The sequence below is a fragment of the Symsagittifera roscoffensis genome, chromosome 1 (genome assembly GCF_963678635.1).
Source record: "Symsagittifera roscoffensis chromosome 1, txSymRosc1.1, whole genome shotgun sequence".
Lineage (NCBI taxonomy): Eukaryota > Metazoa > Xenacoelomorpha > Acoela > Convolutidae > Symsagittifera > Symsagittifera roscoffensis.
Genome location: NC_087062.1, coordinates 6,903,218 through 6,966,464, shown reverse-complemented (window position 1 = coordinate 6,966,464; position 63,247 = coordinate 6,903,218). Strand labels below are relative to the sequence as shown.

At 36.7% G+C, this 63,247-nt stretch overlaps 2 protein-coding genes across 2 annotated transcripts; both read left to right on the top strand.

The window, feature by feature from the left end:
- The first annotated feature begins 6,179 nt into the window (after positions 1-6,179).
- On the top strand, positions 6,180-34,214 carry LOC134854052 (monocarboxylate transporter 12-B-like). Its single transcript, XM_063870126.1, has 11 exons — positions 6,180-6,776; positions 10,131-10,198; positions 10,271-10,392; positions 10,542-10,668; positions 11,386-11,525; positions 11,586-11,718; positions 11,787-12,080; positions 12,378-12,500; positions 12,690-12,914; positions 12,992-13,094; positions 34,088-34,214. Exons 1-11 carry the CDS (start codon positions 6,656-6,658, stop codon positions 34,141-34,143), a joined length of 1,512 nt encoding a protein of 503 aa, XP_063726196.1. The 5' UTR covers positions 6,180-6,655; the 3' UTR covers positions 34,144-34,214.
- Positions 34,215-53,075: 18,861 nt separating this feature from the next.
- LOC134855177 (uncharacterized) lies at positions 53,076-58,012 on the top strand. The gene is made up of 4 exons (XM_063871607.1): positions 53,076-53,518; positions 55,192-55,322; positions 55,933-56,164; positions 57,638-58,012. The coding sequence occupies exons 1-4, from the start codon at positions 53,183-53,185 to the stop codon at positions 57,983-57,985; spliced, it is 1,047 nt and encodes a 348-aa protein (XP_063727677.1). The 5' UTR covers positions 53,076-53,182; the 3' UTR covers positions 57,986-58,012.
- Positions 58,013-63,247: the final 5,235 nt, after the last annotated feature.

Below are 63,247 nucleotides of genomic sequence, written 5' to 3'. Positions count from 1 at the left end.
TTTTTACCCATGACCCAAAAATTAATTTTAAACACCATTGCTTATCGAACCGAAATAGCGAATTAAAAAAGTATCCTAATTGAGAAACTGTTTATAGGGTAGAATGGCATGCGGTAAATTGAGTGGAACCTTCTGAACAGACCTTGTGATTTTGTTGTCAAGTTATTAATTTGAGCTAGTGCTGATTTAAATTAACCGGACAAAACGAGCTAAAATTGAAATTTAAAACGCGTTTTTCTCAAATTGGGTTGAGTTTAGGTGAAAACTTATGAAGACAAAACTTGCTTAAAATTTTAGCAGAATTAATATGGTGTAATTCGTTTTGGCGAAATTCGGGCCCAAAATTTTACCCCCAAAATGGGTCATTTTGGCTAATCTTAGTTAATCAAAAATTACTCCAAAAATACCCAGTCGATCACAGACATAAGTATATCAAAGTGAGCCCCTCACGTAGCCCAAGAAACTTTAAGAAGGGTACTTTCTCCAAAACATTGTATAAGTTAATTTATTTTTGTTTGATAGACAAAAAAGGACGTTTTTTTACTATATAAAATACCAAATTTTTATTTAAAAACAATTTTTAAACGGTTTGCAAACTTTTTTTGGAGAAAGTACCCTTCTTAAAGTTTCTTGGGCTACGTGAGGGGCTCACTTTGATGTACTTATGTCTATGATCGACTGGGTATTTTTGGAGTAATTTTTGATTAACTAAGATAAGCCAAAATGACCCATTTTTGGGGTAAAACTTTGGGCCCGAATTTCGCAAAACAAATTACACCATATTAATTCTGCTAAAATTTTAAGCAAGTTTTGTCTTTTTAAGTTTTCACCTAAGCTCAACCCAATTTGAGAAAAACGCCTTTTAAATTTCAAGTTTAACACGTTTTGTCCGGTTAATTTAAATCAGCACTGTATAAATTGCGAAATGAATAAACTGAAGCTGGAATTCCTCGTTGACAGAAAGAATCATTATTTGTTTATTAACAAAAAAAAATCACCCAGTCCGAGCTAAAAACAGTAGGTCCAAAAAAAGTAATTTTTAGACATTTTGAGTAAGCTTGATTGGACAGGAGATTTGGGTCATTCTGAGCTTCTCCCATTTAGGAGCGGCAGCGAAGTGGCTTAGCTTTCCGACTCTCAGTCGAAAGATTGGTGGTTCGAGGCCGATCATGATCTGAGCTCCTTGCCAAAGACAACAATTCTCACCCCACAAAAATAAAGAAAAAGTGTATACACATTTCTAAAGTAGGGTCGCAACAGTCGTTCTCCGTAAAAAGACGAACAGCTCGTACGTTGGTCCTTTTCCCTGTGGATAAATTGTCTACACTAAATTTTTTAAAGAAAAATGTTTGCCTAGGTCTTTCATTCTAATTGTGTGTCCTATTCTGGTTGTCAACTACATATGCTGGGCTCTTTGCTCCTGTGACAACCTTCGTTTCCAGTTGTGGCAATTCTATTACACCGAAAAAGCAAAGCATTTTTTCTGCGACGAAAAATATCCACTAATTTCAATTATATTCGATGCTTGTCTGCTCCTGAGCTATGTTTTATCCGAGGTTGTGGACATTCTAGTTAAACTGTATATTCTGTTGCTGCTGAAAACTAACGAACAGTTCAAAACCCACTTGTATCTTCCAATTCGAGACATCAGAAGAAAGTTTTGAAGAAATAAAACATTTAACTGTTTCAATCACGAAGGTCAAAATTAAAAAGCTTTACCATTATAGTCTTTACCATTATAGCCCACCCCCAGTCTAGAACAAATAAAATATAGCCTCCATATATTGATTTTACAATTGTAGCGGAGCTATATTTTGCTCAAGGGCTATAATTCTAAATACCCAGCTAGATGATGAAAGAATTCAGAAAAGTGTGCGACCCTAAAATCCATTTATGTATGACAGTTTGGCCACACAAAACAGTTCCATAATCGCAAGCGTAATGATTTTTTGTATTACACAGTTGAACTACCTATTTATAAAATTTAATCTAATTTACATCTTTTGTTTAAAAATTCTTGTCGGCGAAAAGAGAGAGAGCACAAAAAACTAGCACCTTTTCCGTTTAAAAACCACCATTTAGACAATAACAACCGGATGCTGTTCAATTAAGGCTTGAAACGAGGAGTTGTTGAAATTCTCCAAGAAAATTGAGAAACTAGGGGCCCAGCATAAGCTGGAGGTACCTGTTTGATACACAAAAAGGACAAAATTTCAAAAAAAGCCCTTTTGAGACTATAACATTTTTCTACAATTATTAGGACGTAGCCGGTTATGCAGGGAAGACACTCACAACCAATTTATTCGGTTGTTTCCTTAAATCCAGATTTGGGAGGGTAGTTTTCGAGAAAAGTCTAAAAGTTTCAAAAAAACAGTCAAAATGTCTCGAAAAATTGCCTTTTTTGAGGCCACTACTTTTTTTCTACAAAAAATAGGAAAAAAAACCCGTTACGCAAAGAAAACAACTACAATCCATTTTTTTATTGAACTCCTTATCCCAGATTTGGGAGAGTAGTTTTCGAGAGAGTAGTTAATTTCAGCTTTGGCAAGGTACTTGTTGAGAAAATGAAAAATTGGTCAAAAATCCCCCACAGAATTTTGCGAAGGCTGTAGAAAGTGGAGTAAGGTTGAAGACGAGAAGGGGAATGTGCTGGCACAAAAGGGTTGGGCAGTTTTTTTTTTATTAGTACTCCTTTTTTGAAAGTCAACAAATTAGTTGCTGAGAAAAACTCAAACTTTTGCGAAGAGAAAAAAATTTCCGAAGTGTCTCAAAAAAATTAACGAAAAAACTAAATCTATACATGAACCTGTAGCTGCTGAGCCACTGATACAGCTGGTATTCCCATACACTGTTTTTGTTTTTGATTGGCGGGGTAGTTTTTGAAAAGAGTGAAAAAACTGGTTTTTAAGACAAATCAAAACATTTTCTAAAAATAATTTTTTTTTTCATTCCAGATAATTCAAAAATTTCATTAAATTGGTCAAAAAAGAGTAAAACTCGACTTTTCCGAGAGCAATAAATTTTTGTGTCAAAAATTTGGCCATTTGCCGATATTACTTATCACAGGAACGTAACATGTCAAAAAACGAGGCGTCGAATCTGGGAAGAAATACTTGCACAATGTTCCTTCGATTGGACGCTTAATCTCAGATTTGGTAGGACAGTTTTCGATAAAAGTCGAAAAGTTCCAGAAAGAGGTCAACAAATCGAAGATTGACTTTTCTGAGGGCAACTTTATTTCTAAAAAAACTTGAGCGTAGTCATTTTTGCAATGGAGCTTCTCAGAACCCGTTTATTGATTGACGCCAAAATCTCAATTTTGGTAAGAAAGTATTCGAGAAAAATCAGTAAGTTCGAAAAAGCGGTCAAAAAATTGAATTTTTCGAAGGCAACATTAGTCTAAACATTACGAAGCCGTTTATACCGGATAGTTTCCCACAAACTGGTTAAACCCGAAAATCTCAGATTTGGCGGGGTAGTTTTCGAGAAGAGTGAAAAAGGTTGCAAAAAAATTTCTATATTCCGAATGCCATAACATTTTTGTATAGCCAATTAATCAAGACTTGACTTTTCCGTGAGCATTAAATTTTTCATTCAAGCTACGCAGGTGAGCTTCCAATAACCTTTTCTTTTGATTGATCTAAAAATCTCAGGTTTGGCAGGGTAGTTTTCGAGAAGAGCGAAACGCGCAAACGGCTAAATTTAAGAAATTGGTTTTTACAAATACGTAGCATATTTTATAAAGATATATGGGGAAACGCCGCTTCTTACGGGAGAAAAAAAAATAGCAACCTGTTCCTTTGACAGAAACCCTTCTCTTATTTGCTTAGACACTTTTTGAAAAAATTCACAGGGTTTCCAAAATATGACCGTATTTTGGAAACCATGTGAATTTTTTTCAAAAAGTGTCTAAGCAAATAAGAGATTAGGGTTTCTGTTGAAAAAATTAACTTTTCCGAAGGCTTAATTTTTTCTTAAAAAAGACGTAACGACTTACACAGCGAGGAAGCCCACAACCAATTAATTCAATTGAATACTTTATTCGAGAATTGGCAGGGTAATTTTCGAGAAAAAACAAAAAGTTTCCGAACACGGTCAAAGTTCAAAAATTTGAACTTTCCGAAAGCCATTCCATTTTGGGTAGAAAAAAGGGGCGTAGCCGCTAATGCATGGAGGCTTCTCACAACTGCTTCTTTTGATTGAACTAAAAAAGAGATTTAGGAGGGTGGTTTTCGAGAAAAATCGTAGTTTCAGAAAATGGTCAAAAAATCAAAAGCTTGACTTTTCCGAGAGCATTAACTTTTTGTGTCAAAAATAAGGGCGTAGCGGTTTGTGCAGGGAAGCTTCCACAACCGATTCTTTTAATTGAACATAGGCAAGGTAGTTTCGAGATGTAGGAAAAAATTTCAAAAAATAGTCACAAAAATCAAAAAATTTCACTTTTCAGAAATGCATAACTTTGAAAAAAAAGCTTCCCACATGCTCTCTCAGTTTAACCATTAAAATCAGATTCGATGATGAAGCTTTCGAGAGAAATCAAAAATTTTCAAAAAACGGCCAACAAATCAAACGATTAACAAATCTAATTTCAGATTTGGGAGGTTAGTTTTTGAGATTAGTCGAAAAGTTTCAAAAAACGGACAAAATCTAACGTTTGGCTTCTATAAGGGCCATTACGTGTTGGATTTAAAAAAATCGGCAATCGGCTTATGCAGAGGACCGTTCCATAACCAGTGCTTTGGACTGCACCTAAAATCTCAGATGTCGGAAAGTACTTTTCGATAAAATGAGAATGCAAAAATGTGGGTCAAAAAATCCCCCACAGAATTTTGCGAAGGCTGTAGAAGGAGAAGGTGGGGTAAAATAGAAAGAGTCTGACTTTTTATGCAGGCTGACAGGGGAGTGGGAAGTCTTTCCATTGTTACCACTTTCTGAAAATATGTAGGGTCCATTTCGAGAAAAACTTAAAATTTTGCTAAATCAAAGTCAGAATTCCGAAATTTGCAAGTAACAGAACGACTTTCAAAGATACTTAAATTTGTTTATATCAGGAGAAAATAACATACAGTAAATTAAGCCGATAAAAAATAAGCAGATAAACAGTATTCAATATTTTTTTAGAAAAAGTTTCAAATTGTTACGTATCGAAAAAAAAACAGGAAGTCACTGAGAGTTAAAAAAAATGAAAAAGAGAAATTGTCAGAACAGGAACTGACAGTTCGGAAACCTTTAAAGAAAAATGTTGTACAGAACGGGCTCTTACATTGAAAAATGCTCAATATATTTCTATCGAATTGCGTCTATTGATCAGTTGAAAAATTGATTCAATGATTCTGCAAGACAAGATGTTAACAGGAAAATAAATCGGAAAGCAGCAAGCAAAAAGAATTAAGTTGATGAAAAATTTGCAGAAAACTATTCAGCCGGCGAGAACATGCCATAACATTCGGCCAAATCCTTCTAAGTTTTTATAACTTCACATGAATGCCATTACGGGAATTGGATTAGTTGACTTGCAACCTTGGAAATTAGTTACGCAGAAAACAAAAAGCACTCTCCAAATATCCTCTTCAAATCTAAGTGACCCTCCAATTTTTCTGCAAACCCAAAGACAACAAAAAAAATCGGACACTATTAAGCAGAGCCTAAACCCAAAAGACACTTTGAGGCCACAATTGGACTTTCCGAGAGCATTAACTTTTTGTGTCAAAAATAAGGGCGTAGCGGCTTGTGCAACCAAAAAAAAGGTTACATGTGATGTTTCTTTGATGAATTTAGAATATTCATGCAGAACATTTGAGTCAAATTATGAGGTCAGCTTGTCCCTAAAATAGTATTTACTAGCAGCAATTTTCATCAGTGATCTGCAAAAAAGTTGTTAACGAGAAAAGATTGCTCATGATTGTCAGACGATTGCTCCAACAAAATATACTCAACAGAGATCACATATTGGTATCGCAAGTTGATTTCCTCAAATTGGCTATTTCCTCATTTTGGTTGTCTTCAAGTTATGGCTGAAAAAGGCCTCGAAACATTGATATTTCACATTATTTGACAACAAAAAAAAACTGATTTTAATGTTTCTCAAAATCTAAGACAGAAAACTTGCAAGAATATTCCAACCCTCGAAAACCTCTTCAAAAAAATCTGCCACCTCTCAATTGTGAGTTCCAGAAAAAAGTGGAAAGAATTTCAAGCCTCGTAAGATCAAATGGATCGCCAAACATTTCAACTCAGAGCAACTTAAGCTCGTTATAATACCAAACCACAAACAGGTCACCACTACTGAATTAATTCAAACTATTTTCATTTAATGGCAAACTTACCAGATTGGACTTTGGAAACCACAATGGAAAACTCATAGCCAAGAAATTTGACAATTTGCATTCAAATAGACATTCCTTTTCGTGGATTAAAAAGCAGTTCACGGCTGAACATTTCTTTCACTTACTCAAAAACTTTCGATTTGATAGCAGTAGATTCCATTTTAATATCTGCCTTCAAAATTGGTCAGTCGGTTTTTGGCCAAAAATTCAGCCAGAAAGCAATTCAACTCAATTGATATTTTTGAGACAGATGAGCTGAAATCCAACCAAATCTCTTCTCTTGTCAAAATCAATTAACACAATTACTCAAAATTAGGGAGTTTAAACTGATGACTTGCATTGATGCGATCTCTTCATTCTTATCTAAAATCTGGCAGAACAAGCGGGGCATACTGGCCATATCTGGGGTCACTCTTGTCCTCGCAGTATTCGGAACATGTTACTCATCAGGTGGGAAATATATGTCCTCTTTCATATTTAGAGCAAATCATCGTTAACTATTCTAATAATTTGTAAGGCTTAATACATTGTTGCTTTATTGCCTGCATTGATCGGAACTTTTCCACAGAGGCCAAGCTGAGCTTCGCACCACTTGCGATTGAACGTCTCATAAAAAACATAAGTCGAAAAAATGGAAAACTATGAAAAAAAACTATTTCTACTAAAAATTACATTTTCATGTCTAAATAAAAGTTCATTCTAGGCTAACATGCCAAAAATTTGGGCATTAAATTTGCAACGGAAAAAACTAACGAAGAGAAAAAAATCCGAAAATCTTTGAGCAAACACAAGTTCAGCAGAAAAAATATGATTGCATAAAAATTTGCGGTTTTAAGTCCCACCTGAGACTAGAATGAACAACACTTGCTTTTTCAACAAAGATGTGGAAAAAGAAAAGAATCAAGAAAACAACTACAAGAAACAAAAATCTGTGATGTGGCAACTAAGCCGACAATCTTTAAGTAGACACGCGTTGAGCCAAAAAAAATGATTAAAAATTTAAAAAATTTCAACTCCACCTCCCTTAACCTACAAATAACACTTGAAAAGGGATCAATGCCCAAAAACCGATCAAAATTAGCTCAACGTCACAAAAAACTTTTTTTTTCATTAGCGAACAGAAAACAGTAAGTTATTTCACTAGTTTTTTTTTCATTGAAATTACCCAAAATTGGAGAAACTCAACAAATGCATTAGGAAACTTAGCAGACAGCAACTCGTCAAACTCGTCGTCATGAACTCGTCTAGCAATTTTGATTTGAATTATCAAAAAATTTGAATTTATTAATTGGTGATTTGCTGGCAATTCAGAATTGTGTGGTTCTCGTTTTTCAACTGAAATAACTACTTTTCAAAACAAAAATGGACTAAAAAGCTATGAGAACATATTTTCAATTGTTGCACAAAAAATTCAGAAAAATAAACAAAAAAATGTCGAAAATGTGAAATTCAATTACATACACCAGAAAAATTATGAAAAAACAGCTGATTCAACAATAAGAAGCATTAAAGGTTTAAACCAATTTATTGTGTAAATTAAAAAAGAAATAACTAAAAAAAAAAGAAAGTGTTAAATATTTGAAAACTATTTTTATGTGTAAATTTTTCATTTTCATTAAAAAATGTCTGGATAATTGATGAGATTTTTCCGAAACATATTGTAAGGCCAACCAATTTTACAAAACAAACAAAAAGTATTTGAAAATTATCATTCGGAAAATAGGCCGACGGAATTGAAGCTGACTCAAGCCCCGAAAACATACTATTGAAGGAACTCATAACAGGCAAACAAAGCCCATGCCAAACATGCACTCACTACATTTACCTCTCCAGTGAAACACGTGTAATATTTTCACATGCAAAATCTGTGCCAAAAGTTATTTGCTGAGAAGAAATTCTAGTACCCGATTGCAAAACTCATGCTTAAAACTGAACACCTTTTTCACTATTTTCGTTTTACTGATTAGGTAACAATTCATTTTCGGTTTACTGATATAGCCTGCACATTTTTGGGTTGCTGACACATTGGTTTGCTGACCTATTAACGCATGTAAATTGTTGCAATCAGGACCCGTACTTTTAGGAATTTGAATGTTTCACAGTACATTCAGTTCAGAAGAATTACAGGTCCCACTCGAACTCTGAACTTTTGTCGTCCAAGGCATGGAGGGTACCTGTACACCAAATGTGCAGAACGAGACGCTTGAGCTTGAACATAAATCAAGCTAACAAACGGTTCGGGGATTTTGTTTGACGAAACTGTTTACAGGGGAAAATTCCGTAATCCAGATGGAAAATGCTTGATAATCGAAAACGTAATTGATAAAAAAAACTCGTATTTTGTTATATCGCAAAACAATCGCAAACACTAGCGAGAACACGACAAAAAGCATCTCTATAAAGTGCTATAAAAAAAGGTCGAAATAAGCCCCGAACTAGTAAAGGAAATAAGCCCCGAAATAAGCCCCGAACGGATTCAATCTGCGACCTAGAGATTATGAGTCTAACCACTCAGCCACGGACGCCTAAATAATCAAAAACACTAGCCACAAACAAAGCAGAGAACAGATGCTATGAAACTTCCAATGCTACAGATCGTGATTATAGCAAAAAAAGCCACCAATTAAGTGAACACTTCCAACTACCACTTTTAATTGCCTGCCAGGTAAGAAAAAAAAGAAGGTTCGTACTAATATACTACGCTGCTCGCGAGTGTAAAGAGCCACATAATCTCAACCAACCTTTGCTATTCTTTTCTCATATATTGTCCGACTACTCGGATGCTTTTTATATCCGAATAGATTCGGATGCTTTTGATACGCTAAATCAGTTTCAAGACCCGATTTAATAACTTTGGATTCGGGTTTACATATTTTTCTACGCAGATCTAAACAAACGTCAGGTGAGGTCGCAGATTTTCGTACTTCAAGCTGCAACGAAAAAAAAATCGTAGATGTTCTCTGGATACTATGGCACTATTATGAACCTCAAGATTCAATCTTTACGAACCTTCAAAACTCTTGAAAAATCTCAAAACCAATTCTATTTCACGAGACAATTCACTTTCAGAAAAATGAAAACCAAATTAAAATCTAACTTCGGAAGTCAAGCGACCAAAATAAAATATTATTTCGAGAGACACTTAATTCAATGTATTGACTTAAAAAACCGGCCGATGTACATAAGTGATAAATCACATCACTCATTATAATTGACTGAACCATTATCGACAGAAAAGAAAATGTTAGATTTCAAGGCGGAAGACAGCTCAAATTATTGAAGAAAAAATACAGAGGTTGAGCTGCATTTCCCGCATGCAAAAAAGCAAGCAATGAAAAAGAAACTACGTTTTGCAATGCTTAAAAATTGCGTAGAAGAAAGCAAAAAACTGACATTTTCTCGGATTCGAACCCACGATCTACTGCTTACGAGTAAATTCCACTCCCATATAATGCACTAGGCTCGAGAATAGTATCCTTTTGCCTTTCATTTTAATTAAACGTCGTTCAGAGTTAATAGATTGTGAAGACTATTCATATGATTTCTATATAACGCAACGCACACAAATTGAGATCTGCAGATCCAACTGTTCTTCTTTCAAGACCTCGCCAAAACGGGCTCTCTCATTCTAGCGTCCTCAGCACACTATGGTCCACATAATAGTAAAATCACAGTACTGGTAGCTATAATTTTGGGGGGTGGGTGGGGTCTATAATCAAAAGATTTGAAAAAAACTGCCTCGTAGCAGCATAAGTCCAGCTGCGCTTGTGCATTGAGTTCATTGTCAATTTTCATCTGTTTTAGGAAACATGTCGCCTTATGTCACTTCATACCTGAAGTATAAGACTAGCAGTTCGTGGGTCACATACACGGTAACATTTCCATCAAACATTTCCATCAAACTAACGCAATTTCGCAATGTACTTACCGTCGCTTCATTTTAGACTTCAGTTTGGATTTTCACAAGTTCAAATTCGTCCATTGGTCTTTTCGCCATTTTGGGCGGCCTCCTAGGGAAATTTGTGAAACTAAGACGGGTGATACTAGTCGGTGCCTTGCTCCAAAGGTAAAGGTCATCATCTTATTTCAGGTACTCATCATCATATAGGTCTAGATCAAAATTGTATTAACACTAGCGTTAAAATAGGAACCTACTATGCCATTTATTTTCGATAAAGTATATTCTCTAATAATTTGGTAACTATTATATTTCAGCGCAAGCATTCTTCTGACGAGCTGGTTGATTGAATATGGCTATGTCCCCCTCATATTCGTGTACGGTTTAATGCAAGGGTTTGGAGTGGGGATAGCTTACCCTTTGTGCATCAAATACGCTCAACTGGTTAGCATGCGGTGGCTACTTTAAGTGCATTTTGAGTCTTTAAATTAAAGATGAACTCGAGAACATTTCTGGTTTAAAATATTCGAAAATTTCTGGTTTAAAATATTAGAAAATTTCTGGTGTAAAATATCTCAAAACCAGCAGACGTTAGACTCTGCAAAGTGACAGCTACGTGAAAAAATTTAGAAGAGAAAAAAAACATTTGAACTGTGGTACAAATAAGACAAAACACCACAGAAGACAAAACATCACGAATAAGACAAAACATCACGAGCTATTATATAGTTCGTGATGTTTTTTCAGGAAAACTTACCTTTTTTTTGCGGTTTGATTTTTGGTTCTTTTTTAAGTTCAGATCATTTCCTGTGTTAAAAGGACAACAAACTCCACTATCGATCAGCAAAAATGTAAAGGTAATGAAAAACATGATCGCAATCTAGTTTCGAAAGTGGAATTAAATTTTCAGATTTCGCAGCGGAATAAAAAACGTACCTATTGTTCCAGTTTTCTCAATTTGGGTTGACTTATCAAAAAAGTATCAACCATCACTTTTTATGAAATTCAAAAAGATTTAAGGTCATCTATTTTTTTACTAAGAAATTCAGTTGCAGTTTTTTTTTTTCAAAACATAATTTCAGTATATTTTTTTTCTGTTATAATGCGTTTATGAATCTTTTCCAACTTCTGTTGGCTTTGTTTAATAAAAACAATTTTCAGTGGTATCCAAATAACAGCGGTCTCATAACTGGAGTGGCAGTCGCTGGCTTTGGAAGTGGCAGTTTTGTCATCAACTTTGTTCAAACAGTCATCATAAATCCAAACAATCTCTCCCCTGATGTAACAATAGACGACAAAGAGTAAGTGTATCGTAATTTCTTGTGGTTCAAAGTTTTGAAACAGATTTCGATTTGCTTCAGCTACTTCACACAAGACGCTGTGCTGGACAATTTACCGAAATGTTTCCGGATTTTGGGAACTATTTATGGTGTTTTGTCACTTTTGGGAGTAGCGCTGATGACCAGAAAAGAGCCACTTGAAGAGCAAATAACAGTACTAATTGTTCTATTTTTAACTTCTTCGAACCTTGAAATTTATTTTCAACTAATTTTGTTTTTGAGGTCAGCAGTTCGAGGGAGTCCGAAGGAAACAGTGAACAACATCGAAGGGAGAACCGAACGCAACTCCCTCTTGATTCTGTACTCGTAACAGCACCATTGGAAGCTACACTTGACGGTCCGCTATATGACAAAACAAACACGGTCACTTCTAAATTAGTATCTGAAGAATATTTGGGCTACAGCGGACAAAATTTCACATTGAGAGAAGCAATCTTAAACGTCTCTTTCTGGGCCAGCTTGCTGGTTCTATGCTGTCACGAGTACGTGCTGATTATCATTAGCAACTACTACAAGGTTATTAATTATCATACTAAAATCATTGTGGTGAACCAATTATCATATTTGTTCCGAACTTGAACAGAGTTACAAAAGGTAGAAAGATAGACGTGGGGAAAAATGTTCATTGCTAAAATAAATTCCAAAACAAGATAAATATGAAAACAAATATCACTCTCAAATTATGACAGCCATCAAAAAAGGTCATTTTAAATATGTTACCACAATATTGCCTTTCAAGGTTATTTTTAGGGTACATATGACGTCCATGATCACACTTAACCTAATGTTCTTTGCATTGTTTTCTCGCTTCAGACATATGGACAAACATTCATCCAAGACGACTCCTTTCTATCCCTTGTAGGATCAATGTCCAGTGTAGCCAATGCACTAGGTAGACTTGCATGGGGAATCTTGATGGATCATAGCAGCTACAAGGTCGTACATATCTTAAGGCAGCAAAAGATCATCTTCCAACTTCTTTTACTTTTTGCTTTTAGTTGCCTTTCTCAACCGTTTCTAGCATGCCAACATAATCTGGAAAAAAAACAAATTATCATTAACTAAACTAAGAGTATAAAAAGGACGAGAACTTTCAGCTTCTTCAACGAATTATCTTTGTTTCAGACATCGATGATGCTTCTGTCGGCATCTCAAGGTCTGCTTGCAGTCACGATGCCTCTAGGAGCGCTACTAGGAAATTCAACATTGGCTAAATTATTCTTTCTACTTTGGGTCTGCCTACTTTTCGCCAACACTGGTGGCATTTATGTTCTCACGCCGAGTGCTGTTGGAAAAGCTTTCGGGATGAAAAACTTTGGAGTGATTTATGGCACAGTATTTTGTATCAGTGTACGTCCCAAATATCAAAACAACTACCAGATACAACAAAAAAACTATCACTAATCAGATAGTATGATTAATTATAGGGTGTCACTGGCTTCGGCTTAACAGAAGTGGTTTCAATAGTATTGGATAACACATCAGGATGGACCTATGTATTTCTCGTCGGTGGATTCGGGTCATTTATATGTGAGTTTCAGATTGAATTTTTCGGTTTATCTCTTGTTTTAAACTAATTATTCAACCAAAGCAAATTGATTGCAAACCCATATAGAGCTAAGCCTGTTATAGAGCTCATGCCAATTTATCACTGATTTTAGTGTAAGTAGAAGTTGATCTCTACATGAAATCAACCGAAGACAATAGGCTAAAACCTAAAACCAAACATCGGAAAATTTGCCCGCTTTTCGCTCCCTGGAAATAGAGGGAGTGGATGAGATCAATTGGGCCTTCAGGAACATAACCCTAACTATATATATATATATATATATATTTAAAAAAAAAAACACATTAATTACCAAATTGACATGAGGTGCAGAAACTAAAGCAAAACTAGTATTTGTGACCTACCTTGGATTCATCGGAAAACATGCTCAAGTTATTAGAGAGCTTTCTTAGAAAAATCTTAGCGAGGGCCGGCAGCATCCTGGACTTCAAAAACTATTAGTTAGCAAATATATCCTTCAATAGTACAGACTTCTGATCTGTATCCTAGCTGTAAGGTATCCACGAGCTACTTGCATAATAATCGAAAGGTTTATGCATAGATATGTTGGTTGACCAAACATTTTGGCAATTTGCGCAATCTCAGCTAAGCTGTCATGCGCAAGGGTTCACACTAGAAAACTAATCGTTGACGTGTCTCGGCATAAAAACTACAGTTCGTTTTTTGAGCCCTCGTTGTTTTGACTTTCAGAAAAACTAGCTTGTACCGCACCTCCAGTGCTTCGAACTTTCAACAATTCAAAAAAACTATTCCTTGAGTGAACTCTGACAGCACCCAATTACAGGGTTCGTAATTAAAAATTTTGCGAAATTTTTTAGTCAAGTTTTTTATACAATTTTTGAAGAACCATAAAATTTTGTGAAGTTTTGTAGAAGCTCTTCGAAAAATTTAAAATGAACTAAGAAACGTCACATCTGGTAAACTGAAAGCAATTGAGCAGTCACATTTGGACGCGAGATTTGCAACTCCTGGGAGTAACTTCAAATTTTGTAAAAATTTTCATTCGATTTTTTAATTCATTTTTTGAAAAACCATAAAATATTGTGACATTTTTTTATATCTAAGTATATAATGTATTAAGAAACGTCACATCTGGGAAACTGGAAGCAATTGAGCAGTCGCATTCGGACGCAAGATTTGCAACTCCTGAGAGTACTCTTACAGTACCCAACTACAACGTTGGGAAATTCAAATTTTGAGAAACTTCACATTAAGTTTTGTAAAAGAGAAATTTTTTGAAAACCAGAAAAAATTCACATCACGAAAACTAACAAAATTTGAGCAATCTTTTTTGATGGCAATATTCGCAATCTTTGGAAGTACAAAACTACATGGTTGGGAATTTCACTTTAACAAATTATTTTGTAATTTGAGTTTTCTGAAAATTTCCAAAAAATCACAAAAATCGTCCTATCTCTTAAACAAGAATGACTTGCTTGGCCATTCTTAATTGGAGGCCGAATTTGCAACCACTGAGATTACTCTGACAGCCCCCCAACTACAGGTTAGGAATTTCAAACTTTCAAAAAAAAAAATTAAAGTTTCATGAAATTTTTTTTTGAATAAATCACAAAAAACGTCATATCTGGAAAACCGTAAGATTTTGAGCAGTCCTATTAGGAGGCAAAATTCACAGTCCTATTGGGAGGCAACAGTCGCAACTCCTGAGAGTACCCTCACAGAGCCTCACTACAGAGATGAGAATTTCAAGTTTTGCGAAATTTCTTATACTTAAGTTTTCTGAAAAATTTTGAAAAAATCCTAAAAAATCGTCAGATCTCGATAAATACAAAAATTTGAGCAACCACATTCAGAGGAAAGATTCGCAACCTACTGAGATTAGATTACCCTCACAGATTCCAATAACAGGATTGAGATCTTCAAAGTTTTGGAATTTTTTAACATTTTAGTTTTTTAGAAAATTTCGGAGAAAATCATAAAAAACGTCATATCTCGAAAACTATTAGGATTTGAGCAGCCATAATCAAAGACAAGAATCGCAACCCCTGAGCGTACACTCACAATATCCAACAACAGGATTGAGATCTTCAACTTTTTGAAAATTTTTAAAATCTAAGTTTTTGAAAAAATCATAAAAAAACGTCATATCTCAAAAACTACAAAAGATTTGAGAAGTCAGAATTGGAGGCAAGATTCGCAACCCCTGAAAGTACCCTGACAGCACCCAACTACATGGTGAGAATTTCAAAAATTGAAAAAAAATTTTAAAATTAAATTTCTAGAATTTTTTGAAAAATCTCGAAAATTGCCTATCTCGTAAACTAAAAGGATTTGGTTATTCATCGCAAAGCCTGGGAAAACTCTGACTATATTCTACTATTGGGCTACTAATTTCAAACTTGATGAAATAAACACTGAATTTAAACTGGAAAATTGAAAAAAAAAACAACCATTGCAATATACGATATAGCTTAACGTGAAAAAATTCTTTTGTTAAACGTGTAAAAATAATACGTTTAAAAAGCTTAAGCATGGTGAAATAGTGATGCCCGCATTTAAATATATAATAGATAGACAGAATATATATGCTGGGGTTCTTTTTTTTCACCTTTAAACAAAAATCGACTTTTGAACTAGCCATTTTGAACGAAATTTTTTATGCCATTTGGAAGCCAGTGATGTCATGGGCTCAAATTTTAAAAGGTACTTTTACCTAAGATCATTGTTTTCTTAAAAATACGAAGATCAAAAATTATCATGGTAACCGAAGTCAATGCACTAGTCCTTCATCATTTCGCTTAGTCAAAAAACCATCGAAAAATCAAAAAAAAATAGGGAAAAGTGAAGTATTACTTGAAAAAAAAGTCAAATGGCTGGGAATCAAGCTAACCAGATTGAGAAAACTAACACCTGCACAGAAAAAACCGGCATTGAAAAAATGACCTGATAATAGGCTAGCTACTGGTCTAACAGATACTTCTGCAAGACTGCGTTTAAGCTCATGGCTTTGAAAGGAAAAAATTTCCACGGAAGAAATTAACTTTAATAGCTGCGAGTACACAGACGGTGCTCTCAACCTGTAAGCCAAGGAGTTTCTCTAATTACGAGAACTACCTACCCTTGGTTCCTCGGTAAACATGCTCAAGTCCTTAGAGTTTTCTTAGAAAAATTTGTGCTAGGGCCGTGAGCATCATGGACTTCAAAAACTAATAGCTAGCAAATAAATCCATCAAGAATTTAATCACTATTATTGGAAGTTCTGCTATCTTCCAGTGTTTAAAAACGACCTAAGCTTTCCACTATGTACTAGGGAGTCAACTAGCAGCCCATGTAACAATCGTCAAACCGTCTGTTCACTTCTGATCTGCCTTGTGAAAGTGTCGTGGTCCTAAAACAGGAGTGTGCCGAAGGAGGCAAGACTTTGCCTTATAATGTTCTATTTGACGAGGCATTACTGAACGAAACAGACAGCGCATGAAAATTACAGGAGTTTTATTTTTGCTTTTGTGAATGCAGTTGAAAGACACGACAATCGCTCATTTCGCAACAACGACAAAAGTGAAGAACTTACTTTCAATCTCAGCTTTGCCTGGCAAGCTTTGAATTTATTTACATCAGTAGGTTCAAGTTTCAGATTACTCACTATCACGTAAACACTCTTTTTGGTACTTGGAATAGCATGTGGGGAGAAACTTTGATGAACAAAAAAAAACAAAAAACAATTAATTTTTTTCTGATATTTTAAACAATATTTTCCATTTGATGTTTTAAAAAGTGTTTGAAAACGTTAAAGGGCCGTGGAAATGTTCAGAAAATTGCTGTTTTGTTGATTTTTGAAATGTACATGAACGTTACCTCAGTTTCCTACTACAGCTCTTCGATTGATAAAAAAAAGATAAATGCAAATCTGCTTTTTTTGAATCGCGTTTTTGTGAATCTTTTTGTGTTGTCCTTAAAAATGTCTGTGCTGGTCTCTTCCTTCTTCGCATACTTTCGAACACAATAGTTTTGATATCATTCAAAACAGGATAAGAAAATGACCGTGCTTTTTATACTGACTTCGCTTTCAAAAAAACCTTACTGAGATCTCAAACCTAAGATGAGCAAACTTGATGCAGGGAATATCGACTCAAAAGAATGAACGACTACATCAACAATAGAAAACACTATTAGAGGTCAGAAAACTCTGAAATCGAAATGTTTTGGAAAAACCATAGGTGTCCCACCACAAGGATCGATGCTTGGACTACATTTATACTGCATGTTCATTTTAGATATACAATGAAGACTTCGTTTTTCTTATATGCTTCTATTTGCTGACGACATGAGTTTCTTGTTCAGTGATCAAATACACTCAGCGTAAGATTAGACCTTTGGAGTTTGTAAAAATGACTAATAAAGAATCAAATGAAGTCTGAGGCAGCGATTTTGTGAAAACCCCGAGATAAAAATCCAAGGAACCGCAAACCGATTTTCCCTAGTTTAGGAGCTCTTGGATAGGAAACAATAGTAAAAAAGAATTCGGCGGCCAAGCTGACCATAAACTCAAAACGCAAACAAAAATATTCTTATACCTTAGAGGAAAAGCAATAGCAACACTTGAACATACACCAGCGTCTTTCTCTACACATGGATACTTGTCACAGACTTATTGTGTGCATCACTTCGTCTATTCTTTCTGAGAGCATCAATTAACAAATTTGAATCTCGAAATACGTTTTCAAAAAATATTACAGCCGATCATAATTCAAGCTACGAAGAATTGGTGTTAACTCTCTCAATAACAACGTTCTTCCTACTCCTGGATTTGTTACATCTGTCCGCAGTTTTTAAACTTATTTTTCTAATCAAGTTGCAATCAAACTCATGAAAAAACCGATGTACAAAAACCCGTTTTACTGAATTTGTTCGTTTACTAACAGCGGAACGAAAAAAGATCAGACTTAACATATCAAACCGTATGAACAGTCAGATTTCTACCCAATGATATCAATTCCTTCAAACGACAGTCAAAAAAAGACACTGCTGAAGTAATTCTTGCGAATCTTTGTCATCACGTTCAATTAAAAATAAGAAATGAAGAAAGACATAAGAACAGCAACAAACGCATACAGCATTGACAAAGTTTCATGCTCAGATCATTATGCTTGCTCTGCAAAAATTAACATGGAAGCCAGTATCGGTTAAATAAACAAAGGTGAAAGTCTGGCGTTTAAAAGAGCCGATTGGACGACAATGAATCAAGAAAAAAAAGACAAATTTTTCATACCGTATTGTTACAGTAATGTAAATGAGGTTACATATCAGTATTTAGACAACCGCGTATTCAGACTGGTCAGTATTTAGACAAATACTGTTTCAACCAATCAGAATCGAGACAAAGAAGAAAATAATAAATAATTATTATTTTCTTAGGATTATTTATGTCTTTTCTCGATTCTGATTGGTTCATACAGTATTTGTCTAAATACTGACGAGTATGAGTACGCGGCTGTCTAAATACTGGCTGCACTCCTGTAAATGAGCTCCTGCGTCAGTCGTATGCATGGTTATGGGACAAAATAAAGAACAATGTACCCAAGGTTACATCACACAGATCAACTCTCCCCCCGTGGGTAACACCAAGTACGTCTCACAAGCTAAAAAGAGTACAACCTTAAAACGGTGTATTGATTGGCAAAACAAAATTACTTTAAGCAAACCTACTTTAAACCTTATCCTAAAACACAAAAAACTGGAAAAAAATCTTCAAATAGCATTGACTGAAGATCAAGCAATTTACGAAGAAACAGTAATAAGAAGTAGACGATTTAGTGACCTACAAAAATACTTAAACAAAATAAATAGTTCCAGGCAATATCCCCAAAAAATGTTTTACAAGGAAAAATCCACTAGAGATGACACCCAAAAAGCTACATTTTTTAACGAATTCTTCATCAGTGTATATCAAAAGGAATCAAATCTGAACCCTCTCGCACGAAATACAAACTGTTCTCCTTCAGAAGAAATCTGTACATAAATACACATTGAAGAAACCAAAACCGAATTCATTCTCAAAAATCTTTTAACGAATAAAGCATCAAGTTTTGATGGTATAGGTAATATAATCCTAAAAAATCTTTCTGAAACTCTGTCAAAAATACTATATCTTCTCTTCCACACATTCATTATAAGCGGCTCTTCCCGACCTAATGGAAAACAAGTCGAGTGGCCCCAATTTTCAAAGAAAACAAAAAGGCATCAGTTGAGTGCTACCGCCCAATTAGCTTTTTATGCTCCGCATCTTTATATTATCTTTGATAATATATACCCCAAAATTCAACCTTTTTTGAAAAACGCACAAGACGGCTTCCGGCAAAAAAAGTCAGCAGTACTACAAATGCTACAATTTTTGAGCAAAGTATATGAACTCTACGATGAAAAAAAAGTTCAAACACTATCAGTCCTTATTCTAGATTTTTCTAAAGCCTTTGATAAAGTTCATCATAGTATCCTAATCGCTAAACTACGCTACATAGGTCTAGGCATTCAAATACAAGACATAATACAAGACTATCTAACAGATAGAATGCAATTTGTGAAAATCAATTAAAATTCATCAACTTTGAAAGACGTAACTAGCGGTGTACCACAAGGCTCAATTCTTGGCCCTCTACTTTTTATCATATTCATTAACAACTTTCCCAAATGCATTGAGCATTCGGATTGTTTTGGCTATTGTGACGATATGAAGATCTTGTCTACTGAAGAAATTCATCTGCAAAAAGACACAACAAATGTTGAAAAATGGTGCAAAGAAAATAAAAAGCCGCTGAAACAAAAGTTGATACCGCAAAGACCCAAAGAGACTTAGGTTTTTTTAATGTGTGACAACCTTTCGTGGTCAATAAATGCTGGAAATCGCATGTCGAAAGTAATGGGAGCTCTTTACAAAATCAAACGGAATATCTCGAAAAAAAACATCATTAAAGTCAATTTTAAACTTAAACTGTGGATACCATGTACCAATCATAAGCTATGCATCGCAAACATGGTATCCGAACAAAGCACAATTAAGACAACTAGAAAGAGTACAAAAACGAGCGACTTCTTGGATTACAAATAATTTCAAAACGAGTTATACTGAAAGACTGAAATTTTTAAAGCTCCTTCCACTCTCAATGTACTTTGAATTGCACGACATATTGTACTTAGTTTCACTACTAAAAAACAAACATGACATTGATTTGAATTCATTTATTCATAAAAACGAATCACGAACGAGACAAGCAACACGTGGTGAGATTGCTGTTCATGCAACAAGACTGAAAAAGTCAAATGAAAATTATTATATACGTTCTAAAACGCTATACAACTACTTTAGCCAAATTGTGGACTTCGAAAATCAAGATTATGACAGCCTGAAAGTATCTATAACAAACACGTATTGGAAATTCTTCAACAGAAATTTTGCAGAAAACAACTTGTGTATGTGGAGAAATCTTTGCTGGCGTGGAAACTGCAACCCCACCGGGAAAAATTATGAACTTATAATCGAGGCTTCAAAACCCATGGAGAAATCCTAAAAACTACCCATCTACTACTACTACTACTACTACTACTACTACTACTACTACTACTACTACTACTACATAAAAAAGCTACTACTACACAAAATTGGATGAGAAGCTAACCTGAAAAAAATCTGGAAAATGACAAGGTTGATAACAAAACTACCATTCCGAGATAGAGGGAATTTGAAATGTAAATTACGAACGTTTTCGCTCATATGTGCATCATCAGGTTTAGAAGTATTTAAAAACTTATAAAATGATCCACGATCATAAAAATATCCTAAGACATTGGCTATACAAAATAACAAATTTTCAACCTATCAGAACTTTGCGCCAAAACTACATCATGATTATCTCATCAGACTTAAGTTTCTGAGACATTCTCTTAATTTTATCTTTATTTAAATTAAATTAATTTTAAATTAAATTAAAATTAAATCCAATTTTTCGATGTCTCATTTTCCAGTTTCGAAACAGGTCAGTTTTTTACTTCGAAGTTTATTGGTATTCCTATAACCGAAAATTCGTTTTCGGAACTAAAAATTAAGGGTCAGTTGCCTGCTCTTGTACTCATCGCGCGTGTTTATTCTCGTCTCTCCTCCCAGATGTGAAGTTTTTCTAAGGTCATTAGCTTGAAGTTGGTGTTGCGTGGTCTGTAACATCTCAGGACAATCCCGCGCTCGAGCTACCATTTCCACACTGCCTTAGACGTTGTCATACGGACAAGTCCTCTTTTCGTTATTCGTCAATTCTACTTTGCTGAAACAATTTTCTTTCAAGTTCCCCGATCTGGATCCGATATTTCTTCTGAATTCGATACTTATTCTGGACTCGATACTTCTTCTGGACTCGATTATTCTTGTGGACCCGATACTCCTTTTAGACTCGATACTTCTTCTTGACTCGATACTTTTTCGGGAAACAATACTTCTTCTAGACTCGATTTTTAATCTGGTTCAGATACTTCTTCTGGATTCGATACTTCTTCTGCTCAGATATTTTTTCAGGTCCTGAGTGATACATCTCATGGACCCTATAATTCTTCTAGACCTGACGTTTTCTGTAGACTTAACATTTCCGGAATCAATAACTCTTCTGGACTCGATACTTCTTCTGGACCTGATATTTCTTCTGAACTTGATACGTCTTCTGGACTCGATGATTCTTCTGGGCTCGAATTTTTTCTGAATTCGATATTTTTCTGGACTCAATACTCCTTCTGGACCCAAAACGTCTATTGGACTCGATACTTTTTCTGAACATGATATTTCTTGTGGACTCGATCCTTCTTCTGGACCCAATAATTCTTCTTCTGGACCCAATACATTTTCTGGACGGATACTTCCGCTGGACTCAATACCTCATCTGGACCCAATACATCTTCTGGACCCAATTCTTCTCCTAGACTCGATATTTCTTCTGGACCTGGTATTTCTTCTGGACTCGACACTTCTTTCAGACTCAAAACATCTTCTGTACTCGATACTTCTAGACTTGATACTTATGGTGGACCTGATATTTATTCTGGATTTGATACTTCTTCTGGACTCGACACATCTTCCGGACACAATACGTCTTCTAGGCCTGTTACTTCCTCTAGAACTGACACTTCTTCTAGATCTGATACTTCTTCTGGGCTCGATACTTCTGGACTCAATTCATCTTCTGGACTCGATACTTCTTCTGGACCTGATATTTCTTCTGGGCTCGATACTTCTTCTGGACTCGATACTTCTTCTGGATTCGAAATTTTTCTGGACTCGATTTTTCCCCTGTACCCAATACATTTTCTGGACCTAATACTTCTACTAGAACTGACTCTTCTTCTATTCCTGATGATTCTTCTGGATTCCATACAACTGAAATCAATGCTTCTTCTGGTTTTGAAACTTCTTCTGGACCTTACATTTCTTCTGGACGCGATAATTCTTATGGACTCGATACTTCTCTGGTCTCGATTAGTTTCGTGGACTCGATACTTCTTCTTCATTTGATACTTCTTCTGGACTTGATACTTCTTCTGGTCTCAATATTTCTTCTGGACTCGCTACTTCTGGATTCGATACTTCTTTTGGACTTGATAATTCGTCTCGAATCGATAGTTCTGGACTCAACGTATCTTCTGTTCTCGATACTTCTTCCAGACCTGCTACGTCTTCTGAAACCGATACTTCTGGATCCGATACTTTTTCTGGACCCGATACTTCTCCTAGACTCGATACTTCTTCTGGACCTGGTATTTCTTATGGACTCGATACTTCTTTCAGACTCAAAACATATTCTGTACTCGATACTTCTAGACTTGATACTTATGGTGGACCTGATATTTATTCTGGACTTGATACTTTTTCTGGACTCGATTTTTCTTCTGGCCTCGATTATTTTCGTGGACTCGATACTTCTTCTTCATTTGATACTTCTTCTGGACTTGATACTTCTTCTGGTCTCAATATTTTTTCTGGACTCGCTACTTCTGGATTCGATACTTCTTTTGGACTTGATACTTTGTCTCGACTCGATAATTATACTGACTTGGCTTTCAAAAAAACCTTACTGAGATCTCAAACCTAAGATGAGCAATCTTGATGCAGGGAATATCGACTCAAAAGAATGAGCGACTACATCAACAATAGAAAACACTATTAGAGGTCAGAAAACTCTGAAATCGAAATTTTTTGGAAAAACCATAGGTGTCCCACCACAAGGATCGATGCTCGGACCACATTTATACTGCATGTTCTACTGCGTTTATACTGCGTTTTTCTTAGATGCTTCTATTTGCTGACGACATGAGTTTCTTGTTCAGTGATCAAATACACTCAGCGTAAGATTAGACCTTTGGAATTTGTAAAAAATGACTAATAAAGAATCAAATGAAATCTGAGGCAGCGATTTTGTGAAAAACCGAGATAAATATCCAAGGCACTGCAAACCGATTTTCCCTAGTTTAGGAGCTCTTGGATAGCAAACAATAGTAAAAAAGATTTCGGCGGCCAAGCCGACCATAAACTCAAACTGCAAACAAAAATATTCTTATACCTTAGAGGAAAAGCAATAGCAACACTTGAACATACACCAGCGTCTTTCTCTACACATGGATACTTGTCACAGACTTATTGTGTGCATCACTTCGTCTATTCTTTCTGAGAGCATCAATTAACAAATTTGAATCTCGAAATACGTTTTCAAAAATATTACAGCCTATCATAATTCAAGCTACGAAGAATTGGTGTTAACTCTCTCAATAACAACGTGCTTCCTACTCCTGGATTTGTTACATCTGTCCGCAGTTTTTAAACTTATTTTTCTAATCGAGTTGCAATCAAACTCATAAAAAAACCAATGTACAAAAACCCGTTTTACTGAATTTGTTCGTTTACTAACAGCGGAACGAAAAAAGATCAGACTTAACATATCAAACCGCATGAACAGTCAGATTTCTACCCAATGATATCAATTCCTTCAAACGACAGTCAAAAAAAGACACTGCTGAAGTAATTCTTGCGAATCTTTGTCATCACGTTCAATTAAAAATAAGAAATGAAGAAAGACATAAGAACAGCAACAAACGCATACAGCATTGACAAAGTTTCATGCTCAGATCATTATGCTTGCTCTGCAAAAATTAACATGGAAGCCAGTATCGGTTAAATAAACAAAGGTGAAAGTCTGGCGTTTAAAAGAGCCGATTGGACGACAATGAATCAAGAAAAAAAAGACAAATTTTTCATACCGTATTGTTACAGTAATGTAAATGAGGTTACATATCAGTATTTAGACAACCGCGTATTCAGACTGGTCAGTATTTAGACAAATACTGTTTCAACCAATCAGAATCGAGACAAAGAAGAAAATAATAAATAATTATTATTTTCTTAGGATTATTTATGTCTTTTCTCGATTCTGATTGGTTCATACAGTATTTGTCTAAATACTGACGAGTATGAGTACGCGGCTGTCTAAATACTGGCTGCACTCCTGTAAATGAGCTCCTGCGTCAGTGGTATGCATGGTTATGGGACAAAATAAAGAACAATGTACCCAAGGTTACATCACACAGATCACTCTCCCCCCGTGGGTGACACCAAGTACGTCTCACAAGCTAAAAAGAGTACAAACCTTAAAACGGTGTATTGATTGGCAAAACAAAATTACTTTAAACAAACCTACTTTAAACCTTATCCTAAAACACAAAAAACTGAAAAAAAAACTTCAAATAGCATTGACTGAAGATCAAGCAATTTACGAAGAAACAGTAATAAGAAGTAGACGATTTAGTGACCTACAAAAATACTTAAACAAAATAAATAGTTCCAGGCAATATCCCCAAAAAATGTTTTACAAGGAAAAATCCACTAGAGATGACACCCAAAAAGCTACATTTTTTAACGAATTCTTCATCAGTGTATATCAAAAGGAATCAAATCTGAACCCTCTCGCACGAAATACAAACTGTTCTCCTTCAGAAGAAATCTGTACACAAATACACATTGAAGAAACCAAAATCGAATTCATTCTCAAAAATCTTTTAACGAATAAAGCATCAAGTTTTGATGGTATAGGTAATATAATCCTAAAAAATCTTTCTGAAACTCTGTAAAAGTCACTCGATCTTCTCTTCCGCACATTCATTAACAAGCGGCTCTTCCCAACCTACTGGAAAACAAGTCGATTGGCCCCAATTTTTAAAGAAAAGAACAAGGCGTCAGTTGAGTGCTACCGCCCAATTAGCCTTTTATGCTCCGCATCTTTATATTATCTTTGATAATATATACACCAAAATTCAATCTTTCTTGGAAAACGCACAATACGGCTTCCGGCAAAAAAGGTCAGCAGTACTACAAATGGTACAGTTTTTGAGCAAAGTATATGAACTCTACGATGAAAAAAAAGTTCAAACACTATCAGTCCTTATTCTAGATTTTTCTAAAGCCTTTGATAAAGTTCATCATAGTATCCTAATCGCTAAACTACGCTACATAGGTCTAGGCATTCAAATACAAGACATAATACAAGACTATCTAACAGATAGAATGCAAATTGTGAAAATCAATTAAAATTCATCAACTTTGAAAGACGTAACTAGCGGTGTACCACAAGGCTCAATTCTTGGCTCTCTACTTTTTATCATATTCATTAACAACTTTCCCAAATGCATTGAGAATTCGGATTGTTTTGGCTATTGTGACGATATGAAGATCTTGTCTACTGAAGAAATTCATCTGCAAAAAGACACGACAAATGTTGAAAAATGGTGCAAAGAAAATAAAAAGCCGCTGAAACAAAAGTTGATACCGCAAAGACCCAAAGAGATTTAGGTATTTTAATGTGTGACAACCTTTCGTGGTCAATGATGCTGAAAATCGCATATCGAAAACAATGGGAGCTCTTTACAAAATTAAATGGAATATCTCGAAAAAAAACATCATTAAAGTCAAAATTAAACTTAAACTGTGGATACCATGTACCAATCATAAGCTATGCATCGCAAACATGGTATCCGAACAAAGCACAATTAAGACAACTAGAAAGAGTACAAAAACGAGCGACTTATTGGATTACAAATAATTTCAAAATGAGTTATACTGAAAGACTGAAATTTTTAAAGCTCCTTCCACTCTCAATATACTTTGAATTACACGACATATTGTACTTAGTTTCACTACTAAAAAACAAACATGACATTGATTTGAATAAATTTATTCATAAAAACGAATCCCGAACGAGACAAGCAACACGTGGTGAGATTGCTGTTTATGCAACAAGACTGAAAAAGTCAAATGAAAATTATTATATACGTTCTAAAACGCTATACAACTACTTTAGTCAAATTGTGGACTTCGAAAATCAAGATTATCACAGCCTGAAAATATCTATAACAAACACGTATTGGAAATTCTTCAACAGAAGTTTTGCAGAAAACAACTTGTGTATGTCGAGAATTCTTTGCTGGTGTGGAAACTGCAACCCCACCGGGAAAAATTACAAACTTATAATCGAGGGTTCAAAACCCATGGAGAAATCCTAAAAACTACCCTTCTACTATTACCACTACTACTACTACTACATAAAAAAGCTACTACCACATAAAATTGGATGAGAAGCTAACCTGAAAAGAATCTGGAAAACGACAAGGTTGATAACAAAACTACCATTCCGAGATAGATGGAATTGGAAATGTAAATTACGAACGTTTTTGCTCATATGTGCATCATCAGGTTTAGAAGTATTTAAAAACTTATAAAATGATCCACGATCATAAAAATATCCTAAGACATTGGCTATACAAAATAACAAATTTTCAACCTATCAGAACTTTGCGCCAAAACTACATCATGATTATCTCATCAGACTTAAGTTTCTGAGACATTCTCTTAATTTTATCTTTATTTAAATTAAATTAATTTTAAATTAAATTAAAATTAAATCCAATTTTTCGATGTCTCATTTTCCAGTTTCGAAACAGGTCAGTTTTTTACTTCGAAGTTTATTGGTATTCCTATAACCGAAATTTCGTTTTCGGAACTAAAAATTAAGGGTCAGTTGCCTGCTCCTGTACTCATCGCGCGTGTTTATTCTCGTCTCTCCTCCCAGATGTGAAGTTTTTCTAAGGTCATTAGCTTGAAGTTGGTGTTGCGTGGTCTGTAACATCTCAGGACAATCCCGCGCTCGTGCCCTCATTTCCACACTGCCTTAGATGTTGTCATACGGGCAAAACCTCTTTTCGTTGTTCGTCAATTCTACTTTGCTGAAACAATTTTCTTTCAAGTTCCCCGATCTGGATCTGATATTTCTTCTGGATTCGATACTTATTCTGGACTCGATACTTCTTCTGAACTCGATACTTCTTGTGGTCCCGATACTCCTTTTAGACTCGATACTTCTACTTGACTCGATACTTTTTCGGGAAACAATACTTCTTCTAGACACGATTTTTATTCTGGGTCAGATACTTCTTCTGGATTCGATACTTCTTCTGGACCAGATATGTTTTCAGGTCCTGAGTGATACATCTCATGGACCCTAGATTTCTTCTAGACCTGAAGTTTTCTGTTGACTTAACATTTCCGGATTCAATAACTCTTCTGGACTCGATACTTCTTCTGGACCTGATATTTCTTGTAAACTTGATACTTCTTCTGGACTCGATGATTCTTCTGGGCTCGAATTTTTTCTGAACTCGATATTTTTCTGGACTCAATACTCCTTTTGGACCCAAAACGTCTATTGGACTCGATACTTTTTCTGAACATGATCTTTATTCTGGACTTGATACTTCTTCTGGACTCGATATTTCTTCTGGACTTGATACTTCTTCTGGAATCGATACTTCTCCTAGACTCGATACTTCTTCTGGACCTGGTATTTTTTATGGACTCGATACTTCTTTCAGACTCAAAACATATTCTGTACTGGATACTTCTGGACTTGATACTTATGGTGGACCTGATATTTATTCTGGACTTGATACTCTGGACTCGATACTTCTTATGGATTCGATACTTCTCTGGCCTCGATTATTTTCGTGGACTCGATACTCCTTCTTCATTTGATACTTCTTCTGGACTTGATACTTCTTCTGGTCTCAATATTTCTTCTGGACTCGCTACTTCTGGAATCGATACTTCTTTTGGACTTGATAATTCGTCTCGACTCGATAGTTCTGGACTCAACGTATCATCTGTTCTCGATACTTCTTCCAGACCTGATACGTCTTCTGGAACCGATACTTCTGGATCCGATACTTTTTCTGGACCCGATACTTCTCTTAGACTTGATACTTCTTCTGGACCTGGTATTTCTTCTGGACTCGATACTTCTTTCAGACTCAAAACATCTTCTGTACTCGATACTTCTAGACTTGATACTTATGGTGGACCTGATATTTATTCTGGACTTGATACTTCTTCTCGACTCGATACATCTTCCGAACACAACACTAGACCTATTAATTCCTCTAGAACTGACACTTCTTCTAGATCTGATACTTCTTCTGGGCTCGATACTTCTGGACTCAATTTATCTTCTGGACTCGATACTTCTTCTAGACCTGATACTTCTTCTGATCTTGATATTTCTTCTGGACTCGACGATTCTTCTGGGCCCGAATTTTTTTTTTCTCAACTCGATATTTTTCAGGACTCAATACTTCTTCTGGACCCAAAACGTCTATTGGACTCGATACTTTTTCTGAACATGATATTTTTTGTGGACTCGATCCTTCTTCTGGACCCGATAATTCTTCTTCTGGACCCAATAATTTTTCTGGACGGATATTTCTGCTGGACCCAATACCTCATCTGGACCCAATACATCTTCTGGACCCGATACTTCTCCTAGACTCGATACTTCTTCTGGACCTGGTATTTCTTCTGGACTCGACACTTCTTTCAGACTCAAAACATCTTCTGTACTCGATACTTCTAGACTTGATACTTATGGTGGACCTGATATTTATTCTGGATTTGATACTTCTTCTGGACTCGATACATCTTCCGGACACAATACGTCTTCTAGGCCTGTTACTTCCTCTAAAACTGACACTTTTTCTAGATCTGATACTTCTTCTGGGCTCGATACTTCTGGACTCAATTCATCTTCTGGACTCGATACTTCTTCTGGACCTTATATTTCTTCTGGGCTCGATACTTCTTCTGGACTCGATACTTTTTCTGGATTCGAAATTTTTCTGGACTCGATTTTTTCCTGTACCCAATACATTTTCTGGACCTGATACTTCTTCTAGACCTGACACTTCTTCTATTCCTGATGATTCTTCTGGACTCGATACTTCTGAAATCAATGCTTCTTCTGGTTTCGAAACTTCTTCTGGACCTTACATTTCTTCTGGACTTGATACTTCTTCTGGAATCGATACTTCTCCTAGACTCGATAATTCTTCTGGACCCGGTATTTCTTACGGACTCGATACTTCTTTCAGACTCAAAACATATTCTGTACTCGATACTTCTAGACTTGATACTTATGGTGGACCTGCTTTTATTCTGGACTTGATACTTCTTCTGGATTCGATATTTCTTCTGGACTCGATACTTCTCTGGCCTCGATTATTTTCGTGGACTCGATACTTCTTCTTCATTTGTTACTTCTTCTGGACTTGATACTTCTTCTGGTCTCAATATTTCTTCTGGACTCGCTACTTCTGGATTCGATACTTCTTTTGGACTTGATACTCCGTCTGGACTCGATACTTCTGGACTCAACGTATCTTCTGTGCTCGATACTTCTTGCAGACCTGATACGTCTTCTGGAACCGATACTTCTTCTCGATCCGACACTTTTTCTGGACCCGATACTTCTCCTAGACTCGATACTTCTTCTGGACCTGGTATTTCTTCTGGACTCGATAATTCTTTCAGACTCAAAACATCTTCTGTACTCGATACTTCTAGACTTGATACTTATGGTGGACCTGATATTTATTCTGGACTTAATACTTCTTCTGGACTCGATATTTCTTCTGGACTTGATACTTCTTCTGGAATCGATACTTCTCCTAGACCCGATACGTCTTCTGGACCTGGTATTTCTTATGGACTCGAAACTTCTTTCAGACTCAAAACATCTTCTGTACTCGATACTTCTAGACTTGATACTTATGGTGGACCTGATATTTATTCTGGATTTGATACTTCTTCTGGACTCGATATTTCTTCTGGACTTGATACTTCTTCTGGAATCGATACTTCTCCTAGACCCGATACGTCTTCTGGACCTGGTATTTCTTATGGACTCGAAACTTCTTTCAGACTCAAAACATCTTCTGTACTCGATACTTCTAGACTTGATACTTATGGTGGACCTGATATTTATTCTGGACTTAATACTTCTTCTGGACTCGATATTTCTTCTGGACTTGATACTTCTTCTGGAATCGATACTTCTCCTAGACCCGATACGTCTTCTGGACCTGGTATTTCTTATGGACTCGAAACTTCTTTCAGACTCAAAACATCTTCTGTACTCAATACTTCTAGACTTGATACTTATGGTGGACCTGATATTTATTCTAGATCTGATACTTCTTCTGGGCTCGATACTTCTGGACTCAATTCATCTTCTGGACTCGATACTTCTTCTGGTTCTTATATTTCTTCTGGGCTCGATACTTCTTCTGGACTCGATACTTTTTCTGGATTCGAAATTTTTCTGGACTCGATTTTTTCCTGTACCCAATACATTTTCTGGACCTGATACTTCTTCTAGACCTGACACTTCTTCTATTCCTGATGATTCTTCTGGACTCGATACTTCTGAAATCAATGCTTCTTCTGGTTTCGAAACTTTTTCTGGACCTTACATTTCTTCTGGACTTGATACTTCTTCTGGAATCGATACTTCTCCTAGACTCGATAATTCTTCTGGACCCGGTATTTCTTACGGACTCGATACTTCTTTCAGACTCAAAACATATTCTGTACTCGATACTTCTAGACTTGATACTTATGGTGGACCTGATTTTATTCTGGACTTGATACTTCTTCTGGATTCGATATTTCTTCTGGACTCGATACTTCTCTGGCCTCGATTTTTTTCGTGGACTCGATACTTCTTCTTCATTTGTTACTTCTTCTGGACTTGATACTTCTTCTGGTCTCAATATTTCTTCTGGACTCGCTACTTCTGGATTGGATACTTCTTTTGGACTTGATACTCCGTCTGGACTCGATACTTCTGGACTCAACGTATCTTCTGTGCTCGATACTTCTTGCAGACCTGATACGTCTTCTGGAACCGATACTTCTTCTGGATCCGACACTTTTTCTGGACCCGATACTTCTCCTAGACTCGATACTTCTTCTGGACCTGGTATTTCTTCTGGACTCGATAATTCTTTCAGACTCAAAACATCTTCTGTACTCGATACTTCTAGACTTGATACTTATGGTGGACCTGATATTTATTCTGGACTTAATACTTCTTCTGGACTCGATATTTCTTCTGGACTTGATACTTCTTCTGGAATCGATACTTCTCCTAGACCCGATACGTCTTCTGGACCTGGCATTTCTTATGGACTCAAAACTTCTTTCAGACTCAAAACATATTCTGTACTCGATACTTCTAGACTTGATACTTATGGTGGACCTGATATTTATTCTGGACTTGATACTTCTTCTGGACTCGATATTTCTTCTGGACTCGATACTTCTCTGGCCTCGATTATTTTCGTGGACTCGACACTTCTTCTTCATTTGATACTTCTTCTGGACTTGATACTTCTTCTGGTCTCAATATTTCTTCTGGACTCGCTACTTCTGGATTCGATACTTCTTTTGGACTTGATACTTCGTCTCAACTCGATACTTTTGGACTCAACGTATCTTCTGTGCTCGATACTTCTTGCAGACCTGATACGTCTACTGGAACCGATAATTCTTCTGGATCCGATACTTTTTCTGGACCCGATACTTCTCCTAGACTCGATACTTCTTCTGGACCTGGTATTTCTTCTGGACTCGACACTTCTTTCAGACTCAAAACATCTTTTGTACTCGATACTTCAAGACTTGATACTTATGGTGGACCTGATATTTATTCTGGATTTGATACTTCTTCTGGACTCGATACATCTTCCGGACACAATACGTCTTCCAGGCCTGTTACTTCCTCTAGAACTGACACTTCTTCTGGGCTTGATACTTCTGGACTCAATTCATCTTCTGGACTCGATACTTCTTCTGGACCTGATATTTTATCTGGGCTCGATACTACTTCTGGACTCGATACTTCTTCTGGATTCGAAATTTTTCTGGACTCGATTTTTCTCCTGTACCCAATACATTTTCTGGACCTGATACTTCTTCTAGACCTGACACTTCTTCTATTCCTGATGATTCTTCTGGATTCCATACTTCTGAAATCAATGCTTCTTCTGGTTTCGAAACTTCTTCTGGACCTTAAATTTCTTCTGGAGGGTTCAGCTTCAAACCCATACTTTCAACTTCTGGTATTTTTTCCATTCTTGAGCTAAAAAATCTAGTCCACGACTCCACACTCGAAGTAATTTTCACATCGCGGATGGCTCGGACATTTTCCAGTGATTCATATGACCCAACGTGGTGACTGCTACATTGACTTTGTTCCCTGTGAGAGCTTCCACTTTTATCTCAAGATCAGATTCCGATCATTCGGAGCAATCCGTTCAGTTTTTTGATAAATTTTTAACCCACATTAACTTCTCGCGAGGACATGGCGACTTTAGATACAAACAAGCGCCGCTGACTGCACATACTTCAACCTCCAGATCCTTCGGTCTGCCGAAGCGCGTCGCTGCCTCCATCAACTACTAGGAAGACTCTTTCCAGTGTCTTTTTCTATAGTATCCGATTGTGGCTTGATGTTCATCATTTCTCTCATGAGATCTAGATCTATTAAGCTTGCATCCAACCCTGTGAACAAATTTGTTTACGAGGAAACAAGTCTAGTACCCAGATACAACGTCAGGAGCGAATACATATCGTCAGGAGCGAATCTAGCATTTTCTCGTGGCAGATATTTTGAAACTTTTATATAAAAAATGGGCAAAAAAAGTTTTATGCCAAAACTAGACATCTTCAAATAGTACCAAAAAGGGAACCTTTTGAGTCGGCCTTTGAATCAGTGAAAGACGAACCCCCCCCCCCACACCCACAATTCCTCCTGAATCCTACCCTGGCTAGAGTAATGATACAACTTAGACATGCAATTTTTTCAATCTAATTACTGTGCATTTTACAGCAAACTGGAATTTCCAGCAATTTCCAACGACCTTCTTCAATTCTGGTTGCCAAATGTTTACCAAAGGGTCCCCCTTTGGTATAATTTTACGACATCTATTTTTGGCTGACCATCCTCAAAATTTTTTGGTCAAAAAAGTCCAAAAAAACCTGAAAACTCCTTTTTTTGGCCTGAGCTTGGAAAATTAAATTAGTCGATGTAAAAAAAGGTCGACAAAATTTTTAAATTTTTGCATAAAACCGCCCCCTAGAAAAATTTCTGCGCACACAACTGTGTGGCTGCATATCTATAGTCTGCAAAACAAATCTGATATAATTTATAATTAAAGTACATTAACAGAAAAAGCCAAATTACCGAGCATATGAACAACTTCTCAATTGATTACATTCTCAGGAGTTTTAAGCTCTCAAAACTAAGATTAAAAATCATTTTTAGCCAGCTATGACATCCACTTTGGACTAATTGACTATGTCCGTTACAATAAAAAAAATTTGAAAACTCAACGAAAGTATTGATTTAGAAAACATAAGCTTCATCCTTATTGGCGCGGTCTTAAGATCAATTTGATCGCTCTTAACGAAGTATTGAAATAAATATATGTTTTTTTTCTAGGCGAGGGCGACCAAATTGACCTTCTAAAGCACTAAAAATTTAACCACAAATTTTTCTTATTATTTTCAAAATTGTCTGTTTTTTTTTAGGTCAGCTGCTGACAACTCTATGGAAGATGAAAAACAGAAGAAGGAAGATAATTTAAAAACACATCAACAACAGTGAAATAGAGACAACTAGAAATGAACCTAACTATTGATACTTATTTATTTGTGAGTTGATGTTAAACCTTTTTACTTGAACTTAAAATTAGGTTTTAGAATGAATAAATTTAATTTCTTTTAATCTGGTTACTATCAAAAAAAGTCAATCAAGTCCTATGAAACTTAAAACAAAATATACTCCGGCACATAAGACAATTTTGATGAAAATCAGTTACTTTGGAAAGTGTAAAAGAAGTTGATTGTTTGAAACGGGGTATAGAAAATTACGAAAAAGCAAATTAGACAATCATAAAATAACTGAATTTAAACAATAAAGCAAGGATAGCCAGTTACTGTGCAAGTAGAACAGAACGTTCCGGCCACAGTTTTAAACAATACAAAATTTTTTTCTCAAAGTAGTTTCGTTTTTTCTGCTTGATGTGGTAGAAAAATCTGAACGAAAAAAAAATAACTGGAGGGTCATAGTAAAATAGGTCAATTGGAAAACAGTTTTTGAAAAAAAATATTGTAGAAAAATGAAAAAAAAAAAATGATTTTTTTTTTTGAATTTTCAAGTTTTTGATTCCCAAATTGCGCTAAAAACTCCAAAAACTACCTTTACTTGAGTAAAAATCAGCTATTGCAAAGCTACACAGCTCATTCGCTCGAAATTAGACCTTAATAATTAGTTCGAAACTAGGTTTTTCTCGACACTGTGAAATTTTTTTTTGAAATTCTCAAATGTTATTCGAATCACGACTAGAAGTGCTTTAATATGACATATCACTCAAGCCTGTCCAATATTTTTTCGTGGTAGCCAATTGTAGGTGGAAAACAAAATAAATTTAGGTGGAAGCAAAAAAAAAACAAAAAAAACATACCAGAATAAAAAGTTCCTCCCAATTTTCAATGTTCGGAACAATAACTGAAATTAAACGATACCACTAACATTTCGGACAACCAGAAAAAAACTGGGCCAACAAAAATTTTTGTTTAGAAGTAAACTTACTTAAAAAACAAATGAGTCTATTATTACAAAACCAATCACATAAATAACTCTAAATTTCCTAAAAATTATCAATCAAATTTTGTATTAACATGTAAAAGTATAAATATAAAATAAGAGTATGAATCATTAATCGTAAGTATACCTTTTCAAATACATGAAACAAAATTAGGACATTTGACCACCTGATTTGCGGTTTCATAACCATTGATTACTCATCCAAAATTTAATTTTGGTCAGAAAAAATTTTTCACGCAATTTGCAGTTATCGTCTAAATCCAATTATTTTTGAATCGTCTAATATCTAAGCCCCCGTTTGAAAACTTTGCGATTTCCTGTCCTTGTGCTCATGATAAGGGAATTTTTGATTTCATCGCCCAATCCCTAAATATTTATTGGGGCTTAGTAAAAAAAAAGAAGAGATTTTGAGCCACGTTTTTGAAAAATTTCTAAAGATGCTCTTACAAAAGGGTTAACTATCTATTTGTTATGTTTTTATTTTTAATTTTAATATTAATATTTTTCAAGCCATTTTCTCAGGTTGCCTTAGAGCAGTTACTTAACAATTAGTTTTTTGGCAACCACCCGGGATGACCAAAAATACTAGTCATACAATTTCCATGAATGGAAAAATGCTAGTCATACACTTTCCATACAATTTCATACGTACAGAAAATTGCATGAAAGGTCTATGATTAGTATTTTTCACAAATGGAAATTGTATGACTAGCATTTTTCCATAAACCAAAAATATTGATTTTTAGCATTTTAATTTCTCAAAATTTTTTGGCGGTGTTCGTAACCGAACACAAATGACAAACCTTGATTACTCAAATGTAGTAACCAACGGTTCGGCTGTCTCGCATTAAAATGCATTGCCAACAGCCTGATATGTGTTACTTCTGTCTCAGACAAATAATATAACGAAAGTAATGAACTTTTAAGTTTTGGCAATAATTTTCAAAGATGATTATTTCTAAAACTTGAATTTTTAAATTACCAGACATTGATCAAGGCATTTAAAAACATGTCATACAAAAGAAAGAGGAGTATTAAACGTTTTTGAAAAAAAATATGAAGAGAAAAGGAAAAAAAAATCCAATATTAGTATATCCAGGACTACGTTATACACACAAAAAATTAAATTTTGCATGCAAATTTTTTTTTCAAAAAATGTTTGTTCGAATACGAAAATCAATTTGCGGTTGAAAAAAAAACACAAAAAAATTTGGGGGCAATTTCAAAAGTACTTCGAAAATTTTTGTCGTCGTCATCAAAAATTGCTAGTCATACAATTTCCATATATGGAAATTGTATGACGAGTGTTTTTTTTCAGAAAACAAAAATAAAAAAAGTCGAAGTTTTCAGTCGTAGCAGCCCAAAAAACGCTTAAATGTTTTGCCAGCAATTGAATTCATTGTTCAAAGCTTTTTTTTTTCACAAAAAATTAAAAAAGAAAATTCTAATCATATAAATTCCATATATGGAAATTGTATGGTTAGCATTTTTTTCATACCATTTTTTTTTCGTTTATTTAATGAAGAGATAACAATTTCGATACCAAAACAACTATAAAATACCTTTGAAATTCGATTAAACTCATTAAGCTAAAATGTATGACTTTTGTATGACTAACAATTTTCCATAGATTAAGTGTATGAAATTGTATGATTAGCATTTTCGGTCTATGGAGGTCAACACGGGCAGATTATGATTTTTTTACTAAGTAACTGATTTGAGCTTAGGTCCAAACTTTGGGTCGAGAAAGTTTTATTTTCGACGCTGTGTTGTTTGCGTGTCTGTGCGCCTCAATCTCCACGGATTGTAAAAATATCGCGTTTCAAACAATTTAATTCGAGCATTTTATCGGCAAAATAACTCAGTAACAATGATACTCAATTTATCGCTAAGAATGATATTTTTAACAAACTTTTGCATTGTTAACATCGGTAACATCGGCCACAAAAAACTGCATAACTCAAAGCAAGCTGCAAAAATGGCCAGTATTTGTCCTTGAGACAAATTGGTCTTTTTAAAGGTCAGCCTTAATCAAGGCTGAACCAAATTAGAGCGAAAAGACGGTTAAAATAGGTTTTGGGGGGATCGAACCTGGTTACGGAATATCCCATCAAGTTCGGTGCATATTCGAGTTCTAGAAAAGAAATGACCTAGTTGCGATTCGAACCGGCGCCGAACCCGCCGGGACTCACCATGTATACACTTGGCTACTGTCCCTATATGCATTTATATTTTGGTTCAGTTTTTTATGCATTTATGATATTGTTTTATATTTGCGCTGCAACATCCTCCACCCCTAAACAAGGAAGAACGGGAGCAAGCTTTACGGTCGGGCGGGTCAGTTCGCTCGTAACGGTCTTTATCCGTCCTTGCCTTAGTGCAGTCTTAGGATACGTGCGAGTGGATAATGTCCACGTGGAGTGTCAGGCTCTATGACCCAAACCAAGTCGCCGGCTTTCAACTTAACTGACTGAGGTTGTGCCACTTTGCCCTCCTATTGAGGGAAGGAACGTATTCCCGCATCCACCGTGTCCATATTGCGTTAGCGTATGATTGCGCTCTGGCGAACCGCTTTTTATGGTCGAAGTTTTCTTCGAAACTTAGCGACGGAAAACTCGCTGCGTGTTGACCAAAGATAAAATGATTCGGGGTCAACGCCTCTAGATCTAGCGGATCGGAACTAACGGCTGTTATCGGTCTAGCGTTGAATGATTGCTCAACAAGGCACAGCGTGGTTCTTAGAACCTCCTCAGTTACTCTTCTGTTGCCTAAGATGTCATACAAAACGCGCTTGACACTCCAAACTAATCGCTCCCAGGAGCCACCATGGTGCCGTGCGCTGGCTGGATTTATTTTCCACTTGATCCCTTTCTGAACAAAAACAGCTGGTGCGAGCTTGTTCCAACTCTCAATGCAAGCTAAGAGCTCTTTCTGAGCGCCAACAAAGTTCGTTATGTTGTCGGACATGATGGTAGTCGGAGTACCGCGACATGCAATAAACCTCTCTACGCCCATCACACAAGAGCTTGTGTCGAGCGAGGGGACCACTTCAATATGCACCGCTCTAGTGGTGAGACAGGTGAACAAAAAACCCACATCTTTTCCGTACTTCTCCGGATTGGAACTAGGAACGGCCCAAAGTAGTCGACACCTGTGTTAGTGAAAGGGGTTGCTTGTAACCCAGTCTTTCAAGGGGCAGATCAGCCATAATATGAGTTACTGTTTGCGCTTTGTGTTTTCGGCAAGCAACGCAAGTATTTTCAATGTTTCGCAGCAACCATCGCAAATTTAACACAACGTACTTCAAATTAACCACCGCACGTATGTAATCCAAGCCTTGATGGAAATTCCAAACGTGCAAGTGCTGAACCAATAACCGAACAACCGCGTAACGTGCATCAAGTATAATCGGATGCCTGCTATCGAAATCGGAATTAACCAAGCGGCTGATGCGCCCAGTCGGGCGAAGGATGCCAGCTGGTCCAATGAACGGCGAATACTTGGCGATCCGACTATTCCTTGTAAAAACTTTACCGGATCTTAGTAGTTTTAGCTCACTAGGGAATGTCTCACCCTGGGATAGGTAAATGAGCTTCTGTTCAGCAATATCCATTTCAGACGGGTCTGTAATTTCTAATATACTTGACCGGAAATGTTTATGGGATGGCAGCCATCTTAACAAAAATGCTACTGCGCGTTTGTATTTTACAATTGAATTGAATCTCTCCCATTTTCCGAAGGGACGATTTTTTTCTGTCAAAACATCGACGACGAAATTTGACGAATTTTCCAGACAAATGTCGATATCACATGATGGTCCTTTGAGTCTAATTTTATCAACAACACTTGTATCGGGCTTGAACGGCCAATCAGTTGTTCTCAATATACTAGGGCCATTAACCCAGCTGCTTTCCTTGAGGGCTTCCGAAGAAATCCCTCGTGTACCGGTATCAGCTGGGTTATCACCGCTAAGTATTTAATGCCACTGATAAGTGGTGGTAGACTCCAGAATCTCACCAGTGCGATTAACAACAAAAACGGGAGTGAAGCCACTGGAGAACAGTGGTACTATCTGTCCACATGAAAATATCCGTAACTTTGAAAGTGAGACCTTTCAAAATTTCTTCTTTTAAGCGGGTTGCAAGAAGAGCCGCTTGAAGCTCTAACTTTGGAATAGAAAGCGCTTTCATAGGCGCGACGCGGGCTTTGCCAAACACAAAGGCTAATTTGGTCTGATGGGAGCTAACAAGTCGCGCACGAAGGAAAGCGACGGCACCGAAAACATCCTGCGAATTATCACCGAACATGTGAAGTTCTATTCGGTCGAAAGGTTCAGTGAAATAGCTGCGATGTATTGTCAGCGAACCTAGCAAATGAAGACCTGAGTGCCACTCAAGGAATTGCTTTTTGATTTCCTCTGGCAGATCATCGTCCCATTTTTGACGCCAGATTCGCCAGATATCTTTTAATACGGATCACGGTATACGGAGCCACTAACCCAATTGGATCGAAAACAGAGTAAACAAAACTCAACACGGTACGCTGAGTGATTGCTTTGCCTAGTGGATGATCAACCCCTCTACTAACGACAATGGTATCTTTTACGTGATCCCACTTAAGACCGGGAACATGCGACGACTGGTCTGGACTCGCACAAACATCTTTAACAGAGGAATTGGACTCACGGTTGTCCGGATCAAGAGCGGTTGTTACGTCCGGCATGTTGCTGACAAATTTTGTCAGACGAAATCCCTCTAGTTTAAGCAACGAGATTAAATCTCTACCTAATTTCAAGGCGTCATCCCTGTTTTGAAAAGAATCCAGTTAATCATCCATATAAAATTTGTGGACAACAGCCAAAGCAGCTTCGGGGTACTCAGCTTGATTATCCGATGCAGTCTTCTGCAAATCAAAATTCGCACAAGTCGGCGAGTCACGAGCAGCAAAAATGTGACGCGTTTATTGGTGAACTACCACACTTGATGTGGGGTCCTCCTGCCACAAAAAAACGAAGAGAAGGTTGATTTTCTTCACGGACTCCAACCTTTAACAACATCCCTTCAATGTCAGCTGAAACGGCGTATTTATACTGACGGAATCTTAAAAGTACAAAAATGAGGTTTTGAAGGAGATCCCGGCCAACCAACAGAGATTTGTTCAAGGAAGCTCCATGACACTTCGATGCCCCATTGAGGACTCGGCGCACCTTACCGGGTTTATTCGGGTTCAACACCGGGTGATGCGGGAGATACCACTCACGATCGGCTCGTGATTTGGGATTGTGTGCCTTAACGGTTATGACATATCCTTTTTGTATATCTTCTCTAACTGTTTCGGCGCATTTTTCACGGAGCGACGGATCCTTATCTGGCCTCTTTTCCAAGGACTTTAATTGAGCTAAGGAGGAAAAATAGTTATTCGGTAAAGTACTTTCCTTATCGTTCCAAAGCATTGGTACAACGTACCTCTCACTATCGTGAAAAGTGTCATTTTTCAAAATGGACAAAGCGCGTTTGTCGGCGGCGGAACGGGCATCTACCTGCTTGAAGGCTTCAAATGACTCCAACTCATACCAAGTCTTAATTTGCTCCACAAGAGACATGTACTCATCGGGTCTTATGGCATGATAGAAATCCTGTCCATTATTTATTTCGACGTCCTCATACTTAAAATGTATAGGTTTGATTGGAGCCAACTGCGGGTATTTTTCCTGTGATTCAGGAAAACTTGCTATCCGATCCAATGCGAATATGACCCTTAACATAAGCTCGAAAAGAAAACGAAAATTCACTATTTTTCGTTTCGGCGGAAACTTGAAAACTTACTTGATGATTTTACATCAAGCTCGTGGAATTGAATCCATTTATGGTGAGGTTAACGGGAATGCCAACCAAATGGAGGCGTTTTACGAGATCGGCGGATACCCATGAGTGCGTAGAAGCACTATCGCAAAGAGCTAGGGCATTAGTAATCGTCGCATCCGAAGAGATGGCGAGTGATGCAACTGGCAGGAGGCCTTTAGTTGACTTCTGGCTATGAATATCGCCGACGGCAACGTTAGTCGATACATGTTTAGTGTTTGCGTTACCTGACGCCGGGGAACTTTTAGCATCCTTAGGAGGAAACATTTTCTCCGCTCCATGTAAGAGTACGTTGTGCGTGCTTTCACAATTTGGCTTGGGGCACTTTCTGGCCGTGCTACAATTACGAAAACATTGATTGCTCTGTAAACACGCAAAGCAAAGTTTTTGTTCGGCTACATGTTTCGCTCGCTGCGTAGCGTTTTTCTGTTTGAATACGGCGCAATTCCAAAGAGCGTGTTGACCTTTACATACAGAACATGGAGGGTACTTTGGTTTTTCCTTAGTCTTATTACTTACATTTGCGTTACTAGCAAACACTTTCGTACCCACTTTTTGCTTAACTGGTTCTTCACACTTACCCTTAGAATTGATCGTTTTTAGCCTCCCATGACCCTCCGCCTTTTCTTTAAGCCATTCGTTGAAATCTAGCAGAGTTGGTCTATGCCATTGGCGTCTTACGGTTTGCATCGACCATGCCTCCTTAAGGTTCGGGGGAAGCTTACTCACAGCCTGATTCAGTAAGTTAACACTTTTCAGGTCGTCGTTAAAAGACAGAGACTTGAATACGGCAACAAGTCCAGAAATTGCAGAGGCAAATCCAATTACATTTTCCGAGTTATGCATTTTCAGCGGCGGAAATTTGCCCAACTTATCTAGATGAGCCCCTACTACAGCGTGCGGCTGCCCGAACTTTCTTTGAAGAGTTGCTAATGCGTCTTTATATAGTACTCCGCTATAGCTATACTCAGCGATTGCGGATTTTGCTTTACCCACTACGAGCGTTTTTAGATAGGTAAGCTTTTCATCGTCACTGAGTATCGCTGAATCGACCGTCGATATGAACTGCCCAAACCACTCATGCCAATTAAGTGGGTTGACATCGAACTGGGTCAGCTTCCACTCAGGGAGGTGATCTTTTCGGCTGTGCATGAATATATTAACCAACTCTCGTGTCGAAAGTGGACGCTCGACGTCTGTACCAGGTGAATTACCGGGAGTTGGCTCTGTGTAACTCGAAGAGTTACCGTGACAATCAGGAACGAACGGTTGATTAGCATGTGAAGAAATTTCAGGCTGTGTAAAGAACACAATCCCTCCACTTGTATAAGGAACGAAATTATTCGTAGGAACAATCGGAGTTACTGTGGAAAAAACAGTTGTCGAAGAAACGTAGTGTTGTTGAGCTGACATTAAAGGGGCAGCAACAGCTGGTCTCCACAAATTACTATACGAATTATAGTGGTCACTTGAAAAGTTATAACTACTAACGGGAACACCCATATGTTGTTGTGATGGGATTACAGGTGCTTGGTAGCCAGCTACTACTGATCCTGTAGTTTGATGACTTAAAGAAACCTGATTAATCGCTGTTGATGCAGGAACAAACGGTGCTACATCAGAAGGAACTTCTGCAGATGTTGGTGGAGCAAAATAATTTCAGAAGTTACCGGGACTACTGAACCTGTGTTTGGATTGCCTAGCACCGGATGAGTGGACAGAAAAGTTTGCGGAGGCAAATTATTAGAAACAGGTTGAATGACCTGCTGTAACCCTACTGGATTGTTAACGGAAACCTGCGATCGGACCAAATTCGACAAATTATGTTGTTGTCCCTGAATGTGGTTACTGTAATACAATCCCGGATCACTAGAAGCTGCCTGGCCATTAATCACTCCTGTAAAACTTGATGAGACCAAGTAATTTGTTGATGCAGGATAAGTTGCCTCAGGAGCTGTTGAACGAACGTGCTGCTCTTGATTGGGAACTACAACAGCATCAGGTTGATTGTGGTCGACGGATTCGACCCAGTGACGCGTACGATCTTTTTCGTCTATTGTTAGTTGTGGAGAGATTCGAGTTAAACCACTTTCCTCAGCATTCTCGCTGATTTCCGACAACTCATCTTCTAACTCAAGCCCTTTCAACTCAATTTCTGCCAGTTTTTTCCTGTGTTCTTCAGCCAATTCTTCCAACTCTAAACTGCTTTGTTGTTCTAAAACATATTGTTTCATCTTGTTTTGCTGCTCTTTCAGTCTTAATGATACCTTTGCCTGCCTCTCAAGTTCCTCTTGTTGTTTCTTTAAAATCATTAAGTCGCGTTTTTTCTAAGACGGAGCGGCGGTATAACGACTAGATTTCTGAGAACCCGATTGATGATGTCGGCTGCTTCGGTGTGACACCTTAGAGCGGGTATCTGTTTTATGCGACTGGGGTTTTTCACTTTTTTCAGAATGATGAGAAACTTTTGAGCTGCTATTTATGCTGTCCGGCTCTGTTACTGCCTCAAAACTTGTTTTATATGTGATAGCTTCCTGTGAAACTTTATCGTTGCTTTGAGTCAACTTATGAAGCCACATATCCTGTGCCGGTATCAATTCGTAGAGATTAGCACTTTTTGCAGCCATATCAATCAACTCATTATTTATCTCGACCGCTTGTTCTATAATGTTCCTACATTTTTCTATATAGGTATCAATTTTTGAGCAACGACTCTGACTCTCTATGTATTCTAAAATTATTTCATGGCATTTATAAAGTTCGTTTTCGAGATTGCTACGTTTCTCAAACAACTTCTTAATTTTCTTCTGAAACTTAACTTCCATGCTTGATAATTTCAGAAATAAACTACTCTCAGAAAATACTTTATTTTCACTCAAGTAAATCCACAAAACACTCTAATACATCAATAACTTACAAGGGGGAGTAACTTGAAGTTTTAATGCTTTAGATCTGTTGTGAATCGCTCTACGATTTTTAGGCGACAAACGGTTCCGCTTCTTCTTAGCTTTCAGTGTACTTAATTCAGCACTGTATCGTCTAAGTAACAACAGAGTCTTCAACTCAAAGGAACCGGGCTGGTGCAGCTCTTTATACTTTTCGATAAGTGTTTGGTCTTTGGCCTTTTGCTTTTGAGATAAAATCCTCAACTATGTTAAGAACGAGAATACCAGTCTTTTACAACTCTTTTTCTATATTGTCCGTACCTGTGCAACGACAGTATACAATAGCGGTAATATTCTCCTTGTATCTCAAAAGAAGGCTCTTAAGTTGGCCAGTACTCAAACTACGGTTGTTGTTACTGCGGTGCTTACTAATGGAGTTATTTATGGCGTCGTGCCAAATAACTAGATTTTTCCGATTCGACAAAAAGTGGTGCAGATAGTATTGGATAGTTTTCTGCGAGTCCCTGGCGTTAAAGTTAAAGCTTAAACCGGGCTTTGTGAAACAAGTCTTTTTCACGCTTTTTTGAGACGGTGCGGATAGTATACGGAGCGCGTGATCCAAGGAACTAGCTCCTAGAATGAGTACCATACACTCAAGAGACTTATGCGACGGCTACGTTACGCTAAAGTACCAATGGGGTGGGGAAATTAAGTAGGTCGGTTGAACTCCAACAACGCACACGGAGTAAACCTGAGGATGAAAGAATTCAACTTAACTCACTTAATATCACCTTACTTGACCACTTAACATTAGTGTCGCGCAACGAAGTCAATAATCGGACGGGCTGAAACGGCTTAGATTTACTTGAAGCGTACTGGCTTTCAGTTTCACCAATGTGGGTGGGGGATCAGGCAAATTGGTTAAGTTCCAACAACACACGCGGAAAAAACCTGGGTTATCAGCTGGGTTATCACCGCTAAGTATTTAATGCCACTGATAAGTGGTGGTAGACTCCAGAATCTCACCAGTGCGATTAACAACAAAAACGGGAGTGAAGCCACTGGAGAACAGTGGTACTATCTGTCCACATGAAAATATCCGTAACTTTGAAAGTGAGACCTTTCAAAATTTCTTCTTTTAAGCGGGTTGCAAGAAGAGCCGCTTGAAGCTCTAACTTTGGAATAGAAAGCGCTTTCATAGGCGCGACGCGGGCTTTGCCAAACACAAAGGCTAATTTGGTCTGATGGGAGCTAACAAGTCGCGCACGAAGGAAAGCGACGGCACCGAAAACATCCTGCGAATTATCACCGAACATGTGAAGTTCTATTCGGTCGAAAGGTTCAGTGAAATAGCTGCGATGTATTGTCAGCGAACCTAGCAAATGAAGACCTGAGTGCCACTCAAGGAATTGCTTTTTGATTTCCTCTGGCAGATCATCGTCCCATTTTTGACGCCAGATTCGCCAGATATCTTTTAATACGGATCACGGTATACGGAGCCACTAACCCAATTGGATCGAAAACAGAGTAAACAAAACTCAACACGGTACGCTGAGTGATTGCTTTGCCTAGTGGATGATCAACCCCTCTACTAACGACAATGGTATCTTTTACGTGATCCCACTTAAGACCGGGAACATGCGACGACTGGTCTGGACTCGCACAAACATCTTTAACAGAGGAATTGGACTCACGGTTGTCCGGATCAAGAGCGGTTGTTACGTCCGGCATGTTGCTGACAAATTTTGTCAGACGAAATCCCTCTAGTTTAAGCAACGAGATTAAATCTCTACCTAATTTCAAGGCGTCATCCCTGTTTTGAAAAGAATCCAGTTAATCATCCATATAAAATTTGTGGACAACAGCCAAAGCAGCTTCGGGGTACTCAGCTTGATTATCCGATGCAGTCTTCTGCAAATCAAAATTCGCACAAGTCGGCGAGTCACGAGCAGCAAAAATGTGACGCGTTTATTGGTGAACTACCACACTTGATGTGGGGTCCTCCTGCCACAAAAAAACGAAGAGAAGGTTGATTTTCTTCACGGACTCCAACCTTTAACAACATCCCTTCAATGTCAGCTGAAACGGCGTATTTATACTGACGGAATCTTAAAAGTACAAAAATGAGGTTTTGAAGGAGATCCCGGCCAACCAACAGAGATTTGTTCAAGGAAGCTCCATGACACTTCGATGCCCCATTGAGGACTCGGCGCACCTTACCGGGTTTATTCGGGTTCAACACCGGGTGATGCGGGAGATACCACTCACGATCGGCTCGTGATTTGGGATTGTGTGCCTTAACGGTTATGACATATCCTTTTTGTATATCTTCTCTAACTGTTTCGGCGCATTTTTCACGGAGCGACGGATCCTTATCTGGCCTCTTTTCCAAGGACTTTAATTGAGCTAAGGAGGAAAAATAGTTATTCGGTAAAGTACTTTCCTTATCGTTCCAAAGCATTGGTACAACGTACCTCTCACTATCGTGAAAAGTGTCATTTTTCAAAATGGACAAAGCGCGTTTGTCGGCGGCGGAACGGGCATCTACCTGCTTGAAGGCTTCAAATGACTCCAACTCATACCAAGTCTTAATTTGGTCCACAAGAGACATGTACTCATCGGGTCTTATGGCATGATAGAAATCCTGTCCATTATTTATTTCGACGTCCTCATACTTAAAATGTATAGGTTTGATTGGAGCCAACTGCGGGTATTTTTCCTGTAATTCAGGAAAACTTGCTATCCGATCCAATGCGAATATGACCCTTAACATAAGCTCGAAAAGAAAACGAAAATTCACTATTTTTCGTTTCGGCGGAAACTTGAAAACTTACTTGATGATTTTACATCAAGCTCGTGGAATTGAATCCATTTATGGTGAGGTTAACGGGAATGCCAACCAAATGGAGGCGTTTTACGAGATCGGTGGATACCCATGAGTGCGTAGAAGCACTATCGCAAAGAGCTAGGGCATTAGTAATCGTCGCATCCGAAGAGATGGCGAGTGATGCAACTGGCAGGAGGCCTTTAGTTGACTTCTGGCTATGAATATCGCCGACGGCAACGTTAGTCGATACATGTTTAGTGTTTGCGTTACCTGACGCCGGGGAACTTTTAGCATCCTTAGGAGGAAAAATTTTCTCCGCTCCATGTAAGAGTACGTTGTGCGTGCTTTCACAATTTGGCTTGGGGCACTTTCTGGCCGTGCTACAATTACGAAAACATTGATTGCTCTGTAAACACGCAAAGCAAAGTTTTTGATCGGCTACATGTTTCGCTCGCTGCGTAGCGTTTTTCTGTTTGAATACGGCGCAATTCCAAAGAGCGTGTTGACCTTTACATACAGAACATGGAGGGTACTTTGGTTTTTCCTTAGTCTTATTACTTACATTTGCGTTACTAGCAAACACTTTCGTACCCACTTTTTGCTTAACTGGTTCTTCACACTTACCCTTAGAATTGATCGTTTTTAGCCTCCCATGACCCTCCGCCTTTTCTTTAAGCCATTCGTTGAAATCTAGCAGAGTTGGTCTATGCCATTGGCGTCTTACGGTTTGCATCGACCATGCCTCCTTAAGGTTCGGGGGAAGCTTACTCACAGCCTGATTCAGTAAGTTAACACTTTTCAGGTCGTCGTTAAAAGACAGAGACTTGAATACGGCAACAAGTCCAGAAATTGCAGAGGCAAATCCAATTACATTTTCCGAGTTATGCATTTTCAGCGGCGGAAATTTGCCCAACTTATCTAGATGAGCCCCTACTACAGCGTGCGGCTGCCCGAACTTTCTTTGAAGAGTTGCTAATGCGTCTTTATATAGTACTCCGCTATAGCTATACTCAGCGATTGCGGATTTTGCTTTACCCACTACGAGCGTTTTTAGATAGGTAAGCTTTTCATCGTCACTGAGTATCGCTGAATCGACCGTCGATATGAACTGCCCAAACCACTCATGCCAATTAAGTGGGTTGCCATCGAACTGGGTGAGCTTCCACTCAGGGAGGTGATCTTTTCGGCTGTGCATGAATATATTAACCAACTCTCGTGTCGAAAGTGGACGCTCGACGTCTGTACCAGGTGAATTACCGGGAGTTGGCTCTGTGTAACTCGAAGAGTTACCGTGACAATCAGGAACGAACGGTTGATTAGCATGTGAAGAAATTTCAGGCTGTGTAAAGAACACAATCCCTCCACTTGTATAAGGAACGAAATTATTCGTAGGAACAATCGGAGTTACTGTGGAAAAAACAGTTGTCGAAGAAACGTAGTGTTGTTGAGCTGACATTAAAGGGGCAGCAACAGCTGGTCTCCACAAATTACTATACGAATTATAGTGGTCACTTGAAAAGTTATAACTACTAACGGGAACACCCATATGTTGTTGTGATGGGATTACAGGTGCTTGGTAGCCAGCTACTACTGATCCTGTAGTTTGATGACTTAAAGAAACCTGATTAATCGCTGTTGATGCAGGAACAAACGGTGCTACATCAGAAGGAACTTCTGCAGATGTTGGTGGAGCAAAATAATTTCAGAAGTTACCGGGACTACTGAACCTGTGTTTGGATTGCCTAGCACCGGATGAGTGGACAGAAAAGTTTGCGGAGGCAAATTATTAGAAACAGGTTGAATGACCTGCTGTAACCCTACTGGATTGTTAACGGAAACCTGCGATCGGACCAAATTCGACAAATTATGTTGTTGTCCCTGAATGTGGTTACTGTAATACAATCCCGGATCACTAGAAGCTGCCTGGCCATTAATCACTCCTGTAAAACTTGATGAGACCAAGTAATTTGTTGATGCAGGATAAGTTGCCTCAGGAGCTGTTGAACGAACGTGCTGCTCTTGATTGGGAACTACAACAGCATCAGGTTGATTGTGGTCGACGGATTCGACCCAGTGACGCGTACGATCTTTTTCGTCTATTGTTAGTTGTGGAGAGATTCGAGTTAAACCACTTTCCTCAGCATTCTCGCTGATTTCCGACAACTCATCTTCTAACTCAAGCCCTTTCAACTCAATTTCTGCCAGTTTTTTCCTGTGTTCTTCAGCCAATTCTTCCAACTCTAAACTGCTTTGTTGTTCTAAAACATATTGTTTCATCTTGTTTTGCTGCTCTTTCAGTCTTAATGATACCTTTGCCTGCCTCTCAAGTTCCTCTTGTTGTTTCTTTAAAATCATTAAGTCGCGTTTTTTCTAAGACGGAGCGGCGGTATAACGACTAGATTTCTGAGAACCCGATTGATGATGTCGGCTGCTTCGGTGTGACACCTTAGAGCGGGTATCTGTTTTATGCGACTGGGGTTTTTCACTTTTTTCAGAATGATGAGAAACTTTTGAGCTGCTATTTATGCTGTCCGGCTCTGTTACTGCCTCAAAACTTGTTTTATATGTGATAGCTTCCTGTGAAACTTTATCGTTGCTTTGAGTCAACTTATGAAGCCACATATCCTGTGCCGGTATCAATTCGTAGAGATTAGCACTTTTTGCAGCCATATCAATCAACTCATTATTTATCTCGACCGCTTGTTCTATAATGTTCCTACATTTTTCTATATAGGTATCAATTTTTGAGCAACGACTCTGACTCTCTATGTATTCTAAAATTATTTCATGGCATTTATAAAGTTCGTTTTCGAGATTGCTACGTTTCTCAAACAACTTCTTAATTTTCTTCTGAAACTTAACTTCCATGCTTGATAATTTCAGAAATAAACTACTCTCAGAAAATACTTTATTTTCACTCAAGTAAATCCACAAAACACTCTAATACATCAATAACTTACAAGGGGGAGTAACTTGAAGTTTTAATGCTTTAGATCTGTTGTGAATCGCTCTACGATTTTTAGGCGACAAACGGTTCCGCTTCTTCTTAGCTTTCAGTGTACTTAATTCAGCACTGTATCGTCTAAGTAACAACAGAGTCTTCAACTCAAAGGAACCGGGCTGGTGCAGCTCTTTATACTTTTCGATAAGTGTTTGGTCTTTGGCCTTTTGCTTTTGAGATAAAATCCTCAACTATGTTAAGAACGAGAATACCAGTCTTTTACAACTCTTTTTCTATATTGTCCGTACCTGTGCAACGACAGTATACAATAGCGGTAATATTCTCCTTGTATCTCAAAAGAAGGCTCTTAAGTTGGCCAGTACTCAAACTACGGTTGTTGTTACTGCGGTGCTTACTAATGGAGTTATTTATGGCGTCGTGCCAAATAACTAGATTTTTCCGATTCGACAAAAAGTGGTGCAGATAGTATTGGATAGTTTTCTGCGAGTCCCTGGCGTTAAAGTTAAAGCTTAAACCGGGCTTTGTGAAACAAGTCTTTTTCACGCTTTTTTGAGACGGTGCGGATAGTATACGGAGCGCGTGATCCAAGGAACTAGCTCCTAGAATGAGTACCATACACTCAAGAGACTTATGCGACGGCTACGTTACGCTAAAGTACCAATGGGGTGGGGAAATTAAGTAGGTCGGTTGAACTCCAACAACGCACACGGAGTAAACCTGAGGATGAAAGAATTCAACTTAACTCACTTAATATCACCTTACTTGACCACTTAACATTAGTGTCGCGCAACGAAGTCAATAATCGGACGGGCTGAAACGGCTTAGATTTACTTGAAGCGTACTGGCTTTCAGTTTCACCAATGTGGGTGGGGGATCAGGCAAATTGGTTAAGTTCCAACAACACACGCGGAAAAAACCTGAGGATGAAACAACTCAACTTAATATGCCTGATATTTTGCTACCAGACAACTTAACATAAGGTTGGTGCCATCTTACCGCACAGTTTCGCAGAATTATGGGGACGTTTTGAAAAATTTTTGCAATTTTTTACTTTTTCCCAAAATTTTTCGGAAAATTTTGGTCAGCAGGTTCGAGTCGTAAACCAATCCAAAAAACTAGTCCAGTACCTTTTGTCTATGTTCCGTTTTTCTGGATTTTCAATCCGTTCACAATTACCCAAAAATTTGTGGTATCGGGAAAATTACCACTTGTAGCTTGCTTTGAGTTGGGATACACAATAAGACATTAACACATCGTACGTAATTTTATTGCAAGTTTGTAGAAATTAGAATAGTCTTACTGTTTTGGAGATTGGGCGGTCACCGGTTTCGGGTTGTCAGACTTTCGGTCAGTCGCAGAGAAATTGTTCGGCAATCACTTCTCCAACTTACACAAAAAGTCTGTAATTGACAGGGCACTCGACAATCGACAGTCAGAATACCTGTTTTAAGAAGTCTTCCATCTGTCCTTCATCTTTCTGCACTATAGAATATCTGCTAATTGAGATAGAATCGGGTCGGTCGGGCTTACACGCCTGAAGATTCTCCCCAGCTACGGATTCTGTGAATAACAGTTAAGAGATGCCAACAATTTAACAAGGTTATTTTCTATCGTAAGTTGGTTTGGTGTAGTAATTTGTGGGTTGACTTCGAATTTGAACTCGTATTGTTTGCTACGCAAGCAAAGCTCGTTTTCACTGCAAATTACGTTTCGAGTATTCGGGTTTGTCTTTTTCCTGTAAGTCTGTTAAACTGTTGTCGATATTCGATGACAGTTCGTGCTTAAAAATTAACAAACTTTACTTCTTTTGCAAGTGGGAAAAAAGAAACTGAGGTTTGATATCGTCCAACCGGCTTTTCGTACAACTGGCACTGGCACTGTTTAAGTTATGTAGCACAAACTCACCAAAACAGCGCCAACTGACAAATAATAAAGGGAGAGGAGCGTTGAAATGAGTAGGGATAAACAAGCTATCCTTTCGAGGTAAGTGATTTCATCTGGTCGTCAAATTCGGTTGCAGTTGTTTGTTGTAGACGTAGACGTTGTAGCTACTCACTGATGCCTCGTGTCCCTTGTGGGGCGCCAAAATGTGCGCCTAAATCTCCACGGATTGTAAAAACCGCGTTTCAAACAATTTAATTCGAGCATTTTATTGGCAAAATAACTCGGTAACAATGATACTCAATTTATCGCTAAGAATGATATTTTTAACAAACTTTTTTATTGTTAACATCGGTAACATCGGCCACAAAAAACTGCATAACTCAAATCAAGCTGCAAAAATGGCCAGTATTTGTCCTTGAGACAAATTGCTCTTTTTAAAGGTCAGCCTTAATCAAGGCTGAACCAAATTAGAGCGAAAAGACGGTTAAAATAGGTTTTGGGGGGATCGAACCTGGTTACGGAGCATCACATCAAGTTCGGTGCATATTCGAGTTCTAGAAAGGAAATGACCTAGTCGCGATTCGAACCGGCGCCGAACCCGCCGGGATGCACCATGTATACACTTGGCTGCTGTCCCTATATGCATTTATATTTTGGTTCAGTTTTATATGCATTTATACTATTGTTTTATATTTGCGCTGCAACAGTGTCTATTCTTTTTTGTCTTTTAGGGCCAAAAAAAAGTCTCAAATACAATAAATTTTGAGCAACTTTAACATTACGAGGCCAAACTGTGCACTGGATGGGCGAAAAAATTTTTTATGCCTTCATGTTCCTGGATTCCAGATGCAAGTCTTTAAGCCTGTTAAAATTTTGTTAGAATTATTGCAAATGAAAGGCAATAACAAAAGAATAACAAAGGGAGCGTCCTTGTTGCGAAATACGCCTAAAATTCACAAAAAGCACAGTTTGGTCTCCGTAACGAAGGCGCAATCAATTTTTTCTAAAAGCTCATAGATATCTTTTAAGTTTGTTGCCCCATGATGTATAATGATATTCAATCACTATTATTCATAAAAAACAGAGCTCTAAATAAAATAAGGGGTTTTAATTGAATTCTAAGTTTTAAAAAGTTAACAAAAAAAATGGACAAAAACTGTTCGCAAAAAACCGCGTCCATCAAAAAATCCTGTACACTCCTCTGGATTTAAAATAATTAATCATTCTTCATAATGATGTTAAGCCTTTGTATGGCAGTTAAATTGAAAACGTTTTTTTTTGTCAATGTTAATCTGGTGTCTGGTAGAGATTAAAAGCAACAAAAGCGGCTGTTGCATTTTTGCGAGTGAAAAATATCTCAATTTTCATAGCTTTTGTCTGTTTAATTATCTTTTTGCACAGATTCAAATATGCAGTTTTGATATTTAAGAACAATTCAGCTGGTTGTGTAATATAACATTGCATGATTAACTAAAAATTGACAATCAAAAATCAAAGCAATTTTTGTCGTATCTGTAATCAAGTTACCAACAAATCGGTATTAAAAACTTTTAAAGCTTTTTTTACTTGTAGTTTATAGCTTTATATTTCTCTGCTTTATGAACAAAGCTAACATGAAATTTTTGAGAATCAAGCAATGCCTGTTGCGCCGTAATCTGGCACTGAAAATCCTGTTTGTTTTTTCATTCATCATTGTATTCACGATAAACTCAAAAACATTTTTATTAAGTTTATACCAAGTTGCATCAACCAAACAAGATTTTATTTACCGTACCAAAGTAGCGAAAAGTTCTCTTTTGGATTTGCTTCAGTGGACGGACTTCAAAAGAAATGAAACTATGGTTGAAAAAAACTGTCAGAGTAATTTGGACATGAGTTTATGGGCGCCTGAAAAAAGTGCCAAAATTTGCTTGTTGCCCCTCCACAAAGACAAGGTGAATATATCAGTAATTTGAGACCTGAATTTTGTTTAGACCGAAATCCGTATGGTACCCCTACCCCCTTCTGGTATTTACTAAAGAATCTCCACCCCTATAAAAAACACAGTAAATTAGCACTATAGCTTGCATTGAGAATTCTGATTTTGCTGCATTCTGATTGGTCGAAGATTCGACTAATTTAATCTACTTGACAATCTCCCCCTTTCTTGAAAGGGGGAGAATTGTTAGGTTGAATCTTCCGTTTTCCAAAATTAGACTAATTGGAGTCCTAGATGGTTTGTTTTTTGACTTTTGTCTAACTTAAGTCAATTTCACAAAAAAAACAATCAACGTCACATTATAAGTCAAATTTAACATGATAGTTTATTCTGCAATAATTTAAAATTTTCTTTGATTTCTGCAGGGGCGGATATACGGGGGGGGGGGGTTCATGTTCATTTTCTTTCACGGATTCGACCCCCTGCTGACCCAAAGGGGTCCCCCTTAGTACTATTTCGAGATATCCATTTTTGGTACCGGACCCTAAAATTTTTCTAAAGGCGCCTTGGGCGCCAATATATACTAATTTTGAGGGGGGAGCGCGCTCCGAAAAAACACGATTTTTTGGTCAAAATTTTTCAAAAAGTGCCTAAAAACGCCTTTGGCCAAAGCAGAGTCTTTTTAGTGCTTTAGGAGAGCTCGGAAAATCAATATGATCGACCAAAAAAAAAGTCGACAAAATGTTCAAAGTTTTTTAGAGAATCAGCCCCCCTCGAGAAAATCCTAGATCCGCCCCTGGATTTCTCTTTTTGTTTTCTAGTTTCAAAGTTTCAAAATATTTTTTCTCGAGTATAAATTTTTAGCTTTCCTGAGACGAACCAGTTTCAAAATTTCCGCAATGATTTTTGTTTGTGTTTTTACGGTGCATTCCATCAGCATTCTTTTCAAAGGTTACGTATCAAAAAGTAAACAGACAATAAAGTCGAGTCGCCGTAAAGGGGTCTAGGACAACAAGCCGAAGGGACTTCAAGCCGAAATTAAAACTTTACAAGCACCTCAAAACACTATTTTATCATCTGTAAAGCGTTATTTTTCCAAAGTTTTGGCAAGTTTAGTCTATAATAAACGTTATTCATGACAATGCACCACTTGTGATTGGCATCCGTTAATAATATCAGCCGGTTTTTGAAATGCATAAATTAGAAACATGAAAAATGCCTTCAACCATGTTTTACTTTTCAATTTTCCGAAACATCATTTGGAGGCTTAAATTTTATGAAAACGCCAATAACTTGTGAAGAAAGATCATGAAATTCAGAATGAAAACAGCAGAAATATGCAAAATTTTCAAATTGTCATTGACCGTCGCAAAATTCGAACAAATTTTATATTTCAAGGGTTTCGTTATGAAAGAAGCAAAATATTGCTTCATTTAATTCATTTAAATTGAATGGCAGTTGCTTTTTTTTAAGAATTGACTTTCGGCTTATTTTTTTTCGGTCTTTCGCTCACAAGTTTTTTCGCTCATTCGGTCCTTCGCGCATGAGAATAGCCCCCGCCGTAAAGTAGACAAACCCTATATTAACCAATTAGACTCGAGAAAAAACGCAAGAAGTTAATCATTATCCTTGCTTACGTTTGTTTGCCTTGTCTCAATTTGATTGGTTAATATTTGTTCTTGTTTGTAGCACGTGAGTGGGTCTATCAACCGGACTGGCCAATGGGAGACGTTCATTCAGGAGCCTCTCTTTACTGACCTATTCGAACGACATCCAAAGGCTGCCTTCGTCGACATCGGAGGTCACGTTGGCACTTTCAGGTACACACATTTTAACACTAATGTCGGTATAAACTGCCTCTTTTTTTGCTATTTTCAAGTTTTAGATCAAAGAACTTATTTTAAAAATTTTGAAAATCATCCCCTTTTCGCAAAAAAGTTGTTTAGGGTCTCGGATCTTGTTAACTATTTTTCCCCCTATTTTTATTTTTTTAGAAATTCAACTTTGGCTGCCACATTTTATCTGTGGCAGCAATTTTCTGAAAATATATTTTCTAAACAATTTTCTGAAAATATATTTAATTAAGTTTTTTTAAGTAGATTTTATATAAATAGTGAGTAATACAAATAAGAACGCGCGAAAATGAAAACCCAATTAGTTTTTGACATTTTTGAAATGCATGTATACAGAAATGGTTGTCAAAAATAATACATCAACAGGGGGGAAATAGTTATCATGATCCAAAAGGAGGGGAAATAGTTAACAAGACCCAGAGTCACTGCCAAAATTGCGAGCGTTTTTTTTCAGTCCAGAATAGGTCAGAAATTTGAAAAATTCTCTGAGATTTGAAATGTGAAAGCATTTTTTTGGTCGGAAAATTGCCGATTTCTGTGCTTCATTCTCATAGCAACAAATTGTTTTACTTTCTAGTTTGTCAGCTGCTTTTCTGGGTCGTGATGTGTTCACATTTGAGCCCACGAAGGAGACCTTCAATTACCTGTTGCAATCAGTGCTTCTCAACTTACTCCAACATCGTGTGAGACTCTACCCTGTGGCTCTAATGGACAGACATTACAAGTGTGTACTGCCAATGACAGATTACTCCGAGGAAGATAATTTGGGGGGCACAAGAGTTGAAGCACAACAGCATTGTGGAAATAAGGTGAGCTTAGGATTATTGCAAAGCGAGTTGATATTTTAAAATTATCAAAAGTTATTTTTGTTTATTCAAATATTTAACAAAATGGATTCTTTCTTAGGTCAATCATTTTTCATTTTCCCCGAGCCAAAAAACACTAGAACCTTTCGGCTTGAACTTTTGGGTCACAAATTCTTGGAAAACAGTGCCATTTCGGGCAGTTTTTAGAAGGATTTGACCAAAAAATCAATTTTTGTCTGCCTTAACTTTATTAACTGCCTTAACTTTATTATTTTTTGCGGAATCGGAATGCTGTACTCAATTGATATGTCACCCGAGTTAAATAAAAATGCTAATCATAGAGTGTTTCTAATTCTGGAAAAATTCTAGTCCCGCGATAGCCATACAGCCGCATTCGTCAAGAAAATTGCACGTAAGTATTTTTTGATAAAAAAAACATTAGGGTTGGTCGGCCGAAAATTAAATAATACCAAAAGGGGGACCATTTGGTTGGTGAGGGGGTTGAATACCTGAAAAAAAAGCGTTCACCCCGCACAAATCTGTCCCTGTGACATGTCATGGGAGTCTAATACAGTGCTGATTTAAATTATCCGGACAAAACGAACAAAACTTGAATTTTCAAAAGCGTTTTTCTCAAATTGGGTTAAGATTAGACAAAAAGTGAAAATAACAAAAGTTGCTTAGAACTTCACCAGAATTAATATGGTGCTATTTTTTCTCCCAAATTCTCAACAAAAATTTTACCCCAAAAATGGGTCATTTTGGCTTTTTTCAATTAATCAAAAATTACGCTGAAACTACTTTGTTAAATGATAAGAAAATTATATCCCAGGAAGCCTCTTACACAGTTCAACAAAGTTTACGAAGGGTTAAATCTCCAAAAATTTGCGCAAAATTTTTAAAAATTATTTTTAAGCAAAAATTTTGGGTTTTATATAGTAAAAATCACATTTATTGACTATCAAGTGAAAACTTTTTCTCTTATACTGGTTTTTGAAGATTTAACCCTTCTTAAACTTTGTTGAACTGCGTAAGAGGCTTCCTGTGATATAATTTTCTTATCAATTAACAAAGTAGTTTCAGCGTAATTTTTGATTAATTGAAAAAAGCCAAAATGACCCATTTTTGGGGTAAAATTTTTGTTGAGAATTTGGGAGAAAAAATAGCACCATATTAATTCTGATGAAGTTCTAAGCAACTTTTGTTATCTTCACTTTTTGTCTAATTTTAATTCAATTTGAGAAAAACGCGTTTAAAAATTCAAGTTTTGTTCGTTTTGTCCGGATAATTTAAATCAGCACTGTATATATGATATGAATAAAATATGTTTTTTTGTTAAGGTTGACTCAAACTCCTTAAACTCAAACTATTTTTCAGCGTCTAGGGTTCGGCTCGCCTGCGTATTTTGCCCTTTTTGTCCAATTTTTTTTCAGAAAAGCAAAGATCTCAAAAATAGAACAGTGGTTTTTATTTTAGACATCAAGAGCTGCGACGCTAGACGATCTTCTACCAATTTTCCAGCGTCTTCACATCAAGGAAGCAATACTCAAAATCGACTGCGAAGGGTCCGAGACCAAAGTTATCAAAGGCGGCCTCAAGTTCCTATCAAGCATCAATGTTCCCTTCATTTCAATGGAAGTTCTGATATTGCAAAGATACCTGTACAAGGAAATTGATGCAAATGGAACCAGGCTTCAATTATTGGATATTATGCGTAGCCTAGGATACTTTCCGGTTCCCGTAGGAGGAGAGATTGTCGACTCTCTTTGGGAAATTGACTTCATAGATTGGCCTCATGATATAACATGGATGAAAAAAGGATAGCCAAACCACTTTTAAAATTTTAGTATGATCCTGCAGTTTTAACAATAAATTTTTCGATATTGAATATATTGTGTAGGAAAACTTTAACACAGATGCGAAGTTGAACTTCGCACCACTTGCGATACAAAACAAGGAAAGCCGCTAAGTCGGAAAAAAAATCAAAAAAGTTGAAAAAACAGAACTATTAAAATGAATAAGGCTAGTTTTGAAACAAACACAGGCCAAGACAATAGAATGTGAAATCAGCATCGGGAAAAACTTTACCAAGCGCCAAAAAAGCCAAAAACACTTTAGCAGAAATCATTTAAAACGAAAAAAATATCAACAGGACTTTAGATTTAAAAAAATTAGTAAGCCCTACTCACACTCAAAACAAACACACACAAAAAATTTTATTTTCTCGTCAAATGGAAAAAATTGAGGTCACTAAGCCAATATAATATAGGCCGAAACCTATTAGGCCGAAAGAAAAAATAAAGAAGCCGAATAAAATTTAAAAAAATATATTACGACTAAAAAATATTAAGTCCCCCTCTCATTTTCTTTGCCCGTCGAAAGACGCAAAATAAAGCCTATAAGACAGACCGAAACTCATGAACCGGAATGAAAAAAAAACGAAAGAGCCGCAAAAAATTCTTTTTGTCAAAAACTATCAAATTATATTAAGACTTTCGGCATTTTGTGCCATCCAGTGGGGAGCATAAAAATTATGTGTCGCCAAAAAATATTCAAAAATAGGTCACAAAGCCGATAAAATATAAGCGGAAATATAAACATCAGTGTTGAAATGACAATATACAGAGTGTGATACAGAAAGAAACTTAACTAAAACATATCTAAAACAGTAAAAATGCCTTTTTGCTGCTTGTTGCTTAACTTCTTACCGATAGAATAGTAATAAAATAACGAGTAATTGTTTTCGCATAAAAATTTTCTGAAAATGTAGAGATTTTTTAAAAATTTGAGTAAAAATAGAGTGCTTACTTTCAAAACTGAACACCATTTTATCGTAGAGAAATCGAATACCAAACAACAGGAAAATAGTTGACGAAAAATAAATAGTTCGTAGAAAGAAAACCTAATAAAAATAAAGTTAAGCCTGTGAAAAGACTTTCAGAACACAGTTTTTCGATATATCGATCAATGTAATGATGATTTCTATGGCTAATTTTCTATGATTTACAACTTGTTTTTGAAAAAGCAACGGACAACAGTTTTTATTTTTTAATTTTTGTTTCAGATTGTCAATCAAAGTTTCCTTTCCCACGAAGATTTGCGACTGTTTTTAGCGCAATGGGATCAGCAGGGAAAAAATTTCAAAGTCATTTAAACTAAAATAACTTACTTTCTGTGTCTGTAAAGTGTTTTTCGTTTTGAAACTTTAGCAAAGTAATTATAACTTCTTTGAAATTAAAAGTATAAAAAACGCTCTTATCCAAAAGAAAAATGCTCTGATTATTATAACAGCGACAATTATTCCGCCCTTTCTTTGAAATGCCTGCAGTAGTTTTTGAAACAAATCCACAGAAAATTGAAAAATTCAAAAATTGTGATCATTTGGGCTGCTAAATATTCCCATTAATACGTTTCTCATATAGTTTTTAAAGCAGTTGATTTTTTTCTATTCAAATTGAAATGAATCAAATCAATGCACAGGCTACGATTTAATAGAATTGAAAGTTTAAAAGTTTTTCGTCTATAAAACTGACAAAGTCATCAACAAATAATGTAAACCTCCGCTTACACGTGTTATCTGAACATAATATAAAGCCTTAATTATACTAAATTGGACAAATTAACAATTTTCAAACCCCCATAACTTAATAAAGAAAAATAGCATTTATATCAATCTCAAGACAACAACATCTTTCTGATGGTATAAAAATTCCGTTCGAAGATCTTAATTAACGAGTCAAAATTTGACTGAATAAAAAAACAACTGCAATTTTACACCATCCGCACTTTCTTCACTTTTTTTATTCAACAAATAGTCATTCAGCAAATGTATCAACAGATACATCTTTTATGAAATCAATCTATTGAAAAAAATTTTGAATGAAACGAATCAAAGAGTGATTCAGAACCTTGCGAACTATTAACTTTTTGTGGAACTGGTGGTTGTTTTCCTTTTTCCGCCACCTCGCACCAGCATCATTTTTATGGTGTAATTAGTCGTTTTACAGTGTAAAATTGGCAACTAAGTATGTTTGCCATAGCCTAATTAGTCCGCATGCCAATTGTTGTAGGGCCGGAGAATGTGAACAAACTTTTTTGTAAAAACTTGCAGGTAGGGGCAAAGGAAAAGAGCCGAAATGGTTTATAAGAACGTGTTTACGAAAACTTGTTCACAGAATGTTTTGATTTAAGAATGCCTTTTTTGGCTTTTTTCCTATTCCTTTTTTTCCTATTCTTTTTTCCCCCACCTCGCACCAGCATCATTTTTATGGTGTGACTAGTGGTTTTACAGTGGAAAATTGGCAACTAAGTATGTTTGCCATAGCGTAATTAGTTCGCATGCCAATTGTTGTAGGGCCGGACAATGTGAACAAACTTTTTTTTGTAAAAACTTGCAGGTGGGGGGCAAAGGAAAAGAGGCGAAATGGTTTATAAAAACGTGTTTACAAAAACTTGTTCACAGAATGCTTTGATTAAAGAATGCCTTTTATTGGCTTTTTTTCCTATTTTTCTTTCGTCTTAGTTGTTCTACGTGTTATTATCGCTAAATTCAAGATAATAAGATGCAAGGTATGACAACAAATGGGTTTACAATAGCTAAGTTGTTAACCATGCAAAGTTTTTTTTTCATTAAGACAGCAAAAAAGTATTTCTGAAATTTAATTGTCGGAGGGAGTGCAAAAAAGCCCTAGTATTTTACTAGAGTAATTAATAGTTTTCTCGGTTTTGTGAAAACTGCACAGAAGTTTATTTTGTAAAAAAACAGGTAGTTTTTGGTCAATTCCGTCTACCCCACCAACAACATGTGACTAGTAGTTATTCCCTTTTTAAAAAAATATATAAATTCTTTAGTTTAGTTAAGGCAATCACAATGAAAAAATTATTTCTCAGACACATTGAAAAAAAAAACACTTAAAAAAGAAACCGCATATACAAAATTCAAACTAAATGAGCTGCTACTTAAAAAATACAAACAAATTATCATATCAAAACTAGCCAACATAAAGAAACAATCAGAAAAAGCGTAACCTGGCGCACCAGGGATTAACCGTACAACTCCCCTCAAATCAATTTAGGGGAGGGGATATGGATTTTTCAAATGCTAATTTTGAGTATAGAATAAGTTCGTTCAAAATTAACCGTTTTACTACAGAAAAAAGAATTTAAACATTAATTTGTGTAATTAACAACATACAAACGCAATCCCGTTTCAAAAATATGATAAACAATTTTATTAGCGCATATGTATGAAATGTCTATTTTATACAGAATCATTGTTCGGATTTATAACATGCTGTGGCAGGGAACTCTACGGTAGGTCACTTAGGGAGGGGAGATTGTACGGTTGATCCTGAACCAGAAACTACTGTCGCCGAGACATGTCTTAATCAGTTGAAAGTTTTATTAATTGAAAATTCAAAAAGCACACAAAACACAGTTTTTTTCTGCTATATCGATCAATAGATTAATGAGTTCCAAAGCTCAACTTTTATCCTGTACTACTTGTTTTTGAAAAAAAAGCAAAACAAACAGTTTTCTTTTAAAGTTTATATTTCAGACTGCCAACCAAAACTTCCTTTGCCAGCAAAAATTGCGAATGTTTAAAGCGTAACTGGATCAGCGAAGGCTTTGGTCTGATTGAAACAATCAAATTTAACTTAAATTGATTTCAACTACAATAATTTATGTTCTGTTTCTGTAAAATAAGTTTCCTCTGAAGTTTGTGCGAGGTAATTTTAAGCACCGAGATTTTAAACTACTATTTGTTCTCGTATCATCAACAAAAGAGCTCGCATCAGGGCAAAAAGCTGATTGTTTTGAACTTCCTTCGTAGAATCTGCGGTCGTTTTTAAAACCAATCCACAAAATATGAAAACTATTGTCAATTAGCAGCTATAATTTTCCCAACACACAATATCAAGCTCAAAGTTATTGTTCCGACATTCGAAGAAAACGGGATATTTATGCTCGGTGTTTTTCCTTCAGTCATTTCCCCGATCGAAATAATAGTTTCCAACAAAATTTTTGTATACCTAATCAACTTCTTGTGTTCAAAATTAAAAAGATATTTCGCCTTCAATTATTTTTTGGAAAGTTCTGTGGGTTTGAAAAAAGCCAAAATGGCCATGTTCTGGACTGAATTATGCGCGGTTCGAAGAATTCGTTCACATTTCTGATAGCGTGAAGCAAAATATTTATGCGTGGCGAATTATCTCTCACAACAAAATCAGTTCAAATTGAATTGAGGCTAGCTAATTGGATTGGTCCCATTATATTTGTTCGACTCAACATTGCACTTTTTGATATTGTCAAAAATTTTTAGGTTTTCAATATTTTCTTTCCCAAAAACTATCAATATGAGTTAAGGGACAGTCGGAACCTTCAGGTATTGTATGCTTCTCGTACGAAAACAAAGGTTTTTTCGTAAGAAAACATGTGTTTTTTTTTATCACTACTGCGCACGCAAAGAGTAAATAATAAGCAAGTAATTAACGCCAATACATACATAGATTGATGTAGTAAAATTAGTATTTAGTTGGCTATGTATAGGGATCCACAATGGTTAAGATCTATGCTTCAAAAATCCCGAAAACTAAATAACAGATCAATTATTTTATAGATTTTGTTGAAACAACCGATTGATTTCTTGGTTTCAATATTTACAAGGGTTCTTAGTTACGTTTTCCAGTTTTCCAAAAATTCTGAAACAATCAACGGAGTGATATACATCAAACAAGGATTCCAAAAATTTTAAATCATTCTTTAGTGATTGCAGATTTCATTGAGACAATCAACTAGATGTTACGGATCAAACACATATCGGGGTTTTTAAAAACTTTTGGAGGTTTTCTACACAAAAACTGAATAGTATCCATAAAAAAGAAGCAAAAAATTTATTTAATCTCAAGTTTATAAGGGTTTTATTTAAAAAACAGTGGGAATAACATTCATCAAACACTGAAAATTGTTATCTAACCTTGAAGTTTTCCCTCGGAAAAAAAAAGATATTCAATAAACACGCAATTAGCAAATGTATCAACATATTCATCATTTTATAAAGTCTGCTGTAACAATTGATTGAATGTG

Coding starts and splice junctions, on each gene's coding strand:
- LOC134854052 (XM_063870126.1), top strand. CDS start 6,656: ATGACTTGCATTGATGCGATCTCTTCATTCTTATCTAAAATCTGGCAG. Junction 10,669..11,385: donor GCATCAAATACGCTCAACTG/GTTAGCATGCGG, acceptor AACAATTTTCAG/TGGTATCCAAATAACAGCGG. Junction 12,501..12,689: donor TGGATCATAGCAGCTACAAG/GTCGTACATATC, acceptor TCTTTGTTTCAG/ACATCGATGATGCTTCTGTC.
- LOC134855177 (XM_063871607.1), top strand. CDS start 53,183: ATGAACAAAGCTAACATGAAATTTTTGAGAATCAAGCAATGCCTGTTG. Junction 55,323..55,932: donor GGTCACGTTGGCACTTTCAG/GTACACACATTT, acceptor TTTACTTTCTAG/TTTGTCAGCTGCTTTTCTGG. Junction 56,165..57,637: donor AACAGCATTGTGGAAATAAG/GTGAGCTTAGGA, acceptor TTTTTATTTTAG/ACATCAAGAGCTGCGACGCT.